Below are 69989 nucleotides of genomic sequence, written 5' to 3'. Positions count from 1 at the left end.
AGTGCGGAAGTGCACTTTCTTCATGCTCATCTAAATTACTTTCCAGACGATCTTGATGATTTTACAGAAGAGCATGGTGAGCGCTTCCATCCAAACATTAAACTGAAGGAGAAGAAGTACCAGGAAAGCAGGATTGTTCGTATGATTGTCGACTGTTGTTGAATGTTAAAAAGAGACTGTAATACGGAGTACACAGAAGAAAACTCAAAAAGTGGAAGTTTCAAGTGAAAGCCAGTGGTAGAAGTTATTTACGTATTTATGCCCTTTCAAAATCATTGCTATCTGGGATGCTATTGAACATTTTAAAAACGTTTCCATATATCAAAACCATTTAAAAGCACACATTTTTCAACCTTCACATTTTAGTGACTGGTGAAAAAATTTTGAAGGTCATTATAGGAATCTGCGCACGAACTCCAGTCAGATACACTTCCCCGGCACATTTAGTAAGTAATGTGAAGACTTAAAAATTTTAGTGGAATACCAAATCTCTCAGAATGTACTACATTTCGCGGTCTGTCACTAGAAATGCTCAACGTGAAGCTGACTATACTATGGTGGATAAATGGGACAAGATAATAAACTTGTTAATATCACTTACCAGTCATTTGTGTAAGTGGAAGGCGCAACGAAGTTTTCTAGTAAATGCCAGTCCATGTGACCACTACAGAAAATATCTTTAACCCCGAAAGGAAGCCTCAAGACTTTTTTGTCACTTTCAGCATCTTGATGCTATATGTTTGTTTTGGAAAACGATTATGAGAGATCTCCGCCTTATGGAAATTAAAATAAATATACGATTAGGGTCTTTATAGCCATGCGTCAAGGTTCATAAGGAGATCGAGGAGAAGCAACACTGTGAGATTCGTGGTTACTAATCTTTAAGAGAGAGTTCCACGGTAAACTGTTGTGCCAAAAGTTCTAATCGATGACTCACTCTGTTTGCAAGTGCCACAAACATTCTTTTATCGCATTTTCGAGCTATTGTAACAACCAGGTTTATGGTTGAATCATATGATATTAATATTTTAATATAGAGACCAGAAAGAAGACAAAACAGTGTAAAATGTAACAGAAAAACTTATATTTTCCTTACTCCGAAACAAACAACACTAATTTCACTTTGAATCACTTCGAATGATGCTCTTTTCAATAGTAATTGATGTATCATGTCTTTCCTATCATTAAGAAACAAAGTTCCACTTCTGGTGATGAAACGTAATCACTATCAAGATCGTTTGGAAAAATATATAGTTTTTTTATGTCCGCACAAGCGATAATCTGTAACGCTGATCAGCATACCACTATAAACTAGTGATTAGTAATTTACATCTCTGTTGCAATATCTCAATCAATAAGTATGTCTATCTTATTACCGGTTAAGGCAATCAATAAGTATCTCTATGTTAATACTTAATCTTAACCCGACCAAACAGGTATGAATATCGGAAAGACTGGAATATTTTGAGAATGTTCCAAATAGAGAATGTTTTCTAATCCATTATCATAAAATTATTTTAGGAGTGTGTTTTTGTGCATGTAGCTTTGTTTCGAAAAGCGCTTCCTTTTCTATTTGCAGTCTGGTACAATTGTTTTCTTCTGAAAACGTTTACCTTTCGAATTTTCATGTTTTCGAATTATGTTTTCTAATCCATTATCATAAAAGTATTTTAGGAGTGTGTTTTTGTAAATGTAGCTTTGTTTCGAAAAGCGCTTCCTTTTCTATTTGCAGTCTGGTACAATTGTTTTCTTCTGAAAACGTTTACCTTTCGATTTTTCATGCTTTTCTCCTCTCGCCTTCTTGGACTTCATAACACTTTCTCCTTGTGTGCTCGTTTGTCACTCCCTTTTTACTCTTTCTATTATTCGATTTAGTTATGTCATTTGACTTGGTAGTTTCATTGAAATCTATCGATGTGCATGGCTCTCACGTTTCTCTTCCGAACGTTCAATGAACATAATTCTGTATACGAGGAGTCGAACCTCACCTTATGTGTGCTTGTAATTCGTAGGCGAAGTGTTTTTCCACTCTGGCACCAGGGGTGCCCATCCCCCCCAAAGCTGATGGCGCACTCCCCCCCAAAACAAATAATCTCTTCCCTCCTCAAAACTCAAGTCCTCTAAAAACAATTGCCCAGTGTAGCAGTAGTTTTTATAGTACTAGTAATTGTTATTTTTGTTGTTGTTTTTATTTTCTGTAGTAGTATTATAGAATGCTTGTAGTAGTAGTAGGGGCAGTAGTAATTATAAAAATGGCATTACTTTTATTAGTAGTCTTGGTAGTGTACAATACTAAATATGATCTATAAGGATATTGAAGGGTATAAAAACTTCTACACACTGTGTATGGCGCAGGTATTCTTTTTTCTTTCTTTTTTTTTACAATTAGTAGCATTATTTTTTTCTTTACAAAATATTGATATAATTCCCTTGTACATGAAAAGTAAGACGCAAGTTACTAGTTATTGAGTTTGATACCAAAAGAAAATGTTATCCTCGAAATTAGGCTACAAAAAGAAGTGATATCCAACAAAAAACATTCCTGTAAAAGAGCCAAGTACGAGTGGTCTTAAAAAGAATTGAAATCACAAAAATAGGCGCCAAGTTCTGGTGGACAACAGTTACAAACACTCGCTGGCTCACTTCAAATTTAGATTTGAAACTTGGCTGTTGTCTGTATGGTTACCACTAGCTCACAATTATGTCAAACTACTTTGTAATTTTCAACAGACAACATAGGCAAGTTTCAAATCTAAATTTGAAAGTGATTCCTTGAGTGTTTGTAACTATTGTTAACCAGAACTTGGCGCCATCCTTTCATATAGCAACTTGCGCGGTACTTCATTCATAGTTTCTAAGCAGGGGGTCGGTGGATTCATTCTCGAGATTAAAAAAAAATCGTATCGTGTTCCAATGTTATTCTGACAACAGCAAAATTACTTATTCGATATTAAAGTAAAATTCTTCCCCAATTTTTTTATTCCCCCCAATTTTTTTCTTGATGGCACAACTTGCGTCATTCATCCCTCCTGCGGGCGGCCCTTCTATCTTAAAACGAACCAACCTTTCCTTTCATACGGCTACTTGCGCGGTACTTCATTCATCGAGTATCGAAGCAGGGTATACGGGGGTTCAACCCGGAAAATTTTTGAAAATTACCTTCTCAAAATCGTGCTTTAATGCTATTCCGACAGTAAAATTGCTAGTTCGAAAGTAGAGTAAAATCCCCCCAAAATTTTTCTTAATGGCGCAGCTTGCGCCATACATCCCCCCTGTGGGCGGCCCTGTCTGGCACCATAACTTGTTTTAACCAAAGACACATAACATCTTATTAAAATTAGTGCAGCAGGGTAGTAGGTCGAGTAGCAAATCTAATAATGCAGAAGGAAGAGTTGTGCTGGAACAGTTAGGAAAAAAAATACATTAGAATAAACGAAATGTAACGACTTCTGTTAGCAATTATTATACTTTTGTTTTGGCTATATATCACGTAAAGCGCTGTTGTGAAAGATATTTCTATTTTTCCTTAGTTTCTACTAGCCCTTAGGCCACTTGAAAAATATGCTTGCCGTAAATATATCCGCAGACAGTTCTGAACAAACGAAAAACGCATTCCTACCGTAAATCTCGTCCGACACTGTTAAATGTAGACCACTTGCATCCACTTGCATCCACTGGGTCCCAGATAAAAGTCTCATTTTGTTTTCATCTTTTTTCTTGACTTTACACACAATAATCGGCATAACATTTTGTATCTTCTTTTGTCTCTAGTTTAGTTGATAAAGAAATTAGAACTATATTTTAGTTGATATGTCGATATTCTATCTCGGATTGACAAGTGCTCAATTGGGGTTGAAATAGGCTCAGCTCCATGCCACGTTTCCTACATTAGGCTTTGTGGGACCGAAGCGTGGGCAATGTGGATGTGCTATTGAGATCATTGAAATTTATTTTAAATATTGAAACTTTAATGAAATATCTCCATGTCGCATATCCTCTTAGCTTCAATTTGCTTTATGTAATCAAGAAAAGAAAGAATTGATACTTTCTTCAATTTCGACCTGTAACGCTATTCTCAAGGCCAATGGGGGCCAATTTATTTTGATATGTAAGTAATTAACAGAATCATTGTTAATATCATATATCGACTCCAGATTATCTAACAGTGTGTAATAAAATTTTGAAGTTGCAGTAACTGTCAGAACTCATTGTATATAAATAAGGAAAAGAAATTCCTTTTACTTTCAATAGGGGCTCATTCCGGGGGAAATTATCTTCGCTATATTTTACGTCCTTTTAAACAATATTATTAGATTATTTGGAATAGGTATTCCATAATAACAAACATTCCATTAACTAATTTCATATTAAAATTGCCAGTAGTGTAACTTTGTGATTTTCCCTCTTAAGGTTTTTAAAATAAAATTAGATAAGGAAATGGTTTGGGTTGAGAGCCTCAACAACAAATTTATTTCTTTACCTTCAACATAACATCAAAAGGCAAAGTTGCATCTAGCATTCGCATTTCTTTTCTGTTCCAATACGGTACTTGATTTCGAGTAGATATATTAAATAAAGAAACATTTCGGTAACACCTTATATATTAACATTAACTAAAATTGTAATTTCCCGATTTTCTGGTTTACTATTAAAAATATGCTTAAGGGTCGAATTTAAATTGGTATCCATCCTTACTTTTATCGTATGTATATAATTAGCTGATTGATGGATAGTTACGAAAATTACGAACATTTCACTAACCACTCAGTAGCACAACCATTTGCCCTGCTTCCGTCCACATTGCTCAATTTGGAAAACGTGGTATGGAACTGCGGTTATTTGAAAAAATACATTGGCCAGTTATGGGTCCCAGATAGAATGCCGACATATCTACGAAAATATAGTACATATTTTTCCCTTTAAAAAAGCACATGTAGCGATAAATCTAGAAACCAAATTTCATGTGATTTTTCTGTGTAATTCGAAAAATAAGTGGAAAGAAAATGGACATCGCATGTGCACCCAGATGTATCTGTATGGCATCTCCATATCCTGTAAAGAGTCTAGATAGATGTATGTGGGTCCAGACTTGTAACTATGAAGTTAAATGTGTTTAAAATACATAATATCATATTTATTTATTATATTATGCTTCTGTAAACCGAAGTTGTTACAACCTTAAAATAAGTTTATCTGCATTTCTTTGTTTAAAAAGCAAAGTTCTCTGAATTTACGTCTACAATATCTGTACACAATTTCATTTGCTTCGGCCAACTTCTTGCTGCAATTCGGGTGGCTAATTTCAGAATTTTAAGCAGAAGCTTTTGTCCGCGAAACTGTTTCCAATACAAATTTTAAAAATTCACGTATTCGCCTATCTTTCGCTTATTGTTCCTAAGTAGACTCTCAGTGCGATTCTGGTAATCTTTAGTTATTATTGAATTACACATATTAGATTATTTGATATCTCGTGATCAAATCATTCGAGGGTTCTGTGTGAACCAACTAAGAAAATAAGAAACACGTACTTCCTTATCTTACATCTATAATATCTCTACGCAATTTCGTTTCGTTCGATCCATTCCATGTTCTCCTTCAGGCGTCAAATTTTAGAATTTTGGTTGGGACTCTTGCCTCCTAAACCGTTTCTCCGCATAAAAATGCTATATCTCCGGAGATATCACTCCGCAGTATAACTTCGCATTATATCTGTATTACTCTCTAGTCAATTAAACCTTGTGAGGGAGAGAGAAAGGGGAAAATAAGAAGAAATATCTAGAGACTAGTAAAGAAAACGAAAAATGCAAAAAAGGTTGTCCCTCTATGTTTAGTGCCCTCTTTCGTTTTGCATAACTAAAAAATGGCAACAAGTATTGTAAATTTGTGTATTAAATTGGTTTGGTAAAGATAATAAAGTAAAATTTATGGAACTGTATATTTCGGGTTTTATAATCATATAACATGAACGGATTCCCCAATTCTGTGAAATGTAGTGGGTGCAACAATAGTAAACGTCTTTAAAAATAACTGGTAATATTTTATATATATATATAGTTTTCTATGCACTACACTTATACTTTTCTTTACATGTACGTATATTCTGTTCGCTCGAGGATTTCATACATTTTCCTAGATATTCCCTTTTTGCACTCATTCATTCTACCAACAACTGTTCTTATCTAAAGAAGCAACTCTTCGGCGTACTCGGTGCTTATGAAATAGGTGTCCTTTGTTATATTGTTTCTCTATTTAACCATGTATTGACTAGTCACTTTACAAGGTCCTTTTTGTTGCTTCGTTTGTAAGTTTGTTGATGACCAACATACATTTCTCCTTTTAATTGATATGATGTTTCAGGATCGTACACCCACCTGGTGGCCCACAATCAATAACTTTTGAGTATTTTTACGTCTTGCAAATTCAGAACGAATATTTCCCAAAGTTCACGGAATTGTGCTATTTTTCTCTGTTTTTAGTCTCCCTTGGTGAGTTTGAGTGTCGTCAAGTTGACAAAAGCTAACGAGAGACACTTGAAACTACCAGAGACTTCGATGCTCGAAATATTGGATGTCCATTTTCACTTGACCAGAATACAGTCAAGATTTCTTTGTCCTGGTGACTTTTGCACTACGGTCAAAATAATGACCTCCTACAAAAATTTATATTTCAATTTCTTCAGTATCATTTATTTTGATCATATTGAGTTCTAGTCCTTTACCTTCTTAACGTAGATTCAAGTTTTTCGTTCACATAATTAGTTTTGTTATTTGTGGAGTCAGAACACCTTTGAAAGCATCTGAATAATTCTGAATGCTCAATGCCACTGGTACCAAACCCATAGATTCCTTGACTATATTTGCTGCCAACGTATGGTTTCGTGGTCCTCCTCTCTATTCCATTTCTTCCACTTGGAACATTTGTAGCCTGCATTCCATGCCTCAGTGACATATTTGAAATTTTATAAACAGATGTAATGAGTCGTGGACAAGAATATGAAAGGAACAGATGAAATTGCGAACGCAATAAAGGCTGGGGTACGAACAAACCGTAGATGCGAGTCGTAAGAGTATTATGGATGCGAAAGGTTTATTAATTTACTTTCAAATAAACTGAATATTTGAAAGAATATTGGTTGGAAAACTGTGACAATAGGCTATAAGGATTAAAATCTATCATGAGTGGGTTGCAACTTGTCCCAGTAAACATTGAACTCTTATGCACTCAGATTTCGAAAGTACGCACCACAGTACCCTTTTAATATAATTGAATTTTTCGCAGTAATTTTATGTTATTTCTCATCCTTCAGAATCACAACGATTTCTTGTGTTTTCGAAAGAGGGAAAGTAAAAACACCGTACACTAACATATATTTTTAATAATTCTTATAATGTTTAATAATTCTTGAAGATGAAATGTATTAATAATGGTAGAGTAAATTTACATACAGAGTATACTAGTTTGTTCTTAACTATTACATCGGTCATAAATCAATAAATGCACAATAACTAAACACTTGCTCAAAAATATATATAAGAAACATCAGGCTTCTTTCAAAATATAACTCAGGAAATTAATGAATGATTTCGACCACAACAATAAATTTTCGTTCTTCAATGTCTTAGAAGCAAATCGAATTACGCTGGAATTTCGTGTGAAAATTTATTTATAGTGAGAATAGGATTATAATTTTTTTGAAAAAATCTTAAGCATAAAAGACGTTTCTGAGAGTTAATTACCCATCATAGGTTATTCATAAAGTAATCATCCGATTTTACTACAGGAATTAACGCATTACTTAATTGTGAAATATTAATAAAATTTGCTTGAAATAGTCGATAAAAGCCGAGATCATCTCAGTCTAAGAAAATAATATCGTAATGTGATTTTAAGAAAATGAATTAGATGCACCCTGTTGTCAAGTTACTAATGAAATATAAACTTCTTGAATATGTCCAATAAATCGTTATAAACTAATTGCCTGAAAAGACCTACATTTTCTGAAAAGAAGCCACATCTCCTGACTTCGTTTTCATGAGTGAAGTGTCTTATGGTAGGAAATGAAAAAAAATATGTTATGAAATGAAAAATGTTGTATTTTTATTAACAAATCTATTAAAATAGCAAGTCGTTCATTAATATACATCATGTATTTATATTTTGCTACATTGTTAGACTTCGTAATATATATATATATATATATATATATATATATATATATATATATATATATATATATATATATATATATATATATATATATATTATTTTCAAGTTTTGACATATATAAAATTATTCAATCATATGTAGTCTTTTCTTTCTCATAAAACAAAACTCAATAAATTCATTTTATTTAGTAACAAGAAATATCAAGTTATATCTATTTAAATCTATTTCTGGTTTGTATAGCTTTAAAAACCAGTATTTCTTTAATGACTTTCAGTCGATTAACCTTTCTACTGTAGTGAGTTTGTAGGAAATTTTACCTGTCCCGAATTCACTTCCACACAACGATTGTCCTACACATATTCATTAGGAAGGGGTACGTTGCAGTTGAAAGGAAGGCAAATCCCAGGCACGACAGTGGACAGTGTTAAAATAGATTAGTACAACAGTATTTTCTACATTCAGCTAGGTCATTCTTCTATTAAATTCGTTGAAAAATGTTAATGAGATTTATAGTCTTGCCTGTTAACAAAAGTAGTAGTATGAAAACACTTAATTATAATTCGAAATGAAATAGAGTTCTGATGACAGTTTTCAGTAGCACTTGTCGATTTCTATAATGTTTTGTGTAACATTGGTTGATTTTTTTTATTAGGCACGTATTATATATTTGTTAATGATTTGCACCGATTGCATGTGTTTGCCATTAGATTATGAGGAAATATTTATTTCGCGTTTACCCCTTATTTTGCGAGAATTCTTCTGAATCTTCATGAGGAACTTTAGAACTCTTCGAGTGCTACTCATGACCCTAAAAAAATATAGACATTTTAAGATTTTTGGTTTTGCGTGAAGTTAGCACCGAAACTTTAAAATCGCTACAGAATCTTTATTTACCCATTACTGTTGGTTTACCCTATCAGGAACTCTAGAACTTATTGACGGCTACTCAGAACTCTAAAAAATAATAGACATTTTAAGATTTTTTTGCTCGATGTTAGTATCGAAACTTTAAAATCGCTATAGAATCTTTATTTACCCAGAACTATTGGTCTAACCTATTTGTAACTCTAGAACTCTTTGAGTGCTACTCAGACCTCTAAAGATATATAGATTTTTTAAACTTTTGGTCGCTAACTTCACGGGGGTGTAAAAAACGAATGATATTGTCTGTTGCTATGATCATTTTATTGTATTTGTTAACATTATCATTTTATTGTCTCTTTATGTGCTACAATAATACATTTCAAAAAAATTAGATTGCCTGAAGAATTCTAGATATTAATTCAGAAACGCAATTTATCCAGACAGTTTAAAACATAGTTTCTAAGAATGTGAAAACAGGAGCAGTGTGTTCATAATGAAACCTTACGCATCCACTCTCATGATCGTGATTTGTTTCTGCTTGTATTAGTAGTCGTAGTCGTCAACGTCTACATATCCTGAAATGAAATGTAAAATGTTCATATAATATTTTTTACATCGAACAAAATTTTATGTTATTTTATTTGTTGTGTATAAATTATTTTTCAATTTGGGTTTAAGTTGAAAAACCATTATTTACGTTTTATAGAAACCATTCAGAATTTCCCTTTATATCATCTATAACATGGTAATGTAATATCGTAAAAATTGAAGTTTTAGAGTATCCCATATACGGATTTGCAACAGGTCAATTTCTTTTCGTTTGAAATAGAACATTCGAGGGTAAAGCACTATGGTTCCACACATTATGTTCCATGATATTTCTCATGTCACATAAGTAATTTCATTTATTTCATATTATTTATAATCACAACATAAATATATACAGGTAACTAAAAACGTTCTGCCGCTTTCTGTGCAAGTCTGTTTTCAATTGGCCCACAGACCGTGAGTTGAATGCGAAAGGAGATAAAGCGAAGGTCAGTTTTTGGTGTCGGTATATCCCACATACTCCATGGTTGTGGCAAGTCAGTTATAGCGTGAACTTGTGTAAGGACAGAGTGAACATGTGAGTTCAACAGAAAGTCCTGAGGGCGTGTATGCTGTATGAGTTCAAGCTGGGGTATAACGCCCCTTCAGAGGATTTTCCAAACCTTTGGTGAGAGTGTTTACTACTTTAGGGACGGTGACGAAGTACTCGAGGACGCACCACGTGCCAAAGATTAACACTTGTAGAAAATTAAGTTCTTCAGGCAGTAATTGAGGCTAGACATGTGAGAAACTGGAACTAAAATTCAGTGGAAAAAACATTCACTTCACCACGACGAAATTGAGAAGCACTCGAAGTGGATCGCTCGGTCCCACATGATTCTGCTCCGGGCCAAAAAGCATTGAGAGCAGACACCTGTGTTTCCTTGCTTTCTCCTCTGAGGAAGAAGTCTTTTTTGGACAGAGTGTTGACATGTGATGAAACATTGGTCCTGCACGAAGCTCTAAGACGCCGTCATGTCGGTTAGCTTTTCATGAACTGGTTACGAAACAGCCAAAACCAGCACTGTACGAGAGGAATATTCTGTGTGTTTGCTGGCCTGCTCGCGGCATAGTGCATCGGCACTGATATTAGCTGTTCAGAGCATCAGTGTAACTGTGTATATTTTCGCTGTTGAGCCGTATTCAAGAATAGCTCAAAGTTCTGAGCCAGTACCTCTGAATTGGAAAGCGATCCTCCTATTACGGTACATCACTACGCCCCACGTGGCTAAGATGACCCGGGATACCATTCTACTTCCTGGATGGAAAACACCAGTGCATCGACTATACTTCCCGGATATTGCACTGACCAATTATCACCTGTTCCATTCCCTGGAAAATCACCTTAGAGGAGTCCAATTCAAATCCCTAGTCGAAGTGCCAAATGTTCTTAATACTTTCTTCGCTTCACGGTGCACCAAGTTCAAGTTCGATGGAATTTTCGTCGATGCTGATGGGACTATTTTGATTTTCGAAATACTTCTTAGATGACGTATCGATGTTCGTAGTTCGTAAACAAAAGGGCGACAGATCATTCTTCGTTAACCTTATATCTTTCTAACTACAGAATAGATCCTAAGACATTCGTACTGCAACACGAAACTAGAAATAGCGTATTTGGAGTATAATTACAATAATATTTACTCTATTCAAAACTAAATAAGCACATATATAAGTACTCAGCTATTTTCCTTACATTTAGATACATAAAAAGTCAGTAACAATTTTTGAATATTGAAAGTATAAAGTGATCCTATGCATTCTCAAATGCCTCATGCCTTATTAAGATGGGTTCCGGAGGTGTGCTGATTTCTTTAGGTGACTTATAGATACAAATAAGCACGTTTAAAATGTTACTGAATAAACTATTCGAGAGTGGCCTACGGATTATATACCCTGCTCTTCGAAATAATTGGATTCATGAATTGATCCACACTGATACGAGAAGCTTTTTCATATCGTACTGAATATTAAATAATATTTTTTTTCATATATTTGCCGTGCGTGTTTTTAACTTGTTTCACTTTTCGAATATTCCCATAGCGGTCTTCCGTTTTGAAATGGAAATATGTGTGATCTAATTCCTTTTGATGGTTGAAAGAATAATTTTCAACCATAATACTTTCTCATCTTCAGTTCCTATATCTGTAGTTCCTACTGATCTATTCTACTAATCTGCAGTTGTTACCTTGTAATACCTTATTGCTCGTTGAACGTTAATACCTAATAGTATATTTCTCATTTAATAGTTGTGATCCTGCAACGAATGATATTGGAATTACATTGATACTTTCAGCATTAGAGCAGACGTAAAAATTTGACCAATGTAAATTTTTGATAGGCTTTGGTCCACATGTATCTTAAAGTAAATCTGCAATGTCAAATTGTATAACAAGTCTTTAATCACTCAAAATATAGCAAGAAATGTTGACAATTGAGGAATATTTTCTATATGCCTGCCTTACGTTTAATACTTGGATCAGAAAGAAAGAAATTCATATTAAAGTTTCCCCGAAGGAATATTGTATTGAAAAATTTCACCGCATAAACTGTTTTGGAGTTTTTACTGTTTTGCAAATTTCACCGCATCGAATGGACTAGATTTGGTTCGCATGTCCAGATGACACGTTCACGTCCATTGCTTCTACAATTTTACAAATATGTATTTGGTCTAGGAATTAATTCGTGCGGTTGGTACGCACACATCGAAGCTGTAGTACAAACACAAAATACATAAATACCTTAAGAAAAATATTGTCCATCGCTAGCTACCACTTTCGCCCATCTGTCAGGCAATGTACGGATTCCGTGGCGAAAGAAGTCCTCATCCTTGGAAGCGATCCAGTCAGAGACCCATGTTTCGATATCTTCTGAAGAAGTAAACCGCTATCCAATCAAATCGTTGTTCATGCAATCGAACAAGTAGTAGTCCGAAGGAGCAACGTCTGGTGAATACGGCGGGTGGGGTAAAACTTCCCATCCGACATTTTCTAAATAGGTTTTGACCGGTTTTGCGACATGTGGGCGAGCGTTATCATGTTGAACAATAAGTTTATCATGTCTGTTCTCCCATTCTGGTCGTGTTCTGACCAGAGCTTGCTTCAAACGCATTAATTGTCGTCGATAACGTTCTCTATTCATAGTTTCACCCGGTTGCAGCAGCTCATAGTACACCACACCTTTCATATCCCACCATATGCACAGCATAACCTTTGCACAGTGAATATCTCGTTTTGGTTGTGATGGACCTGGTTCACCTGGTTTCACCCAGGCCTTTTTTCGTTTAGGGTTCTCGTAATGGATCCACTTCTCATCACCCGTAATAATTCGATGCAGAAACCCCTTTCTGCTCTGTCGTTGAAGCAGCAATTCGCAAATGGTTTTTCGTCTTTCAACGTCTCTGTCTTTCAATTCATGTGGAACCCAATGTGATATCTTTTGAATCATTCCCATGGCTTTCAAGCGTTTGGAGAGTGTTGTTTGATCAACGCCTAATGCTGCTGCAAGTTGTTCCTGCGTTTGACACAAATCCTGCTCGAGCAATTCTGTCAATTCTTCGTCTTGAAATTTTTTTGGCTATTCAGCTCGCTCTTGGTCTGCCAAGCCGAAATCACCACTTCTAAACCGTGCAAATCACTTCTGACACGTTCTCTCAGCTAGAGCATGGTCACCATACACTTCCACCAAAATACGATGACTTTCAGTCGCACTTTTCTGCATGTTAAAGTAATGCAGCAGGACACCCCGCAAAAACACTTTATCAGGCACAAATTGCGCCATGTTCACTTAACTACAAACTGGTGTTGTTGACGCTTTAATCCACTGCCCTATACTACGAACGATACGCGATGACAGGGGTTTGCAACACATGTGTGGATACACGGATCTGTGGAACGCTCCGTTCGTTGCGCCATTTCTTGTCCACCCGCACGAATTAATTCCTAGATGAAATACAATATATTTTATTTCTGCCCTCATTTAAATACCGCACCTACTGACTTTACAATGTCTCCTCACTCATTGTGTGTCAATTTTTGTCAACTTTACACACGTTTATATCACAGAATAGTAGGAATTCTGCTCGGGCTGGAATTGAAAGGGTAGATTGCAAAAGAGCCTAAGTCAGTGTTTCTCAATTTGGAGATATTGGTTCTCTTAAGTTACATTTCAGTATCTCCACATATTAAACTGCCAAAATTCCATAAATGGAATAAATTGTAGGAAAAAGAAAACAACGTTGTTTTCCAAAAAGTCATAAGTCAACAGTTTTTTTCTGAAGTTATTTTTTGACTCATGCCTGAAATCTCTTATAAAGGTATTGCTACAGAATCGATAATTTCGCCCTTACCTTGCGAAAAGTAGGCAATTACGATATTTGTATGTAGATTAATTTTCTTAAAACGAGAGAAACTTACAAAATAATCGTCTTCTGAAAAACTTACTTCTTTGGCTTAAGTTCTTTTGGAATTGTGCTCTTTAATTGTATTCTTGCAAAATGTGTTTCCTGCTCTAAGGGTGCTGCTTGTATCGGAGACATTACACCCATTTTTCCGCAGAGTCAGTTTCTTTAGGTAACACTATCCTACTTCTCTGCCAGAGATGGGCTGAGAACTGTACATTGTTAATCATTTACTCGTTACCTTGAGAATGAGACTGTTCGGTAATGCACTAGTCATTATTTAGCATAAAATCATTAAACTGTAGTGTCTAATATATCTTACTTGTCTAGGTATATTTCCTTTCTGAATTACATTTGTTGCACTGTTTGAAAGTTACAAGTGGCCATAATTTTACCCAAAATACACAGGAATTGACATAGGTGAAAACTATTGGCCAAGTTAAAGAATTATTTCCCATTGGAAATATCGACATATATTATATAAGTATTTGGCGAAACTTACGCAGACTCTTTCTTCCAGTTGCATCAAGCTCTAATGCAGGATAAGATATAATTTCCATAAAAATCCACTTCACTACCAATATCTCCACTTAATACATGTAGCCATTCATGTGCGTACTTTTTCTGATCCGGTGTTTCTTGCATGTTTTAGTAATCTCGTGAAGAGTTAAAACCTTTACTGAATACAAAATCTCTGAGAGTCTACTACATTTCGGTGTCTTTCTCTAACAATGATCCATGTAACACTTATGATATTATAATCTCCAAATGTGTCAAGATTATGAACTTTTTCATGTGACTTACAAATATCACGTATAAAGAATTTATGTATGTTTAACGCGCATGGTGAACAATAGTTGAGTTTTATATATGGAATTACACATTCTCTACCAGGACCTTTGTGAACTTTACTCCTTTTGATTGACTACAGGCAATCTCTTTAACCACAAAATCAAGGTTTAAGAAGTTTTAGTTTGGTTATTGTCAGCATCGCTATGCTATATGCTTGAGTTTAAAAATGTTTCTGAAAGACTTAGGAAATTAATATAGCTATATGACTAGGGTCTTTGTAATTGTCTGTGTTCAAATTATCGGTATTCATCTTCAATATTGATTTACACCGTAAAGCAATATTACCCGAAGTTTTTTTTCCTTTCTACGCTGTTTGAAATTACCAACATTATTATGTCATATGTCCATACGAATATATCCCGCGATCTCTAAACTGAGGGTCCTGTTATTTCTTGTCGCTAAACGTATCTTCATGGTAGCACACTTTAACTTCATCTGTTGCTGGTCAGGAGAGTCAGTTTCTGGATTTTACTGTAAAATACTAGCATACAGTTATACTTCTAACATCACTCACTTCCCCAACTGGACTTACATATCTGTGGCATACATATAGATAGATAGATGTATCTTCCATCCATTTACATACTAACGTTTCCAGTTTACGTTTCAGCAAACCTCTTACGTCAGCACAGCACGTTTCGTCGCTGAGTTCAGAATATGTTCTGTGTTTTTCCCTTACAGTTGTGATGGTAAATGTATTCTTCTATTTTGTTCATACTGTAGTCTATTTAGACCGAGATATTATTGCAGTTTCCTTGCATGTTCATTCCCCTCTTGATCTCTGCTGAAACTATTTGACACTAGTTAGCTAGCTATCGATTTGTTCTGCAAAAATGCCAAAAACTACATATTTCTGTCGTCTTTTCGTGCTATGTGCCTTTAGAAATAATCATTTAGAGAAATGAACTTATGGACGCAGCAGTCAAGAATGACACAACTATAATAAGTTTATCTGTCCTCGAGTCTCGGCCCGCGTCTGTCCTGTTTATCAGATGCAGTGTAGACTCACAAACAATGTATCATTGCATATCGGTTGGCAGATATCTAGTGTTGTAAAAAACAACGTTTTTTTTCTGTGAAGTTGTTTTTCAATAAAAGACATCGTTCTTTTTCATGTTTTTTTTTCAAATGTCTGCTTTTTTTTCTGGCAACTATTATTTATTGATTTATGTTGAAGATTATTGAAATAATCAGTAGAACTTGATTCGAAGCCCTTTTAACTTACAAATCGTTTGTTTTCTTGTACCTATACGAGCAAAATCGTGTCATTATTCCTTTCGGACCCAGGTCATTTTTGGCCTTTTCCTACCTTGTCAGTTAGTGACTTATTTCCCCAAAACCGTTTATTCGATTGATATGGTTAAACTTTATTTTTAAGAGAAGGAAATGACCATTGTTTGGTGTAAGTTACATTGCAGTGTGGAAAGCGGATGGGAAATTACTGAAGGAAATGTAGAAGTGAAAATTTACAAAAAAATTCCCTAACCGAATTTGAAGATTTTGTTTTTGTATTTAGCACCACTGTTGCCATATAGACCCAAGCCCCCTAAAAGTTCTTTGGTGCGTTGACAAAGTACTGTGAGAACCTGAAGTCGCTGGCTTCCATTCAAAAAGAGAAAGAAAAAATTATCTGATTCCATACAGATGAAATTTTGACACTTTTTACGCCTCAGAAGCAAAAAGCAACACATACAGCTGGGCTACACCTTCTCTAACTATCCTATTGAACCTTTTTATGGTGCGTTCTGTAGGCTATACAGAAGGCTTTCAGGTAGTGGTATATTTGTTCCAACGTAGCGAGCAAGAGGGAAATAATAGAGGGGAAAGGAAAATTTTCCGAATTTTTCACTTAAAATCGGAAATTAATTGTTTTGGCCGGAAATACTGCCATCAAACAGACGTAAACCATCTAAAAGTAAATTTTTATACCCCATGAATATATTCTACAAATATCATGGCGATATCTAACAAAGTAAGCATGAAATTGTTTTTAAAAAGTATCATTTTACCTCAGAAATTCAGTTTTTTTCCATTTACAGATACTAGTACCGATACTGGTTTGTTCCGATATAGCCAGCAAGAGGGATATAATTGACAAAACACGTAATTTTCCCAAAATTTTCTCCTTAAATATGGAATTAAAATTTTCCGCAGCTAGTAACACTGCTACCAGACAGACGACAACTATCTCAAAATAAACACTGGTACATTACTTATATATCCTACAAGTATCATGGCGATATTTAAGAAACAAAGCTTCTAATTACCAAAATATATTTCGATAAACAACAAAGTAGGGGAAAATCAGCAGTTACAACCTAAATCCGAATCTTTCGTGCGTCCCCTAATTACCCTACTGTAACGATATGTACTCGGGTTAGTTAAGTAAGGACTAATGTTCGAGTGTCGTAAGTTGACTTGCACTCGGACGTATAGGTACGGATTTATAACAAAAATTATGAATTTTATGCCCAAATTTAGGGAGATTTTAATTTCCGTAGTTGGCAACACTGCCCGCAGGAATGTCCAATTGATGTCAGCAATTAGCTATCCATCTGACATATCTGCCTGACAAGTGTTATGGAGGTCTCTCTACAACGAATGAAGCTACAGGGGAAAAGTAATAAAGAAAATTCGAAAATTCTCGAATTTTTGACTGGGGTGAAATTTGAGAAGGAAATTCGACACACAGAAGAAAAAGAAACTAGAATGATAAACTCTGGTACAACCATATTTGGCAAAAAATATACCGGTATCTTAATAAGTGTCCATATAGGAGCGGATTAAAAAAGTGACACACTCGTATGCGCAAATTTGGCCACCTGGGTCCGAAAGGTTTCCTGTACATTTGATTATATTTTTTGACTAATAACATGTGTTGTTGTAGTAATTATAGTCTTGACTAATAATAATATCGTTGTTGTAAACAATAACTTTATAAGGAAAAAAATTCTCCCCTTTTTACATCTTAGTTCTAATACTGTTGCTGAGAAATGCAGGGTGTTTCAAAATGAATATCGAGGAATTAAGTCTTCGTAGTACTTATTACATTTTACGTACAGTTATAAACAATACATCAAACAAAAGAATACCTCAAACAGTTTTTGCTTCAAGTGTTCGATGTGAGCTTCATTCGTCACATGGCACACATTGAGTTGATAGGTGAGAAAGTCCCATAAAATTTCCGTTATATGGTACAAAACATTCAATTATCAAAACCTTAATATTGATTTTGAAACAGTGTGTATTACTTCAAATTATGTCATCCTAAATTCGTATCTTGTATGTATGTACATATCGTGAGGACTGGCCCTAGGCAATTTGTCGCCCGTGCAAGGATGTAATTTGCCGCCTCCCTCTTTCCCCAGAAAGAACAAATCTTAAAAGTCACGATATTAAGTATGCTACTCCAGCATGAACAACGAAGGGGAGGGAAACTACACTCGCACTCAGAAAGGCTTAAATACTTACTACAAATACAATCTTGTATCTTTTGTTTCTTTAAATATTAATGTAGTATGTTAGTGAAAGATAAAGCAAATACATCTGAAAGATGGTAATCCTTTTTATAGAATTCAATATCGAGTTTCAATCTCAACATATCAGTTTGCAATTATAGAGCATCTAGCTCTTTTATCTTTATTTCTTTATTGTCCTTCTACATCTGTTATTATTTAATCTAAAAAAATGTTCCCACCTTCAATGATAACGATCTTATTTGCGACAAAGGCAAGAGAAGCTTTCATATCAGAACTCTGATAACTAAACAAAGGAGACAGGCGTTCAAGAATTAAGTTCTTGTATTTGACAACAATCAAGCAATTTATTCTGGAATTTATTTTACCATTTGCTTTATCACTGACCATGTGACTTAAACTAATGAGACCTAAACATATTTTCTGAATGTGAAGATCAGCTTACTAAATTTGACTACCATGATCATGAAGTCTGTTTCCAACAAGAAATATTTATTTTAAATAAAATACTTATGACAGATATTGCAGCCCCATGCAAATGAGCGTGTTGCACATATGATAGAGTCGGCAATGCATATCGTATATCTAGTCGACAAATTATTTATATATGATATTTTGAAAAATATTAGTAGGCAAATTAGTAATAGTTTTTACCTTTAGACAAGTTATTTGCATTTTATACTGTTCTTGATATTATTTTCGTACTTATTAAAGTCCTACTTTCACGATAAAACAAAAGCTTATTTATACTTTTATTTCTTGGTTGCTATTGGTGAAACACTACAGAAACACGGATATTTAGTAGGTATGCTACTCATATAAATTGTAAAATATTTGTACCGTATCAGTAGCTAGTATTTAATTTATGTTTTTTTACGGTAATTACACCTACATAAAAATACTTCAGACTTAAATGACGTAAGATATATTACTAATGACTATTTAAAAAAATCGAAATTTAGAAAAAATGAAAGGCAATGTTTTTTCTAAAAAACGAAGAATAAGAACGATGTTTTTTATTTACAACACTACAAGTATCATTGCATACTTTTCACTAAAATATAGTGAAAACCCACAATTTTCAATTTAGCACTCCTGATTCACATACTCGTATCTAATACGAAGTAGAAGATGTACATATTACAAATAAGGTATTATCCATCTGAAAATCAGCACATTGTAGTGTTATATCTAGCCTACCAAGGATTCGAACGTTACTTATTACTGTGGAAGTCGTACATACATTTTTGGAGACGTAATTTATTATATGAACGTACTATTCAATCTTGTTGCAAGAATGGAACAGTTAACGGCTCTCAGATGCTTATACTCCAGTTAGTTTTATCCATTTTTGCAGCACCTTTCGGGCCATGTATATATTTCGTAAGTTATTACCCATTTAGTATTTTTCCGATCCCCAAAAATACTTTAATACTTAGAATGATTAATATATTAATGTATTTATATCTGAGATTGACATTTACAGATTTTTTTAAATATTATGTTAAGCTTGTTAGGGTTCGTTTAAGCAACATGTAATAGTCATTGTCTTTATGTTGGGGGGACAAATAGTCCCACTACTTTCGTACTCATTAACGATTAATCATTTAATGTGTAATACGCAATGAAATACTTTTAGCTTTTGTATATGCATGGTTGTAAGTGAAAGTAATACTCACCATATACTTTAAGTCACTGTTATTGAATTACGCATTAAAGAAATATACCAACCTCTTAGTAACGCAGCACGTGAACTTATCCAAGTGTCGCACATTACTATCTTAAAGGAGGCAACACACTGTGCAGTTGGAACACTTGTACAGTAATTTCTAGTACAGGTCCTCGCTGCAATACATAAAGTTAATAATTAATAAATCATTCCCCTTATACAAAATAACTTGTCTCGTACAGTTAGATCTAAGTGGTGTAAACAAAACTAATGGGAGATTTTTGTCCATTAACAGCTTTATTCTTTCACGCTGTATCTAGGTAAAATCTACGCCGCTAGCGGGGGTTGAGTGTTAAATTATCTGTGAAATATTTGTTTTAGTTTCCAGTAGTATGTGCTGTGTTAAGGCTATTTCCAAATTCATAACAATTGTTGGTCGTAAATAGTTTCAGTGTCTACACCATTTTCAAACTAAACATGGGAACTGAAAATTCTAGAACAACAATGAAAACCAAAAGTGGTTAAATATATAGAAATCAATTAAGGGAAATGATTAATGACACTCTGTGCTATGTTGAAGACGAGTTAAAGAATAACGGACTAATTTTATTCTACAATAAATTTTCAACTTGATTCCTTAATGCAAGTTAGTTTATTTACTGATGAGAAGTCAACTTTACGGAAAGTACTTAAAAGGATAAGGTTTCTATATAAGAAATTTTCAGAAATATGTTATTAGAGAGGAATGATATAGTGCTTATGCGTTGTCGCTTTTCGTGGGAAATGATAAATTTCCAACCGAGAATTCCATATAGCTTAAACATATGTAAATACTAACCATACAGATAGCAAATGTTGGAAAGGTGAAAGTACGATTAGTAAATGAGGAAGAGTGATTTTCTTGCATGCAGGCACATGTGGGGGCTTCATATTGAAGTAACTTCTTCTGGTTAGATCACGTAAGACATCACATATTGAAGAGACGAAACCAAGAAAACCTTATTTCTCGTATCGTATTGTGAGGAACACTATTTTCGTTCAAACGTTCGTTTTTTTCGTTGAAGATCATGGAAGTTTGCACGAAAGATAAAATTTAACGGAAATGGATAAATGAAACATTTAATTAAATTTTGGAAAGCAGAACAGGCAACCAAACCCAGTAAATAATTTGCTTTTCATTTATGATGCCTGTCTACCAGTTTCTCTAAAGAAAATGTCTTTCTGGTGCTTGTTACCACAAGCATTTGTATTCGAATTATATGGAAGCAGTAAGATAATTTGGGAGAGCCATTCAGTAATTTGCCTAACTTCGTAAAAGTTTAATGAAAATGTATTAATATTATTCGATTGATAATCGATATGTTTTTGGTATTTAATTCAATATTAGAAGATTAAAGAGGATTGGAACGTCTCTTCAATATGCGAATTAAAATATTGACGCTGTTTAATTTTCGAAGTACATGTAAGCTGATGGTAAAAAAGATCTTAACAATATACTTTCCACTTCCCTTGTAAAATATAAATATTCTAAATGCTATTATCGTTATTTTGAAATAATATGTTTCGGTTATATTTTTACGATTATAAACTTATGACTTGAAAAATGTCCTAAATTTATTCCTGAGCTGCTGTGTTTGTTGCAGAACATTTGACAATAGCGCCTGCAATATTCTGGGGGCTCCACATAAATGCCAAAAAATAAAGTCCAACTATAACAATCATATATCTCTTGGATAACGGATAGACCAAAGAATGGTGGTTCTCAATATTAATAACCATTCAAAAATATTTACTTCTTTGCACTACATTGTGTTCAATTAGAAACCCATTACTTAATTTAGCCCTTGGATTAACATCGCGTTCTGGTCTTCCTCTAGCTTCACAATTTTCGACCACTTCTTCATTCCACTATTTTATTAATAATTATCATCATCATTCAATAACACACGTTAGCAAGTGTGGAAAGATAAATTCAAAAAACAAAATATATGGATCAAAGTCACCTTCAATGTAGAAATGTGTTTTTTTTTGTAGTGCAGAAATCATTTTAAAATCGCGAAAAATGCGATAGTCATACGGAACCTGTAAAAGAGCAGTAACAGCAGAAAGGAAAACATATTTTATCCCCAACTTCAAACAAAATATAAATAATTACAATTACATTGATTATTTTAGCGGCACATTCTCAATAACAATAAGATTTAATAAAGCAAACGGAGAGGGATAGACATCGATAAAGCTTCTCTCATTATATCTATTTGCATTAATACTTTCATTGATATATCGTTAAAGGATATCTGATAAAACTTAATGAGCCCAAAAATGCTGTAAAAAAATCTTTGTCACTGTGTTTGCTGTTTTTCCTTTGTTTTATTATGGAATGGATTGCGTAGGGAGATTTCATTAACAGAAATCATATCCATAAACAAAGACTAAAACAATAAATAACTAGTCTTGAACGTCATAAAACAGAATAAATAGGCTATGCATATATATTTTCGTTTGACGTGTAATTTTGTGAAATGTAAAAACATGACATAGTGACTTTAAAACACGAAACACTGGTAACACTGTTATCTTGGTGATATCACAGAGTATGTCAAACTGTTCCTTGCAGATATTTGCATGGTAAAATGTTAAATTCTTTGTCTATTATTTTAAAAGTTACTAGCACATATCAAGAGAAATGGTGCGTACTGTCAATAAATAACTATTAATAATAGGAAACCTCAAAGGAGGTATGAACGTATATAGCAGCGTCGCTAATTGAACTAACAAAAGGATATAACTAGAATAGAAAAGATTTCAACATAAAAATGTTGATGAATTAGAGTATAATATAGGAGCACTAAAATGAATTACATAAAATGTCATAGCCACAAAATAACTCAATAGGAGTGTCATATTACTTTCATGTTGCTCACGTGTACAAATAAGGAAGAATACGTTTAAGTAATGTTATTATTCACAATTGAATCGCTGATTTGAGAAATGTCGTAAGTCATGAAACTATATTTTACAAGAGAGGCGAAAAACATTATACAGATTTATAATTATTTCAAGTGACAGCGCTCACGTCTTCATATAGCGGCCATATGGACAGACTATTCCGGCACTTGAAACAGTTTCCAGATCAGGAAGTAAATGTACACAAAAATTTCAAAATAGTTGACTGTTCTCAACCCAACACTAGGATCAGGAAAATATCAGAATAGGTATGGTTAGAATACAGTAGAATAGGTTAGGTTACGTTAGTTTAGGTTCAATTTTTGACACGTTACTACTATGAAAGGAAAAGCTCTGGATATTTCACGCGTGGTGTCAAAGAGACCACACGTACATTTACAAATTTTACAGTAAAACATCTCCCATTGTATGTGTGCAATGTAGTAGATTTGTTATTATCTCGAAAGCACGTGCGTTAACTCGTTTTTAACTAGACATTCACACATTGTATACCCTGCGTCACATGGTTGAACGTCGCCGTTCCATGACGTTTTCGTAGAAGACCCGATGATCTTCTGGTATATACCGTAACGTTTTTCTTATATCTTAAAATATGTCAGCCATTATCTTAAACTATTTGAGATTTTTGTATTTAATAAGCAAGAGGACGTGGAGGCAAGCAGAATGGTGGAGTAGCGTGTCTTACAATATGTCTAGTTGAAAAGGCATAGTCGCTTATAGTAATATAGGCACTATTACTTGAAGTTGAAGAGTGGCCACTTCAATCATCTGCGAAGTACATTTCTTTCCTTGCTCAGAGATCAGACGAATGATCTCTAGTGGAATACAAAGCCGAACGTAACGTTCTAGGGCCCAGTTATACACACCAAAATGCCTCTCTCAAGGCATAAAGGACTGACCTCGAATGGGAAAATAATTATGAATTACCTGAAAACTTGTATTCGAAATAAAAGATAAACAAATACTAATAAGTGTCTGGTTGTGGTTTTGTTCACCACGTACGTCCACCACAACGTAAATGAGGGCTCTTCAGTTTCACTTGTTCCTCATACGTTGCACATTTATCAACTTGTGGCTTACCAAACAAATGGTTGATCTCTTCAAGAATTTGATATAGAATTCATACTCCATTTTAGTGTTCGCGCATTTGTGCGTAAAAAGAGCATGTTTTGTTCCAACTGTGAGTGTTGCCCTTAAATAGTTTTTTTTTTCTCTACCGTAATAATGCACTTCCTCCGTTGGGAATGATTCAGTATGTTAATGTCCGTACACACATACTGTGACAATGGATTGCCCTTCATATTTTGACGGCTTTTGTCTTTTGACATTTCACATTTAACCCACAGCTATTCCAGTGTTCTTACTAGTGTCTCGGACACACCATGTGTATATGTAAGTGCTTGTTTACACACCTCTTTCCGTATGTACTTTACACCTTTCACGTGGTACTTGAACGATGGTCTATTGTGTCGGATATTCGACACGCTCTTGTTTTTTTTTTTACCTCAGCAAATTCAATGAGACCTTGTAACTATATGTCTTGCTAGCCCTCACTTTTGAAGTTTTTGTAAAAGTTGATGCACATTTTGTATGGCTCTCTCACTAAACTGATCACAATACTACCTTTTACATTTCCAGGAATTTCCAGAATTTTACTTTCCACAAAATTGCCTTTTCATGTTATGTCTACTCTTTCTATTCTTGCTTTCTTACTTATGTTGGCTGCGTATAAATGTTCATTTCTCACACATTTTTTCGGTGGTTTTGACCATTCCTCCCTCCGTTATATTGTGCAATTTTAGGGTTACAATACGCCATAAGCACAGATGACGTTCTAACAGTAGCTAGTTACTGACATACACTGAACAAATGAGATATGCTTTATTGTTCCTGTCAGCGCAGTCGCACTATCTCTCCCACTCACCTGTCACCTGGAGCTCAAGACCTATATTCTTGGTCCCAGTAGATTCGTTCGTGCCAGCCGTTGAGTTGGAAGTGTTGTTAGCTAAGGACTTCTCAATCTCTCAACTCACTAACAATTGATGTGTGTCTATACTGCACGAAAGACTAGCATGACTTCTGCGATTTCAAGACCCAACGTTGTATCTACCCTTCAAGAATTAAAGCTGCCTGTAAACTCATTGTCGGCAATTGAGTGACTTATGACGTTTCTCGAATCAGCGATTCAATTTATCTGTGTTAGCTATACCTAAATATTGTTGTATTTCTAAAAATTGTAGAGTGCTAATAAAATATATATATATACTTACGGGCAGTAGATCCCAGTGAGACGAGAAATAAGAGAACGCAAAGGATGACAAATGATTTTCTCATCTTCGACACTCAGATCTGAGATGTGAATTATTATTATTATTATTATTAATATTGTTAGTAGTAGTAGTAGTAGTAGTAGTAGTAGTAGTAGTAGTAGTAGTTTTGTTATCTAATAGCAATAAGTAGCAAGAGTAATAAGCCTAAGTTTCTAAGTCTAACGTTAAGGTAATAGTAAAGATGATTTTATAGAAAAAATGTAAAAACAAAGTAATCTAATTCTCCTTCAAAAATATGAAGAACAAATCTCGATTAGGAACTAAAGAAAGCTGTCAAACTTATTGTTTGAACTGGTCAATGGACATTGAGCATTATTGTTTTGGTTGTGAACAATTTAGTATCTGATATAATTTAAAATTATAGAAAATTTTAAATAACATAAATAAACTAGAAGCAATGAAATAATCGATTAACCATTGAGTAATACACTTGGACATTTGCAACAGCTGATATACATAGGTGTGTTAACGTTGAGAAAGTTAGTAAAATAGGCCGTAAATGAACTGTTTTCTCGGAATGGGTAACGACATAGGATATAAATTGTTAGATTGTTCATATTTTCTCTTGAAGAAGTCAATCATGATCAAAGAAGTCTTCCGTACGGAGTATAAGAAAGCAAAAAACGTATTTTTATTTATTTCTTATTTTGAATTTTAAATACCAATCTACTTATCTTTAAACATTGATATTTTTATGTAATCCAGTTAATATTATTTTTGTATATTCATATTTCTTTTCAATCGATCATGTATCGTAGTGTCATAAAGCAGATTAAACAGAATGTTGCTGTAAAACTGAGATAACAGTTTATCTAGAATCGATAGTCAATCTAATTTGAGTTCCGAATTAAAAGAAATATAATCAGTTGCTCTCAACAATGCTAATATGAGGAAAGTAATGCAATAAATCCTAGATTAAATAAGCACTGTTACCCTAAACTCTACTTTCCATATTTTTCTCTGAAATATTTTTACGTTAAAATGAAGTCTAAACTACCTGCTACATTAGACAAAGACGATACTTACTAACATCCATATAAACAACTTCGTCAAATACGTTTTCTTATGGTGAACGTAGTCAAATATTTAGTTGAAGCATTGGTACGAAACACATTGCTTGAGGTTTTATAGGCAGCTATTTCAAATGACGCTGTTTGAAGACTGAATTCGTTTCCAGATCAATGTTATGAGAAGGAATATCCAGAGGACATTGGATGCATTTTGAACCAAGATCGTACAATTTAAGAAATAATCAATTTAAGAATGCTGATAAAGGGAATTAATCAATACATTTTGTAGAATAAGCTATAAAAGGGGAGGTACACTGTTGTACCAGATCTATTTTTTTAAACTAATGCCGGTGATTCGACAATTCATACCCAAATACTCATGTGTTTATATCCTATTTGTGTTTATACCATTTTCCACAGACGTGGTTCCATTTGACAAGTCGTATCAGTTCAAAGCATACTACAAAATACTTCACTTCTAACCTCCATCTCTTACATTAAATTTAGTTGAATATTGAGTTGCAATCGCGAATAAATTGAGTATTTCTTAGAACACAGAGTAAATTCGGCTCTATCAGAACATTTTATACGACTTGTTTGATGACGATATACTATTGAAGTTACCGTGTTTGACAATGTCATCAAAATTTACATCCCTAGGCTTATTTGTGTGTTGTTATGTAAAAGAAAACGTCACCGGGAATGATCCTAGGGGGTTATATTCACCAAAACTATACTTACCAGGCACATAATATAAATTGATGAGGCACAAAAATGTGCCGTCATGTTCAACTATTCATCCTACCAGAATGTACTGTAATCACCATCTGTTGTTATATGTCACCATGTACCTAACAGTCTACTGGACGCTACAGTATCTTCTGAGCACTAGTATATAAGCCTCTCTCACCTGTATGTTTCCTTCATTTCGTTGATCAGGGATTTTCCTTTCTTTTAGGTTTTCTATTAATTTTCTTGTTTCAAAAATTCATTTTCAACAAAATATCTAATTCTACTTCACTAAGCAAACTTCTTTTAACAGTTCAATGGGAATAATTATTCATATAACAATTATATGTTCGATAATTCATGAAACAGTCACATCAACCAGATTCAAAAAAGATATTTATTTTAACAGTTAATAATTTATGAACTAATATGTTAATCCACTAATGATAATAATTTATCCGCTATTCAAATAGCCAATAGTCATAGCAGCCTACATTTAAGATTGCTTTTCGCGTTATTACATTAATACAAAGTCTAGGCTTCTAACATATATATATATATATATATATATATATATATATATATATATATATATATATATATATATATATATATATATAATTTTGAAAATCACTATGTTGGTGACTACAAATCTCGTGAAGTGGAGTCCGATCTTTATCAAATTTGTAACACAGATGAGGTTCGAGGCTGGGCTGGTTTTAGACTATTCACTTTGTTCTTACAACTGGCGGGCGGGGGCGGTAGGAGGGTATGAGAATAAATAAAACTTAATAACTCCTGAACGACTCCACCGATCTTATCAAATTTTCAACATAGATGAGGTTGAGACCAGGGATCGATTTCGTGACAGAAATTTCACAAGCAACGTAGGGTTGAAGAAGGAGGTGGAGATATGTAAAAATAAATTTATATATGATTCAAAATTAATATTTTTATAAGTTAATAACTTTTGAACTATCCGACTAATCTCATTCAAATTTCCAAGATACATGAGGTTCGGATCTGGAAACGTTTTTGTAATTTCACGTTAACGGTAAATCCTACGTTGAGGGAGTGCAGGGGACATATAAATAAAATCTAATAAAACATAATAACCTTTCAATCTCCCAACAAGCCCGATCAAATATTCAACATATAAGAGGGTCGGCATTGAGTGTTTTTTATCACTTTGCTTTGATTAGCTTTTCAAAGGGATGGGGGTGGGGAATATTTGTAAAAAAAGTATAATAAAAAACTTTGCCTTTGTGACTTCGTCACTCCTGAACCATCCTACCGAACTCAATCAAATTTTCAATATACCTGAATTTAGCGGCAGGGATTACTTGAGGCTATTCACTTTGACGCTGCAACGTAGGGGAGAGTGAGAGATAGAGAAATTTAAAATTGATGAAAAATGACCGATATTAATGTTGAATCGATAGTTTTCGGAGTCGATGAGGGAAACAGTGATACGTCTGATGCTGATTAAATCGCAGTCCAGCCCTAAGAGTGAGGGAAGGGGAGAATACATCGTAGTGGGAAGGGATAAACATTTAAAAATAAACGAAAATGATTAATATTTGTGGCTAATTCATAGTTGTAGGAGTAGCTGAGACTAACAGTGACATTTCTGATGCCGTATGCTGCAGGGTAGCAATATATAATAATGATCAAAAATGACCAATATTACTGTCCAATCCATAGTTTTCGGGATCATTCAGATCACCAGTGATACTTTCGATCCCGTTTAAATACAAAGTAAAACATCGCAAGTTGGGGAGGTTGAGGGGAGGAAGAGATATGATTGAAAATGACCGATATTAGTGCTGAATCCACAATTTTTGGGGTCACTAGGATGAAGATTGACACTTCCACTGCCAAGGACTGCAACATGTGAGGGATATATATATATATATATATATATATATATATATATATATATATATATATATATATATGTGTGTGTGTGTGTGTGTGTGTGTGTGTGTGTGTATTTAAATGGTTGAAAATGATCGATATTACGACTTTCGATCTAGTTAAATCAAAATTCAGTCCCGCAACTTGGGAGAAGGGGAGACCATAAAATGTTCGAAACTGACCAGTATCAGTGTCGAATTCATGGTTTTTAGGGTAGCCGAGATGGTCAATGATCTCACAAAGGAAAACAGCATATTTCACGGGTACTAAACACATGAGATACACAGTTGTGCATTTAAATTTTCATTTCAGTCCACGTAAGCGGATAATATATGCTAGTATAGTGTAACATTTATAAATATTCATTTAGCAAGCTCCGTTAAGGAAAGAGGAATAGAAAACAACATAGAACTATATTTCGTATTTGCCATGTGAAATAAGGTGAAGAATTCCAGTACACACACACATAGTGCAAGGATAAATGTGTTATGAAAAATCGTGAGAAAAATAGATGTAAATACAGACATTACATCAAAATGGTATAACACACACATTAACCTAATTATTAAAAATCACGAAATAATGAGTTTTAGACGGAAAATAGAAACTCCGAGGAATAAAATTGCATAAATGCTAAAATACTATTTCTTTTCGCGGAAATAGAAATATAAAATTGTAATTGAAATAAAATAATGCAACTGGAAGAAAGGAGAAGAACAACAGTAGTAACATCTAGAAGTAATTATTGATCACTATAATGGAAAAGCAAAATGGAAAAGACAATGTTAATATATAACTTAATTGACTAAGCCCCGTATATGAAAGAAAAATCTTGAAGTAACTCTCTAATGAGTTTGATATGTTTTTCTATGTGTTGGTGTTCTTGTCCTCAACCTCAGGACTCCCTTATATGGTCGAGAAAGAAAGGAAATCTACCCGCGTTCGTACCAAGACCCATCAATATTTTAGCTATGTTTCTGGTGCCGATGTTACGAGTGAAAATCTGAATTTCCCTGGATCGCTATATACAAGCTATAGTTAACTAAAAGAACCTTGGTGCATTGTCCTAAAGTGGACATACGTTATTTCCCCATACGCACTCCCCTGTACGGTTGAGCTTTACAAGTTATTACCCAAAAATGAAATAGTTATTTTGAGTATATAGGAAACTTCTCAGCTTAGTAACAGTGACTGTGTGATGCTTGTAAACGTTTTAGTGTTATTTCGTATCGTCATATTTTGAATAACAGTGTGCAGACGAAAATTGCTTCACGCCAGATCTGAATTGCTGAATGGAAGAGTACGAAGTGCGGAGAAATCTGTATCATCTTTTTTGGAACCCAACGACGGACTTTTGGGATTGCCCAATCTGCGGCCCAGGAACCTTTCTGTAGAACCCCTACATCTAACTAGTACTCTAGACCAGGTTCACGATCACTCCGAATAGATTAGTAGGTCGAAGATCACAGTGGGTACGACAATGTGCTTTTATAGTGACAACAAGCCACCAAATGTTAGAAACGAATAGTCGTAAACGTTATAATTAAGGATTGGTTTGGTTGTATGTTTGATGTCCTTTTATATCTATCATTATCCGTATTGAGTATCATTACACGTGATATATATCATAAATTGAATTTTCTCTTATTTGCTCAAAAGATTATTTTGAATTTCTAGTTTACATCTGATTTAAGCACAGGTATATAAGATATTTAAACTCCGGATGCGATAAAAAGTAAGTGTTCGATAAGTCGAGTTTCGTAGTGGCATAGCTGGGAAAACGAAATTAAAAAAGAAGGAAAACGGGTTATGATTTATTTGCATTCGTAAGAAATTCTAACCACACGAAAACCTCGATTACACAACGTTCGATTTCTGGTAAAGAAAGTTAGTCACAAATTAAAATAATTTTGCGCAATATATTCCTTCCCTTTATATACGTGCGAACAATAAACTATAATGCTGACCAGACGTGACTATAAATCGTTGATTAACAACATATATGTATGTTCAGTATCTCATTTATTAAGATATTTACGTTATTGTCCATTAAGGCGCATCTAAAGTACTTTATGACTATCTAAATTAAACGTTATAATTGTAATCTTAAATATTTGGTTCTAAATGATATGACAAAATCTACTCCTCTTGAAACCATAAGTTATAGGTGGTAAAATCGAAAGACGTTGTGCCTAGCACAATTCAACAAGACATCTTGCGTATTCATATGTGTAATTAGTATTTTATTTATCATATTCTCACATAATGTTTATTAGAAACGACTTAGGAAAAAAATTACGAACATATAATATTGCACTGAACAAACAATATTATTGTATTCATCTAATATTTAAAAGTTAGATAATCGCAAAAATAAAAAAAAATAAATAGCGCATAATTTAACATAAAAATAATTGAACCAATTTCTCTAATCTTATCAAAACACACATACGGCAGTATAGTATCTCCTATTGAATTGGTACACATATTGACTATATTCAGTTAAGAGAAACTCAAGAGTTTTGCATTACATATATCCAACTATAACTTATTATATTCGCAATAACTAAAAGATCACAAAACATTTGTCAAGACTATCCCTAATAATTCAGTATAACATAGAAATTTAGTACTACAAACTCCAATTGGTAATTTCGATTTTAGATATGAGTAAAATAAAGAAAACTACCTTACCAGCTGAATAGTAGAACTGAAATGTTACCCACGTGATAGATTTAGTGAATTGTAGAATAATTTGATTCACAAGTTTCTTAAATACAAGTTTTAATAAGCACATCAAGACCATGGTTTAACATGATAAACCTTTTATAAATTTAATTTATGTGTGTACATAATTCGCAATGCATATCCATTTAAATTCAATATATTGTCTCTGTTACATTTAATGTGAACAGAATAGCAATTGATATTCACAAATTAATGTTCCAAATTTAAAACGCTGATTTTCAGTTACTATTAGACATCTTAAAAAGTATAAATTACATAGCTAAATTATATATTTCGTAATTTAAGCTATATGCCATTCTAATGATTAATAAACGTCAATATATTTGTGTGGAACATTATTTATAATAAGTCATAATGAATTAGCATTATAAGTTGATCAAGAATTTCTCCCTCAATATCGGTAATACATTATTTAGAACCACGACAACGCATTGTTTTCTGCAATATGTACGCTTATCTTATTTAAAATGCATGATTAAAAATGTATATATGTGAAACAATATACAAAAGAATATAAATACGTTTCGCTTTAAAGCATCATACGTTGGAAGAAAACGATAATGAGTCTGTCTAATTCGAAAATGATAATTTCTAAACCTTTACGAATTTTAGGTTTCGTAAACATCAGGATGAAATATTTATATATTATTAATCTGCATTTGTCGCGTACGTGATTTTCTCAAGGACATCGAGTTTTACTAGCTTTTGTGATTATAACTATTCCACTTTTTCTCATCATCAGCGTCCCATTATGGTGTATAGCATATACGCGAAATATTCGTCTGAACTGCTTAGATACTAATTCTTGCTATACACGGGAGATATCTTACTAGGGAAGCAAGCGAAGCGTTACTCTGACTAAATATCGATACTCTCTTCAACCGATAGGCCTTCACATATAGAACAATTTCCCAAACTGAGATATCCTCGATTGCAAAAATGATTTGAATTGGGGCGTTAAAATTTCAAAACTGAGCGCATTTTGCAAACTGTTTGAAGTAATTATTGTTTTAGATACACGACACGCTTTTAGTATCTGGTTGTTTTCTTCCTGACACAGTGATGAGGTAACGACGTAATCATTTTGCAACGTACAAACACTTATTGCGGAGAATGTGAAGGTTAATGCATTTTAGCAACGTCTCACAACTTGCAAATTGCATTCCTATTAGCGGGTAGAGAAGATAATCCAATAAACTTTATTTTCCATACCTATTTGACTGTATTTTCATTCAAATGTCACTTTCCTGTGTGGCTCCTTCAAAGAATAATAGCATTTGACCCCGAAACGCTGGAACACTGTAATAACGTGCACTGAGAAAAAAAAATGTAGGTGACATACTTAAAAACGTAGGTTACATTCGTAATTCCTGTAGTTTCCGGACTTAACGTACAACCGTATATAACATCCTGCAGCAAACGTATAGCTGAAAAAGTATGTATTATACGTACTGTCTGCATAAGTGCAATGACGTCATTCGTGTGACGTCATCTGCAGTAACAAGTATATACGGAGGTAATATCTAGCTTTGTGACGTCAGGATTGTATGTAGCATGTGGGTTAATAATGACGACACTCACTGACTATCAGAACGGAGCATAATTTCAAGAAGTATGCAATATACGTTCTGTACGTGTGTTTCTTGCGTTCAACCCCGAGACAGCATCTATATTGTACTTGTGCCCCGTACGTACGACTAGATACAGTGTACGTATTGTACCTATGTATTATACAGATTTTCCTTATGTCGCACACAGCTTGTCCCGATACAGCATACAGAATATCCGTATGCACCATACAGAGTGCACATATGCAGCTTACAGACTGTCTGCATGCGGCATATAGATTACACGTATGTCGCGTACAGGCTGGCCATATGTAATGTATGGACTGGATGTATGTAGCTTGTAGATTGTCCATATGAAATATACGGATTTTACCTGTATCGCATACGTATTGCCTTGTTGTAATATATGAATTGGACATATTCAGGATCTAGATTGTACGTATAGTGCACCATTATTGAAGTGCTGCAACATACTGAGAAATGCATGATACATTCTTACTGTAATGTTGCCACATATTGTTTTTCTCTGTATGGAAACAAAAATAGCTTAAAATATGGTTGATCTCCTTTGTGCCAATAATAATAAAATTAAAAATACTACACTTTTCAAATTTTAGTTTGGAGCAGTGAAACTGTCCAGAGAAATGTATTTATCTGCAGGGTGTAAGTTTGGACTTCCTGCTAATTCTTTGGAAAGCTACTGCAAAGCCAAGTGTTGAAAAGTGGCACAAGAGTTAATTTAAAAAAAATTATTGGCACAAAGGAGGGTAACCATATGTTAAACTATTTTAGTTTTCATACAGAGTAAATCAATATGTGAGAATATTACTGTAAGAATTTATCATACCTTTTGCAATAACTTAGTTGCAGCACTTCAATAATAATGCAAAATTCACAGCCATGTACAATCCTATGTTCAAACTCAAAAAAGACTTACGTACAGTCATTTATTAAGCCGTTATCATCCATTGCTTGTACAGTCACGAAAGAAAATATTCTTCAGTTGACAAAATTTGTTTTCCTAAAAACTCAATAATAAATTAACCTATCAGAGTACCGACTTTGGCAGGTTGTCAAGTTATAACTATTCGAAGAATAACAACAAAAAGATCCAAATTAATTAATTTGTTGCCGAGCTATTGGCAAAAGAAAATTTGTCAACTGTCAAATACTTTCTTTTCCGTGTGTACTATATACAGACGACTTTACCTCATTCTTTTCCTTAATAATATCCTCTTCCAAAATGCAGAAGTTGTTACCACAAGAGGCGTGAATAGGATTTTCCAGAAATAACTTCTCTGAACATTTTAATTAACAGATAAGTTATTTTTTAAATGAAGCTATAATTAAAAACATGGTGTCAGCTGAAAACGTTTTCCCTCACAAGATGATTCCTAAACAGTACTCCCCATTAAAAATGGAACTTCAAGGAGACAGGGTAGCTACGCCAAAGTTCCCAAGTCGATATCTAATAGTAAGTGTCGAATATGCTTAACCCTTAACATACCAAGCGGGGTACTCTAGGGACCCCAGAGAGTGATATTTGGTGATACTGCCGCAATTATAAGAATCAATTTATTCTCGATTTTTATATGTATCCTGCAACCCTTTGAGATATCAATTACATGATTAGATCAACGATGCGTTTCTTTAAAAAATACAAAAAATAAAAACACACTTCAAAATGTAAAAACTTCATTGTTAAACCTGTGTTTCAGATTTACGAACACACAAGTATGAAATTGTATGAAGAACTGAATAGTGTTCAAATATACATAATATTTGACGTCAACAATGTTCATTTAACTTAAGTATGCTTCTAGACATCCAAAAAATAATAGTTGGAGTAACCCTCTGCAATACTATGTTGAGAAATTAAAATAATACTTGGGGTCCCCAGAAGACTCCAGCTTGGTAAACAACTTTGACGACTTAGGCTTGCTACGTTAAGGGTTAAACTTACCGCTGTATTCGCTGTGTGACAACGTGGTGATAGCAGAGCAGAACTGACCCAACATTGACAACCAGAACGACTGTAACACAGCGAGACATCGAGAGGATGTTCTCTTCTGGTATGGTAAGCCATGCGTCTTACGATCCAATGCCACAGCTCATCAACTGTAGCTGGCGGAGTTCACAGGTATGAGAAGCTGTGCAGCCATCGACCAAACATATTTATCCTTCCCTGCTCTACACATTCTGCAAATTTGGACTTTCCTGGATGTATCCTTCTTAGTTCAACATTTTAAGGAACGAGCAGTGTAATAGTCTCATACATTATTTAAAGAAAGAGCGATGATTCTCAGAATTACTCGGAAGTTTCTAGTTTACAATTATATACATACATACATACATATATATATATATATATATATATATATATATATATATATATATATATATATATATATATATATATATATATATAGATAGATAGATAGATATAGATATAGCTATATAGATAGATAGATGTACAATAATTTAAAACGGTTATATCAAAGTTTGCATTCAGAGCACAAAAAGAAGTATAGCTCTCGGAACATTGATTTTAGCCAGATAATACCACTAGTAAACTCAACCACACTCAGTACCGTTAGTTGCTTGGTATTGTCTATGAGGCAGAGATCATCGTATCTCATTGCGTGTAGATTTTTGTATTTGTTTAACACTAAAAATTGTTTGTCGCTAACCGAACCCAGTAACATATATATACCGACAGGACGTACGTTAGTCACAAGGTTACATGAGTGAAACACTAAATTATTCGATTGACACTTGCGGCCTTGTCAACACTAGAGAAAGGTACAAAGTGATTAAATAAATACGAAACATAGTACATACAAAATATAGCGATGTATGAAGTCTCCTTTTCATACGATTTGGAGAAAGGATACATCTGTAGAGAGCAACATAAATGATTTCTCTGGATAATTTGGATTAGTCCAGAATTCGAACAAAAATAATTTTGAAATTCGTTAAGTCCAACATTTTTTCTTTCTTTCTTCGGATTCTCAATAAAGTTGACTACTGAAAAGCTGAGTTACAGATTTTATGTTAAAACATATTCACTATACCATTGCCTTATTCACAGAACAATACATTAGTTATTAATGTATGACTGAAATAATAGTGCTTCGTGCAGATTTACTTTATCCAATCGGAATTGCACAATGATAAAAAAAAATGTTGCAAGGTATAATGTTCTTATTTACAGAGAAAAAGAGTTGAAAAGACCTTTAACTAACAAACATTTTCTTTAAACAGACATACATTTATTCTAATTTATGGAAGAAAGAAATAATTTGCGGAGCAGTATATTTATTAAGGTTACATATTTGTACAAAAGAATGTAAATACAATCGGGTCTGTCTTCAGATAGGACGTGCTTTTAGCCACAAATTACACTGCTTCTTTTCGCTGTCTTTCATGCAGAATCCTGGTTTTGTTTTGATACATGAAATACCTGAAACAAAAATCCAAAAATATTTAAAATGTTACATTTTAAAATATTTAACATTTTTTAGATTAAATGGACAAAATCTGTTCGGTCAGGTATGGACTTTTGGGTTTCTGGTAGAAAAATGATGAATTAAAAAAAAGTGTTTGTTGATGCTGAACAACTCGAAATGTATTACTATGCAAAAGTAAGTGGGTACCCACTGGCGTTCGAGGTACCATGGGGTACCTAATATGTCTGCATTTTTAGATATGTGGAAATATATGTCTCTAAAATGTAAAGAACTGATATCTGTTTAGTACAGAAAACCGCAACTCGGTAAGCCTTATGGATACCGAGGTATGGGAAAATAAAGGACAACACCATAGAAGTGTGAGTTTTGCGTACTAGATTGTGCAGTTTCGAAAACGTAATTACTGAGGGCTATCAACAACCTCAAAAGTAGTTTCAATTCAATACACTACACACACGTCCTTATGGGGGTTTTCGGGTACTATGGCATTCGCAGACCTCCCATTTCTAAACATTCTAAAATATATCTTAATAAACTTATAAAGAACGTTACAGGTGTGTGTTTACCGAAACCGCAAGTCGGTATGTTTAACAGTTACCGAAATATGGTGAAATAAATAGGAACACCATAGGTATGTGGGGCTTCCATACTTGACAGTAGTTTAGAAAATTAATGAAAATATGACTAATGGCTATCAAGATATTGTCAAATAAAGGGAGGACCCACACAGTTATGGGGTTTTCGTGTTAGGTGGTGAAATTTCCGAAATCGATCATGAAATCTGAATAAGCACCAGTAGCAATTTCATCCTAAAGTAACTGGGTATTTCCATGGGGTTTTAGAACATCATGGGTCTAAAAAGATTAAGTTTTAAAAGCTTTGGAAAATATAATTTGACATTTGTAAAGAGTATTAGAAAAGAGAATAGAGTTACCCAAAACTTCCAGCCAGTACATCTTACAGCTAGAGAGACACCGTGAAATAAAAGAGTATTAGATCTTGAAATTTCATAAAACAACTTTTGATCTTAATAAAAGTTAAATAAGATGGTACTTATATGGGTTAAGTGAGTACCTCACACTCGTCAGGGCAATTCCGATCGAAAGATTAATTCAGCTCGAAGTTTTCTTCGGGTAAATCCAAGCGTGATAATTCCTAGCGTACAAAAAGAATGAAAATTCTTTGTCAATATCTAATATAGCAACCGAGATATAAGTAATTATGTATTTTACGAGGTCGTAAAAATGGATACCCACATGGATTTGTACTGTTGAGTCTTTGCTGTAAGAAGAAGAAATTTCAGAAAACTACCGTATACACCTTAATAGACAATTAAATGGGTGGAGGCACGGTGGCTTAGTGGTAGAGTGCGTACCTTTGGTGTATTGGGTCCCTGGTTTGATCCGTGTCCAAGTCAGTTTGTAGTCGACATTGTATTCGTGGGTATTCTCGGTGTACTCCTTTCCTCCCACCTTTACACTCCATCAATTCTATCATCAACATTCACTTGCCTTAATTTCATTTTAAAATTAAATGGGCAGTTAAGTGTGATCGTATCTCTGTGGATTAAGAGAATACTCCAGTGTAGTTTCTGCAAAACATACTAGGTACACACCCCACAACTAAGTTACTGTGTCCTCACTGATTTAATTGCATATTAAGGTATATACAGTAGGTTTTTGAATTTCTTTCTTATAGCAAAGACCCAGAAGTACAAATCCTTAAAGATCTCTATTTTTACGTCATAAAATAAATGACTCGTTATATTTTGGTTACTATATTAGATATTCACAGGGAATTTTCACTCTTTTACACAGCTCGATGAACCTTTGGAACTGCCTGAAGAAAACCTAGAACTAATCTTTCCATCGAAATTGTACTGAGGTACTTACTTAACCCATAGAAATACCATCTTATTTAATTTTGTTGGGACCAATAATTTTTCCGAAGTTTCAACATCTCATACTCTTTTATTTCACGGTGTTTCTCTATATGTTAGATGTACTAGCTGCAAGTTTTAGGTAAATACATATTTCTAATACTCTTTACAAATGTCAAGTTATATTTTCAAAAGCTTTTAAAATTTAATCTTGGTAGACTGTAAGATGTTCTAACACCCCATGGAAATATCTAATTACTTGAAGATGGAATTGCTACTGGTGTTTATTAACTTTCCATGACCGGTTTCGGAAATTTTATCATCTAATACGAAAATCCCATACCTGTATTGGTCCTCTCTTTATTTGACAATATCTTGATAGCCGTTAGTCATATTTGAATTCATTTTCCAAATTGTACCTTCAAGTATGCAAGCCCCACATACATATCGTGTCGCTCTTTATTTTCCCATGTCTCGGTATCCGTAAGGCTTACCGAGTTGCAGTTTTCGGTAAACAAATATCAGTTCTTTACATTTTAGACACATGTATTTCCATATATCTAAAATGCAGCAATTAGGTACCGCATAGTACCCCTCTACCCCATTGGGGTACCCACTTACTTTTGCATACCAGGGTAAAAACACCAGTGGTCGTTACTTTAAGGTTGAAAACATACTCTTTTGTCTCTTCTGTGAGCACCGTGAATCGGTCGGAGCTGTACCATAGTTGGAAAGAGACACTGATCCTTCCTATATATGACCATGTAGTCAGAATTCAAAATCGAATAGCCGTTGAAGGAAAAACAATATTTTAAAATCCCTTGTATTGCACCGGTAGTAGTCATCTCAAAATCGAAATGTTCCAGTGGTAGTTAGGGTTTTGTACCAGTGTTCGTCACTCAAATAACTTGACATAATTTATTCAGAAACGCACTGTTTATCAGTTTAAAATTAAGAATAGAGTATAAAGTACTAATCTTAATAACTGTGCATCACTTTTGGCACTCAAGAAAGAAAATAAAAAAGTTTTTACATACTTTTTAAAGCAATTTCAGTAAGAAAAATGTTAACTGAATTCAAAAGTTAACTGTATATTATTTTAACGTTAAGAGTACAATATTAATTACTATGTTTAATAACTATAGTGACTTTAAGCACTCAAGAATGAAAATAAACATGTTTGTACATACATTTTTAATACAATTTGAGAAACAAAATAAGTTAACCGAATTCAAAACTTAATTATATATCACCTTAAGATTAAGAATGGACAATAAAATACTGAGGTTAATAATAATGCATTAGTGAAGAATGAAAACAAAAATGTTTTTAACTACCTATATTGTATTTACATGTTGTTATTTCTCATTAACATGCTTTTTGATAACGCACGATATGGGCTAGGGGTACGCACGAGAAATGATTTGAGACTGTCACCTCTCGCAAAGGTGTCGCGAAAGTTGTCTCGTCTCGAAAACTGTATCTGTTTCTATTGGAAGAGCTATGTCTCGTCTCGAATTTCGTAACAAAAATTCGTTACACATGCAGTTTTGTGTAAAAAGTGAAATGTATAAATACAGGAGAGAAAACATTGCAGACAAACATTACGTTAGTATGTTGAACATACTTTTTTGTATGTGGTGCAAAATATCTTCATCTATGGGGTTACTTTGCACCAAAGTTTATATGAAATGAAATCTTTGAGTTTTACGTTCCACGATTTTGCCGGGTATGCTAAAGGAGACTATAATCATGAGAATGAATGAAATAGTAGAATGAAAACTGTGAGAGAAAACGGGAAAACCCCGAGAAAACCACACACAGTGTTTGTCCAACACAAAGCCCATTTGGCACGTGCTGGGATCGATCCAGGAACTCCACGCAGGAGAGGTGAACGCTCCATCACTGAGCTACCACGTCCCCAAAAACACAACCTCAGAATATACTTCATATAGAGTAGAAATGAAATGAAATCTTTGAGTTTTACGTCCCACGATTATGCCGGTTAGGCTAAAGGAGACGGTGATGATGAGTAATGAATGAAATGGTGGAATGAAGAAAGTGGGAGGAAACGGGACAACCCCGAGAAAACCCACGCACACGGTGTTTGTCCACCACAAAGTTCACTTGGCGGGGATTGGGATCGAACCCAGGACCCCAAGCACCAGAGGTGAACGCTCCACCACTGAGCCACCGCGACCCCTCATATAGAGTAGAAGTAACAAGATGTAAAAAAAAAAAAAAAAATGGCCCGTCTGGAGGACATGTAAGCTAAACACCAATACAATTGTTACAGATTTATTTACTTGCACTGTTTAGGCTGAACATCGCAACACCAATATCATTATGTCACATCCTTTCAAAAGTATGCTAACTGCAACGTAGACCTGCTTTGCTTCGTAATGTCCAAATAGTTGATTACTGTGCTCGAAAGCAGGCAAGTAGCATACAAATTTATGATGTTGAAGGCGTTATTTTTCACAGCTATGGAGAAAAGACATGAAAACGAAAAATAAAAATAAATCTTTGTTTTACTTCCTACGGTTATGCTATGTATGCTGACAGTCACAAATGAGTATTGAAAATTGATGATCTTGGAATACGATTTGGTGGAATAATGAGGGGGGGGGGGAATAGACATTGATTAAATATAAAATTGAAAAGAAATAAGGGCCTGACGCTCAAATATTTATCTATCTGGCAGCCATCTTGATCCCTCTAAAATATCATGAAGTACTTGATTGATTCTAAACCCAATAATAGTAATAGTAATTATAACAATAAACACAGAATATACCTAGATATAATTTACGCACCTTGAAGTGTAGAAATTAATGATTGCAATCCTCAGCATTCCAATAGTTCTTTGGTTTCTCCAAATGAAGATTCGGACATCGGTTTTCTTCTCAAGCAATAATGGGGTACAATAATCAGTTGCAGTCCAAAGCCAAGTCACTAAGTTAAGCATGAATATAAAAGATTTTGTGTTAAATATTTCAATGTAAATTTCATGAAATAGAATTCATTAGTTAGTTACATACAAACTCTTACGCATGTAAGTCAGAATCTACTTGTAATAACTTGTAAATTTAAACAAACTAAATTATACTACAGTTATAGGGACATCAAACATATATTCCATAAGATATATAGGGTGTCTCAAAAGTCCCCTGACATTAAGTAACTCGATTATTATCAGAGTTACAACAAAATGTAATTGGGAAACCGTCTCCAAATATGATGTTTCCAATGTAAGTTGAAGGAATTTTCAAAATCGGATGAGCCGTTTGGCTGTACACTCTTTATGCGTCCAATGTTAAATGAAAATGCAACGTTGCCATTTACCTGGACCCACAACATAAGTGAATGAAGTTACTGATTTTTACGCTAACATGTCGATGGCTAGCCCCCATTTCAAACAGTAACTTCATTCACATATGTTGTGGGTCCAGGTAAATGGTAACATTGCATTTTCATTCCACATTGGGCGCATAAAGAGTACAGCCCAAACGGCTCCTCCGATTTAAAAAGTGTTCACTTTAGAATGAAAACAACATATTTAGAAATGGTTTTTCCTCTTACGTTTTGTTGTAACGTCAGAGGACTTTCGAAACACCCTGTATACATCATACGAAGTTCCTTTCTAAATTCTACACGGGTGTAGTTTAATTGAATGTGAGATGGGTGATACACATTAGGCCGTTTGGAAATACTCTCACAGACGGCCGCCATTTTGGATTAAATTTGTTTGTTATAAACTGGTGGGTAATGTGATATATATATGGCCACAGGCTAGAATTTTCTCAGTATGTCAAATATGCAATCAGATTCCATGGAGCTTAATTTGGTGAAAAGTTATTGCCAATTGAACGTTGTATTTACCTCTTTCTTCTAGATGTAGAACCATACCGTTAGCACGTGAGGAATGCATCGAAATATTCAAACTGTGGAGCGGGAGGAGTGCCTGTACAGTGGTTACCGATTGCAAACAGAATCATCCACAATGTGACTGTGTTACATGTTGCAGTGTCACAGTAATTAACTAAATTTGAGGAGACGGGCACATTCGTGGACATACGTCGTAGCGGACGATCGTAGAGAGCTACAGATGAAGCAACGCCTACGGCAGTGCTGACTTCTTTCTCGATGTGGCCCCAGAGGAGCACACGTCATTTATTAATGCAATGTGGGTTGAGTCATAGGGTCTGCGCGTGTATAAGTGCATCCGTACAAGGTGCAAATGAAGCAACATCTCCACGAGAACGATGTTGATCGCCAAGTGCAGTGAGTAATTATGGTTAACATTTTTATGCAAATACTCTTTTCAGATGAAGCTGACCTCTACGTAAATGGGAAGGTTAATAGGCAGAACATGCACAATTGGTCACCTGACAACCCCGCGTGCAAGACCCCTCCAACATGACCAGCGCAAAGAAAATTAATTATGTTGTTGGCAGACAAATGAGGAATACGTCTAATCAGTCACTTTTTCATTCCATAAAATTAACTGCGGAATAATACCTCACGCTCGTACAGGGATAGATATTGCGAGCTGCGATGCCCGAGGATGGTACATTCTCGCAGTTTTTTCAACACCATGGCGCTTTCTTCATTATGGATTCGTATTGCGTCACTACTTGAACAATTTTCTAGAACATGGGTTGATCGACGAGAGGCAGTTGAATGGCTGCTCGATCACCGGACCTAACGCTGTTCAATTTCTAGCTAAGTGGAAAAGTTAAGGCTATGGTTTGTGCAGTAAATATTCATAATTTTTATCATCTAGAACAAAGTATCGCCATCGTCTGTGCACAAATTTGACCCTATATCCTACTTTGTGTCCACAGCAATTGGAAGAAGCTTCTGCAAATGTTTATTGCTCAGTAGGAACATGTAGAACATATACTATAACCAGGGGTAAAAGTGGACCTGAAAAGGTGGGGGGACGGTAGGTAGCGGCATCACTCCACGCCGTTCCTCCTGCCTATCTCTGCCCATTGTACCATTTTAGGATCTGGGGGACGTCCTACATATTTTTCGAGGTGGGGAACTGCGTCCCCCGCGTTCCCCCTCGCTTTTACCCCTGACTATAACAGGGAAATGTGTTCGAAGTGGGAAAAATCAGAGGCGGTGTGTTTTATTACGATTTTGACTCGACATATCGGCTATCTAAATGTTCAAATGCAGTGAGGTGTGAAGCCTACAAGATTGCATTTCTATTTACATAATGTCTGAAAACCACTGGAAAGCTTCTTTTAGTTACGGAGAAAAAACGGAGAGACTGATCCATCCATCGTGAACAACTTTCTGGAAAAAAATAAATAAAAATAGCCCTTACCTTGTATCAGAGAATTATACACGAAAGTGCTCAAAAACCGACTTTCAATATTAACAATTTCCAGCGGGAAAACTCCTGGACCACACACTCGAATGAGGGGTATTTCAAACTCCCGTAAGATCTGCCCCCACAGCAATCCCCTAAATCCGCCCATGCTCAAAATACGACGCTTATAAGAATTCAGACAAGACGACACATACATACATACGAAAGAAACAATTCAATACAGCACATCAAAATATAAACTAGATGAACTTCTTTGAAAACACCTCATTTTACAAACAAAAGGTAGAAAAAGGTAAAAATGTCAGTATTGTCAACTTAGAATCTACATAAGAAATAAAATCTTTTTATGTGCAAAGCTATTCGTCAATACGTATAAAAAAGGGATTTATTAATGGTATTTAGCATTTATTCTTCCGTGAAGGTTTATCTTGATCACTAAAAAACCAGAAACGGTATGTCTCTATCACTGAAAAAAAAAAGAAGGGTATGACATACCACTACATATAGTCTCACTTGGTTCACTGCCAATAACATTTCACCAGAATAAGTTACATGATATCTGATTGCATATTTGACATCCTCAGAACATTTTAGTGCATGGCCATGTATCACACTACCCACTTATCGTCCGTATTACAATTTCGAATCTAAGATGGCGACCGTCCGCGTGATGTAATCCGAAAGTATCCCTCTGGGCCTAATGTGTATCTCTTATCTCGCAATCAATGTAACTACATCCCTGTAGTTTTCAGAAAGGATGACAAGGGACTTCTGATGCATCCTGTATATAATAGTTGTATCAATAATGACGGGTATACCGGCTAGGCTAAAGGAGACGCTGATGATGATATAATGAATGAAATGGTGGAATGAAGAAAGTGGGAGGAAACGGGAGAACCCCGAGAAAACCCAGTCACACGGTGTTTGTCCACCACAAAGTTTACTTGGCGCGAGCTGGGATCAAACCAAAGACCCCAAACACCAGAGGTGAACGCTCTACCACTGAGCCATCGAGGCCCGACAGGAATATTTGTTGAAGTCTACTGTCTTCTTCAGTACCAAGGTTACACAAAAATGAGCCTATGGTTTTGATGGAATTCGAACCAACATTATATGTATACTCTCTCAGCGAGAATCAAAGCTGGCACCAAGTTTACATATGCGCGCGCATTGTATTTTACTTATATAGCTCACAGAGCTATGGGCGAGCAAGCAAGGCACGTGCCCCGGGCGTGTGGTTGGAGGGGCTACTAAAAGAGAGGTTATATATTAGTACTTTTCCATTTTGGTGTTTAATACTTTTCATCAGAGTGCGAAATCATGAAATCAAAGTGGGGGAGATTGAAGGACTGAAGAGAGCGAGAGAGAGGGGGAAAAAAGCTGCGCAGTCTTACACTTCAAAGAATTGTAGTGAAATGAGGTCAGAATTCAAGATGACATTCGGATGCTTGGCACGAAGAAAAACATTGCAAGCAATTTTGAAAAAAAAAAAAAAAAAAAGAAAAAAAACTTAAATAATGTGATATATTTTGTAGGCTTTGGATATGTATGTTTTAGTTGGCATCAACAATTATTGGTGTGTTTTGTCACAATTGACAGTTTAGCGAGAGACTAGGCTAACTGACAATTTTAACTTTCTGAAAGAAAAGGAAACAAATGAAAACAGCACGTTTCAAAGGATACGACTGATATTCATAGTTTGGTTTAGTATACAACAGGGGTGGATCCAGGATGGACTACTGGGGGGCGGTGGGTTGTAATGCCACTACTTACAAGATAGAGCTACTTTTAAGAGATTCAACTCTGGGTGGGTTTTATTTTATATTAAAATACACAAAGTTTCCTCTTCTTGGGGGAGATAGACCCTCCCTGGATCCGCTCCTGTCTCAGGACAAGCCACACAGACAAGTGGTTGAGGCAAAGGTCAATTAATGACATTAGTATGCTGTTCCGTCAAAATCTCAATCTTGACCTGGATGTAAGTTAGCCTGGTCTCTCACTGAACCCCTCAATTGAATGTTTAATATGTAAATTAGGCACTTCTACATCACAAACAGTAAATATAACCTACCTTATTCTACGTTTTTAAATGCATTTCTACAACTGATTGTAACTTTAAAGGTTCTCGTGAAGATTAGCTGGCGGAGGTTACCTAACATAGCCATGAGTTATCAAATTAACAGTTGTGCTTCGTGGGTGATGATAATGATCCTGAGGTTAGATGTTAAATTGGACTCGAGAGCGGAACAAGGGCTGATCTTATTCGTGTCTCAGACGGGGGGCATGGAATGGAACGAATATGAAAATAAGGTTGCTGTAATAGTTTTTCATAGGGTTTGTAAGATTTTCGAAACACTTGGCATTTTTTTTTATCAAGACTTGACATTTTTTTAAGATAAAAATCAAGACTTGGCAATTTCAAGTTTCATCCCCCTCCCAATCTTGTAATGCTCGCTACGCCGCTGTAAGCAATGCATATTTTCGACAATATTCGTTGTTCATCTGTTTCCGCTGGGTTCCAACGTGGTGAGCTGCATATGGGACTTTTAATAGTGTTATTATAATGAGAAAGAATTGTAAATTATGTTGATGTTCCTAAAAGAGGGAAATTGAAAGAGAAATTAAATTAAAAATAAATAAGGGAGAGAAAAGTAATTACTTGAAAATAAAAATAAAGTCTTTGAGTTTAATGTCCCACTATTATGCTGTTAGGCTAAGGGAGTCGGTGATTAAAGCAAGTTAATGATTATGGAATATTTGGTGAAATGAGAAAGTGGGAGGAAACCAAGTCCCCGAGAAAACCTACGAGCACGTATATGAAAATGAAGTAAAACATACACTGGACTATGCTTTCTTTGTCTAGCAGAGTCATAGTTTGGAATCGAAAATGTGTTTTGAATCCTTGTATTTAGAGATTAAGAGTGTAAGTAACGAAATCACTTAATACATCCATTAAGATTTCGGAAAGCGAAATCTAAATTTAGGTAAGCTAACTCCATGTACTAACTGCTTGCATCCGCTTCGTACATTGTTCGAAGGGTCACGAAGCAAATCACCTCATTTAGTCTACACATACCTAGTACTAGCGTTAATTACCTGCTTCGTTGGGTGAAAATAAGAAAACCAGTAATACATGTATGTTACGTTAGTCAGTCACTTTTTTTACTATTACGAAACGCTCTCTCATATCGGTTATTTTCGATCATTTGTAAGATCCGTCTCCCCTCTTTCCCTCCCCAAGTTGCTTGGCTGAATTTTGATTTAAATAGTATCGGAAGTGTCACTGTCCATTTCTGCGCCCCCGAAAACAATGGATTTAGATTAGGATCAGTTCACTTAACTTAGTAAGCCTACACAGCTTTGGCGCGGCTCGACTTGTTGGAAAGCAATCCAAAATCTAAACAAATATATCGATGTCATTGGGGTTTACTAAAGTGTGTCGTAAGTCAAGAAGATTGAGAATCACTGCCTCGATTATTCACTTCAATTAATCATCAAACTCCTTTAACCTGAAGTATATAATCGTGGAATGTTCAATTAAAATTATAATTTTATGGCATCTAGAAAATGCACATATCGTACATTACGTTACATTACCATTCAATCGCAATAGGTTATTACAGACATGTGGTTGGCTTGAAGCTTAGCGTCCTATTCAGCGCCAAGACTGTGTACTACCTACACCTACAGCATAATATGGAATCCTACTCGCATGATCTTCGATCAAGATTTGAATCAACGGGAGGATGAAGATTTTTCCTCTCGTCAAGTAATTTCCCCAACTCGCCAAAGAATTTCTCCCTTGCCGGGAAAATATGTTCCCTCATTTCATATTTTACATATTATATACTATATATTATATCTTGCATCACTGAGAAATAAAAGGCTTGGATTGTATATCTGAAAAGTCGCCCCCTCCCCGCAGGCACGTAGCCACGATTTCGCAATACGGGAGGTCTGTGACGAAATACTGTGGTTATCACACCAGGGGTTCGATCAATCTAAACTATTTTACTGACAACATATCCATATTGATTTGTTAGGACAATAAAATGAGGATATGTTAGTAAGTATTTTAATTAAAGAATTATGAAGAAATCTTGCGTAAAAGAATAGAAAAAAGTATTGACAAAGACATAGTCTTCCAAGGTCATTCGAACTCGGTTCTTCTAGTCTTCTTTCTATTTCTCTTATCTTAGTTCAATGCCGTCAAGGATAGCAACGAGATCTCTTTCTGGAGTAAAGACATCCTATAAAATGGATTAGTGTTGCCGCGAAATTCAAAATGGTTCATATTATTGGTAATTCTGGGCATTGCTTAAGTTCTGACAGGCTATCTGAAAGAACCGGTTTATCGATCGTCATTTGTAGTCCATAGGGTTACTGGCGCAAGTCCCGGGGGGATGAGGACATGTCCCCTCCAATCTTAGAACTGGGGGGGGGGACTTTCCCCTCAATAAACCGATTTGAAATGCGTTTTTTGGAGAGAAATGTGATGATTTGTGTCCGATTGCCACAAAGGAAAGTAAGATGAAATTGATGTCCCCACCCCAGAATAAGCCTTAAATCTGCCCACCTCACAATTTTGAAGACAACTCTGCTCCCCTGATCCTCCGCAGCATTGTTTTTCAACTTCATAATTTGAACATCCTTAAAAAAATTATGAGAACTGTCTTACCCGTCCCTCCCAATGTTGAAGACAGATTTGCGCCGCTGCATACGGTTAACATGGAGCTAGATGGAATTCGGAATGTTCCGTTATAATAATATCCAATTTCAACTTGATCCGCCCCCCCCTCCCGTTTCCTCCACACAAAGCTCCTCGTAAGAAAGAGTAACCAAAACGCTTATTGTAGCTTTATATTTTTGAGGCTGATTCATCTGTTTCTTTCTGTTTCATCTTTCCTTAATATTTTTCATTTCTGGATCCGAAGGGGGGGGGGTCTGGACCCACCCCTTGGCTACGTGCCTGCTTCCCGTAAAAAGCTTCATTCGAACCCTGAATCAAACAACTCCATCTGTAAAGCAGTGCTGAGTTGATTTTAATATCCTTTTCTGCAACGAGGCTGTATGAGACGTGGACTTACTGATTAACATGGACTCCGAACCACTCCCGCCGGGAATCGAACGCGGGTTTCCCACACCAAAGGCGCGTACGCTAACCGCTTAGCCATGAAGGAGCTCATATCTATAGCAGTGTAAGCAACAACAACAACAACAAAAAGAAACACACATACATACTAGAACAACAACAACAACAAAAAGAAACACACATACATATTAGAAGTTTGCGCAATTGGGGATCAAAACATTCTCAATGAAGTATGAGAAATACTAAACGTCAATCAAAGTGGGCTTCTGCTTATTCTTTACTTCGTTAATACTTAATTCCTTCTAGAAATAGTGAAACAATACTATGAAGACACAGTACTTAAACATAATCGAAAGAATAAGACAAGGAAACAGAGTAATTTCCGCCTAATTAAACTAGTCATATATACTATACCTAACTGTTACATTGTATTTCTTACCATATTACGAAAGCGATATAACTTTTTTACCAGCCATAGAAGCTGGACGCAATCCAATACTGCAATTTAGACGCTGTAACGAAAGCTGCAAGTCAAACGCCTGACACTCAACTGTGTAATAGCTGTTTCAAGCGGCCTACAACTTATGACCTTGAAACTATGTGCTAGTAACCAAATTAATGCCAAGGTAAGATACAAACACCCCAACTTGCCACAATGACGTCAACACAAGGAAAAAAAGAAAAACATCTAATTTTTGGTTCGAAAATTATGAAACAATAATAATAATAATGTAATTCTCAGGAACTCAAACATTAGTTAACTAGAGAACATAACAAGCAAAACAAAACAAAACAAAACAAAACAAAAAGAATCTTAAACGTGAGCTCTCCCTGACTGCTGTTTTTAAATTTCAGTGAGGCTGTAAAATATGTTTTGTTTTATTGTTAAAAAACAAAAAGAAAAAGAAAAATAAAGAAAGAAAGGAAATAAATTTTGTTGCAAATATCCTAGTAAAAATAGGTTTCCTAGACACAAGTGGCTCCGCGTAGCGTAGTTGCTAACGCTCTCGCCTTCGGTACGAGCGGACCCAGGTTCGATTCCGGTAGGGGCACTCGGTCGAAAAAGTATCAAAAGCTTTTAAGTCCAGACATCCTGAATGAGGCTTTCTTGGGTTTTCCTCATTTCATACCAGGCAAATGCCGGGTAGTACCCAACATATAGGTCCCAGGCCGTTTGCTTCCTTCCCTTTCCCCGGATAGTGTGCTCACCGAGGGACGTCATAACTCACATGTGACGGGCTAACAAGGTCATTGATGCCGAAAGCCCAGAAATCTAAATCCTAAATCTTCACTACACAAGAAAATGTTCGCGCTGAAAACGGTTTCTTAGCAATTATGTTAAGCAGTCCTGTAGTAAATCTCCATCAAGTAATAAACCGTCACATATAAAAAGGAAAGAATAAACACATAACATTCATTTTGCGTACCTTGAAATGTAAAAAGTTACAAAACATTAATATTCAAAGATTTCTCAAAATTCAGATTAACCCATTCCTTTCTCCTCAACCATTAACGAGTTACAATAGTAAGAATTGTAGTCATAAATCACATTACTTTTTTAGTACTATATTAAAGCAAGTTATACTAAAGGAATATATAATTAATGGAATATTTAACTAAAGTGATAGTTTACTATTGCACTTACCCAGGCTTCTGTTTCTTTCCGCTCTTCTTTTCCGTTTGTAAACAACCTCGTTTATAAACCAACTCGCAAGCAAACGACTGTTCTTTCATGACGTCATCTATGGTGCAAGAAAGAGGTGTCTATAGGCGGTCAGGACCTCACACACAGATGGACGTATATAACATATAGCTGAAGTATTTAACATACGTATACGTATGTAAAATACAGAAGATTGTTAGATATCAGACATCCTGCAGCGACATGATGTAATATCTAAGCGGGTAAAAGGCAATACCTGTGTAGCATATGGATAAAGTACGCTCCGTACAGATTTCCTTAGTAAACATAACGAATCCTTGTATTTGTACAATATACCGCTGTCCGGATAATGGATTTTTCTCAGTGTGAACGGACTCCGAACCCAGCCCGCCTCTGTTTATGTATTTTGCATTCAAAATCTCATCGCTAGAGTTTGTTAACTTTTCAACGGATTTTAAAAGCGATTGTCAGGATATAGTGGGTGAACTTCAGAGAAAGCTTGGTGACCATATATATATATTGTTTTATTTTATTCCATACTCTTTGAGATTAATTCTCTGACATATTTTCCCCGTTTTATCCCTATTTATCAAGTATAAGATGAGAAAATATAATTAAATCAATCCAATATTGCAAATTTCCACACGTACATGGAGTAAAAGTATCATAATATTATCTATGTAAAGATTTTCTGGATAATGACCGAACTAGATCTATATTTTATTTTATACATTGCGAATATCGTCCAACTTTGGGTAGTTATATTGGAAGAATGAAATTGTGAACTGTTCCTTCGCCAATCAAAAAATAAAATATGTTCCTCGATAATTTTTGTTTTATGTTAAAAACATATTTGATTTTTGAGTACTATGTTGTACTTTTGTTTGAAGCTTCCCGTATATTCTCTATACATGAAGTTTAAATCAGTAATAAATAGTGCATTATATACAACATCCAAGCATTTTCGATTGCAATATTGTAGCACTGTGCATGAATAATCATAACCTACAAAAATTTTGAAAATGGATATAATGGTAGCTCTTCACTGTTACATTTTTAACCATCATCTTTAACGTTACATTTCAAGTAAATACAGTGAAGTACTGCCACTTATACTATAATAATAATAATAATAATAATAATAATAATAATAATAATAATAATAATAATAATAATAATAATAATAATAATAATAATAATAATAATAATAATAATAATTTTGCTAGGTTGGTCTTAAGGAAATAAAGAGTACAATCGAAGAGGAAAATCAAACTTTGTAGGCTAGATCAACCATTTCTTTGTAAAACAGTCATAGTTTTAATAAGAAAGAGTACAAATATAAATAGATTAACCCCGTTTTAGCAGGTCTATAGCCAGGGGTTCCGCCCCTGGTAGTGAATACATATAAGTGTAAATATAAGAGGTGCTATTTTCAATGAGATGAACCGCTTGTATAACGGTAGGAGACCCATTGAAACAGTGATACTAATATATCTACGAAAATTAACTACTTATATTCCAGAGGGATAATATTTTTCTACTGTTTTACGTAGTAGAGCAGAGAGTTCAATAATACTTCGTACTAAGGCAGGAGGGATCCACATAACAAAGGTAGATTCTGACAGTTCCATATAACATCACATTCGGAAGAAGATCGATGACTGGTTTGCCTTAAAAGTTAGATATATTAATGAGTCTTCTCCTATGAAACTTTTCTTTATTGTGTTTGATTCTTTTTCGAAAATGATAATATAATGATATTATTGGGCCATATGTTTAATATATGAAGGTTATCATAGAAACTGCAGAGCATATGGACATTTTAAAAGCAGTTGAAGAAGGTCCTACAAGACACATTCTTAACTAACCTAGCACTTTAGCTATTTCTCAATAATATTTATATATGGACCACTTAAGTTTTAGTTTACATCAGGTTATCACCATCTCCAGTGTAATGGGTTATTAATATTTCCAGTGTACGACATCAATAACTAAAGTTAAATGAGACGTAATAACTAATTTTGAGTTGCTTTCCATGCATGAAGTTTAGTGTTATTTTTTATTACTGTAAATTCCTATATAATGATATTTCAGCAATACTTTAACATTTAATGCAGGACGTATGCGTATTGATACTGCCAATGTACAGATTCAATAAACATAGTCCTACAACATATATTTATTATTTCATTTATACTTTCTTTCTGTGAGTTATGAACTTCATGCATGGAAGATTTTGTTTTCTACGTGTGTACATTACAGCTTTCTTTTATCATTGTGACCTAGATAACGATATATCGGTAATAATTTATCATTCAATGCAGCATATAGGCAGATTGATATTGGCAGTGTTTGGAATAAAGAAGCAAAGTTGTACAAGAGATATTCACTACTTGCTTTAAACTTGATTCTCTGTGAAATTGTTTCCTGGTTTCATGCATGGTTTTGGAGTCCACGTATGGAGCCATAGAATTCGATTAGAGTTAAACGAGAAAAAAAATATAAAATTTATCTAGTTTCGATAAAATGTAATCAGCATTTTGTTTGACTCTTTTTCTCTGTAATTCTCACTGTATGAAATTAAAATCGATGAATTCAGCCTATTCATATTTTCTGGATAACCTCATTCGCGCCTGAATTAAAATATATTTTAATTTCGTTAATATCAATTAAATCCCATCCGTTTATAATTTTTATGATTACTATTTATAGTAAAGGAAAGCAGAACATTTTTGTTTTAATTTTCTAAAAAAACAATCTCTGATACTTGGAAATTAACCTGTTACAATCATCCTATGAATATTAAATGTCGAGAATAGTGTTTCGGAAAAAATATAATCACTACATACAACAAAATTGTTTACTGCAAACATGAAATGTCAATAAATACACACGAGTTATTTACTTTAGATAATATACTAATTCATATGTTTACCTTCCTTTTGTTTCAAGTCATAGTTGAATCAAGGAGAAGAGAACATACAATGAAATACTTGAGTTTTATGTCTCATGGATATGGCAGTTAAGCTAAAGGATACGGTGACGATTAGAAATGAATGAAATGGTGGAATGAAGACAGTGGGAGGAAACGGGAGAACCCCAAGAAAACCTACGAGCACAGTGTTTGTACACGGCGAAGTCCACACGCGCTCGAGCTGGGATCGAATCAATTGCCCCGAGCACCGAGATGAACGATCTACCACTGAGCCACCATGCCACCGCGAAGAGAACAAGTCGACAAGGCGTTTCTGAGGACCTTAAGACAAATTGAATTCAAATTATCAGAAATAATGTATATTCTACAATGTTTCTTGGTTTTCAAAAAGATTGTTGCCTATTCTGTGTGTTGCAAATTGAAATATCTAAGAAAGTACTACAACATTTACCGGAAAAAGAGACAAAGTAGAAAACAAAAATATACGTACATAGCCTAAACAGAGAAGAATACATCAATAGTAAACTACCGTATTGACCACAGCAGCAGCTAGTGCCCAGGTGAAAGTAGAATTCGGCGCTCTTTTACTCACCTTAACAATTTTTTTACATGTAAGAGGAGTACCTTTTCTTCTTATGGTACAGTGTATTTCCATCTATCTGCTTGGACAGGTGATTGGGAGAGCCAAAACCTCTGTGTATTCTTTAACAAATAAAACTTTTTTCAAGAGGCTTATTTCTGACTTTTTGTTAAATTTGACAAAACTATTTTTGGTTGCATACAGATCCAATTTCAAACAGTTATTTAAATTTAGAACTATTTACAACATTTCATTCTGTCGATAAGAAATGAAATTCTAATACACTATAAAATCTGTGCTTTTGAAATATTCAAAATGGGTGGCACCATTAACTTCCAGGAATAATTATACATTTCCTGTTATTTTATTGTCTATGTGACTACACAAATTACATTTTAATCTCGATAGTTTGATGTTAAAAATATTTTGTGAAATGTAACGGAAATTGATCAAGAGCCGTCTTTGCGAATTACCCAAAGCCTTCTTTCTCACCGCCAGAATTATTCAGATTAGTTAGAAAAGCGTGATTATCTAAGCTAACTCATCAACATCAAAACGCAGAACACGTATTTCAAAATTTAACCGCTCTTGATTTTTAAAACGCTCCTGCGTAAACTATAAGTCATTACTCGACACCTTCTATATCAAATCGTCAATAACAAATCATATATAATAACTTTTAATCGTAATAAGTAAAAGTTTTTTTTTTAATCTTACTGGAATGTTTGGATTGCAAGCTGAACGAGTAAAATTTTTTTATACAAATTTATTCCTTGCATCCGACATTATTATCTATTTAATATGATGCGAATACGTTTTCCAATGGAAGTTTCTTTGACTCATTTCTTTCTTCAGTATTTCATTCTTCTTGTTCATTTGGCTCCCTTTTTCTATCACAGCACGTGGAGACCGCCCGGCTCCCTCACCGTAGATACGGCTCTGGTTATGATACTGGGAGTATAAAATGCCACTTAAGGTCACAAAGGGCCAACGTAGATATTTTTTTAGAGATTCTTGAAGTGTCGAGCGTCGCCATTGTTCATAACCATAAAAGATGTACATCAATAAAATGCCTGAGATCAGATACAAGCAAAAGTATCTTTGCGTGCCTTCCGGATATTTTATGCAAACCAAATGCAAAAATAATGAAATACACCTTTCTCATTCTTGCGAAAAATCACTTTAAAATTTCTAAAGTACCTTCGACAAATTATGAAGCAAATCTGAAAAGTACTGGAAACCTAATTTAATTCACATCATAAATAATTAGTAATGTTTATTACCCTTTTTTTATCCAAATTCGTTTAAAGAGATCATAGCCACTGTCTAAATATTTTCCAAAGAACTTCGAAAATAATAGATAAACATGTCTAAATCATTTTAAGTTTCGTATATACAAATAGTTCAAAGGTAAACTAAATAACACAAATTTTATATTTTCTGGGATAAGAACGTTTACGGGGACGAAATGTCTTTGGGAAATATTTATATCCAGCCCGTAAATTTGCAGGCCACGTCTAGTTCATTTAACACTTAGCATATACGTACATAGTAAAGATGACATATGAATATCATTTTCTTTCTGTAAGAACCTGTCAAATTGGGCAATTTCGTCACACCAAACATTTCGCAGCTAATTTCATAAACGGCAACAATAAAATAACAATAGTTTAGTTTTACCTTAGTAAAAGAATTAAAGTGGTATAATCACCTTCGAAATATTTTCGTAGCATTGCCAAATATGTCTTTCTATAGATCCTATTAACTTGCAATATGCTGTGAGCCCTTTGGGGATATCTCTAATATATTGAGATTGTTGCCGGTTCCAGGGCATTCCTCGTGGATCCGCTTGAAGTCGGAAAAAAATTGGTGTTTTTTTAGAGAAGTTGTTAAGGACAAGTGGAGTTATTTCTCTAATTAGTGAAGGCTCTGTTGCTTATGAATAGGTGCTCATTACCAGGAGAAGCTTCAATTTTAAGCTGGTTTGTGATAGTGTTTTGGAGTTAGTGGAAGTGAAACTAGGTTAAAACTGGAAGTTTCTATAGTTTCTCGGATTTTTTCCGAGTAGTTTGACAATAGTGCTCTGTTTAAATGCCGTATGCTTTAATATTGTGGGGAATTATTCGGAACATTCACTGGCATTATACTACCGAATTGTCGTCAACTTTCGGAAGGTAGAAAAGTTCAGACGAAAGAGAGGAGAAGGAATTATTAGATCACGATTGTCGAAGGTAACACGATAAAAATAATACTTCAAATAAGGTGTGTTATGTTACAATTTTGGTAGAAAGAAATAGTTGTGCCACGTCTAACTATATGTTTCGCTCGGTTGTGAAATTTGAATCCAATTCGCCCGGATTAAGTTTCGTTGAGATTGCCCTATATTTGTCTGATATTAACTATTTTCTTCTCCCTCTGATTTATGAAATATTTCAGCGTGAATCGATCTCGACAGTAATAGCAGATTAAATATTTGACGATTATTTGATTGATGCATTATTTTCGCTAAACCCTTTTTCTCGTAGCTTGTTTTCAGTCATTATCTGTCAATTATTATAAATTTGGGTTCGTATGTTTCATGATATTCACATTTGTGATTTCTCCAACAGCTATTGAATTGAGTCTAGATAAAAACTTAGAAAAATTAGCTGTGTTGGGTTAGATAGTTTACTATTTGAAAGAGAATTACTAAATTGAAGTATCGATAGATACAGACTTAATTAAGCTGATTGTTAATGAATATTGAGAGGACTATTTGCTCGTTGATTTATATTTTATTCAAAGTGTATTCTAGAATATACGTGTGTTGGATAGGCCGCCTACAGCTACTTCATGATTGTCAAGATATTGCTGCTTTGACTGTGAATTTGTAGGAGCTTTAAAGGCTAATTTTAGGACAAAGTCAATAGTCAAAGTTCATATGAAACCTGAGATTCTATACAATTCTAATTGAGGATTTATTGAAAAAATATTCATTCAGAGTTACCATCGCTTTGCTATCGAATTTGAACTCAAATAATTGTTTTACAAAATTTAAAGAGTGTTGCTATTTCGCTTAAATTTAGTATCTATAATTAGTCGGTAAATCTGTTCCTCTAACGCAAAAGTACAAACACACCATTGCAATATTGGTGAATAAAGTTGTTACAATAATTGAATATTTTAGTGTTTTTTTTACATATCTATGTCTTTACCCCTATATATAATAGCTTATATATTTGTCTTATTGAAAATATTGGTTCAATTAGTTCGGGTTTTCACGAATCGACACGAGATTTATCTGCTCCACAAGTCCCATATACCAGGCCGGACTCTTACTGAGTTTGAATCGACAGTTTTAATATTATTATTATTATTATTATTATTATTATTATTATTATTATTATTATTATTATTATTATTATTATTATTATTATTATTATTATTATTATTATTATTATTACTACTTTAGTAAGACTTTCGATTTAGATTCGATTTCGAATTTTCATGCTCTTCTCCTCTCGCCTTCTTGGACTTCATGACACTTTTTCCTTTTGTGCTCGTTTCTCAAACCCTTTTTACTCTTTCTATTATTCGAGTTAGTTATCTCATTTGACTTGGTAGTTTCATTGCAATGTATCGATGTCCATGGCTTCTCACGTTTCACTTTCGAACTTGTAATGAACATAATTGTGTATACCAGGAGTCGAACCTCCTCTTATGTGTGCTTGTAATTCGACCATTTGAAAAAAACATATTTGCCGTAAATATATCCGCAGGCAGTTCTGAACAAACGAGAAACGCATTCCTACCGTGAAATCTCGTCCGACACTGGTAAATGTAGATCAATATGAATCCCCACTTGCGCCCGTCGCCCCATTTTGGTCCCATATAAAATTCCCATTTTCTTTTCACCTTTTTTCTTGACTTTACACACAAAAATTGACATAACATTTTGTATCTTCTTATGTCGCTAGTTTTGTTGATAAAAAGTTGGAACTATATATTACTTGATATGTCGAAATTCTATCTCGGATTCATAATGTGATCAACTGGGGTTCAAATAGGCCCAGCTCCATGACACGTTTTCTACATTGGGCTTTGTGGGACCCAAGCGTGGGCAATGTTTAAACTTGAATGAAATGTCTCACTGTGAGATATTCAATTAACTTCAACTTACTTTCTTCAATTTCGAACTTTAAGGCTATTTTCATTGCGAAAGAGGGACAAATTGGGATATTACTTTTTCTAATTTATTTTGATAAGTAGGTAATTAACAAAATCATTGTTATAATCAGATATCAACTCCAGATTATCTAACAGTGTGTAATAAAAGTTTTTAAGTTGCAATAATTGTCAGAACTCTTTCTTTATAACCAAAGCCCAGATATTCCATTTTCTTTCAAAAGAGGCTTATTCCGGGGAAGTTATCTTCCCTTGAACTGACGTCCTTTTTAAAAGGAACAATATAATTAAATTATTTGGAATAGGCATTCCATATTAACAAATATTCCATTAACTAATTGTATTTTAAAAGTGTTAGTAGTAGAATTTTTCGATTTTCCCTGTTAAGTTATGAAAATAAAGTCAGGTAAGGATAAGGTTTGGGTTGAGTTTCTCAACAACAAATTTATTTCTTTACCTTCAACATAACATTAAGAAGCAAAGTTGCAGCTAGCATCCGCATTTCCTTTCATTTCCAATACTGTTACTTGATTTCCAGTGGATGTATAAAATTAAGAAATATTTCAGTAACACTTTATATATTAACATTAATTGAAATTGTAATATTTCGATTTTCGATTTTAACATTGAAAATAACCTTAACCTTCTTACGTCCCTCAGGTCCATTTTGACCCATAGCGATTTTTCAACTTGATTATCTCGGACACTATGTGAGCTGTGATCATCATACTTCGTGACTTTGTGACTTCGTTTTGTAAAAATTTCGATTCAAATCTCCATCCTGTTATGTCACAGTAGAAAAACTAACACATAAGTTCCTGGGGTTCATTTAGACCCATTAGTTCAATGAATAATTAAGTGACTGAAAAATCATTATTGAATGGATTTCTGATACCTCCACAAAACAATGCAAAAAGTATTATTATTATTATTATTATTATTATTATTATTATTATTATTATTATTATTATTATTATTATTATTATTATTATTATTATTATTATTAGTTATTGCACTGTCCGAAAATAACTTAGTTTCTTCCAGTATACTGTAGTGGCAAAATTGTTTAGTTTTTTCAGATACCTTGTATTGTCAACATTGTTTAGGTTCATTTTGGATAAGTTCTTATTCGTAGTATTGCTTGTTTCCTCGTTGTGCAGTAATTACAGTCCATTGTGGTGTCCAAAATGACTGCTTTGACACCAGAAGAATTTAAAACTTTCTCACTTTTTCTTACGATGAAGTGACATCTGAAACGGAGGATCAAATATCAGTACAGGATTCTTTGTCATCGTCTTCCCTGTCTGATGAAAATTCTTCGGAAAGCTGTGATTGAAAACTGCATCAAGACCTCCCTCGTGGCTAAGCGGTTGCGCCTTTGGCGTGGAAAACCCGGGTTTGATTCCTGGCGGGAGCTCATTTGGCTGGGATTCCACGCTAATCAGTAGGTCCACGTCTCATACAGTCTCACTGCAGAAAGGGACGCTAAACTAAAATCAACTCAAGTGAAAACTACATCAAACAAACAAAAATGTGCTAAGAACAAATGCAGCCCAAGAAATCGTACGATCGCTCCGTGGCGAGACATAGGAGGAGTGTGTTCATCAAACGACGAGTAGCCCTAATGTTCTGAGGAAAAAAGGTATTGCCAAATGTGAAAGGGAACAGACGACAAAAATACGATCAAATACAGTTTGTGAAACAAATTTATCTGTAAAAGACATCCCAATCAGATTTGTGAGCAATGTCAAAAACAGTAAAATGGGTGTTCACATGTTTCAAGTAGCATAAAAGTAAACAACCACTTACGTGGATTTTGTTTTCAGAGGTTTTCAATAAAAGTTAACAGGAATGCATGACCTAACCTAATCAAAAGTAACCTAAATAAAACCTGCTTGCAGCAGAAGTGAAAAGTATTATATATATATATATATATATATATATATATATATATATATATATATATATATATATATATGTGTGTGTGTGTGTGTGTGTGTGTGTGTGTGTGTGATGTTTTATTGTTCTAGATGCAAGGGCATCTCTGGCATGTTAAATTTCGGTGAATAATAAAACAATTGTACAATTATTTCTAATTATGTATTATGTATTTAAATTATATATTATGTATTTAAAAAATATAGGGGGCCGATGACATCCCCCCAAACAGTGACGCTTTGTCTAGATTTGACCCATCTTTTGTTATATTTGACACAAACCAGTCACAACGCTATTTCATGTACAAATGTAGTGTAAACTACAAATTGAAACATAAAAAAATGAATGGGTCCATTTTGACCCAGAGGAACTTATGTGTATGCAAAAATTGAGGGACGTACAAGGGTTAAGGGGCCAAATTAAATTGATATCCATCCTTACTTTTATTGTATGCATGTAATTAGCTGATCTAGGGTAGTTACCCAAATTACAAACATTTCAGTAACCTTTCATTTCCATTTCCACACTCACGTTTAATTCCCATTTCCAGGCTTGTAATTATGAAGTTAAATGTGTTTAAAATACCTAATATTGTAATAATTTATTATATTAAACTTCTGTAAAATTAAGTTGTTGAAACATTGAAATAAGTTTATCTGCATTTCTTTACTTAAAAATGTTGCACAGCTATAACTTTGTTTTCAAGTAAATCTTCGTCGTTAACTCCTGTTGGAGAAACATGGGAGAAAATGCTAAGTATATCTAACGAAAGTTAGTACAAGATGCTCTTGCTTCTGTGCGATGATACAAGAGAAGAGGAACTGCGCAGGCTCCGTGCTGTTCCTTTCAGAAGTTTTCTTAGGAAAATACGTAAACCGTATTCCCTGATCTTACGTCTACAATATATGTACACTATTTCATTTGCTTCGGCCCACTTCTTGCCGCCATTCGGGAGGAAAATCTCAGACTTTTGTGCGGAAGCTATTGTCCGTCAACCATTTGTCCGTACAAAATAAAAAAAAATCACGTATTCGCTTATCTTTCTGTAACGCACCATCCTTCTGGATCTGGGAAGAAGAAGAATGGATGGTTACATAAAGGAAAATTGTACATTGAGCGATATATTGTCTATTAATACTCCTATTGTTAATCAATTTCAGTATTTAAAAAAAAAATCTTTCTCTCTTTGTAAAAAGTATTCATTTTAGAAAAATAGGAGAAAGAAAAAAGTATGTAAAAAGTTTGATAGGAATAATGTAAGGAGGAATTAACTGAGAAACTATATGCTATGACAACTTGAAGGAAAAAAAGGTTTTGCGCGTGTTTGTTCGGTGGGCGTGGCTTGTCCCGTCAACTCTACCTGGCTCAGGGACCCGTTATCTTGTTCCCTACGTTAGCCCAGAGAGGATGGAGTTGTTTTGTGGTTGCGTGTTCTTGGCTTGCTTGTGTGTTAAGTAGGACATGTTTTTGAGTGAATATACGTGGGCAAATCTGAGTTCCGTGCCAGAAAAGTTTTTGCTACTATATTGTCTTTGCGAGTTGAGCGAAGTAAAATATCACGTTTTGAGGAATAAGTTCACAGTGTTAGTGAAAGAAGTTGGCAAAGAAATAGCCTATTTTTGTGCTTGTTCAAGTTACAGAGTCAGAGAGGGAAAGTGTGCATGCAAAGTGAACCCTCAATTCGCTCTTTCAGTTCTAGTTAATGAGTTAATTTAATGTGCATTTTTGTCCTGATTCATTACTTCTTAATCTCTCTGAAATATTTCTTTTTTTTTAAAAAAAAAGAAATTTATTAAGGAGAGAGAATTCTTGTAGAGTAGGACATTTCTTAGTAGAGCCCATAGTGATTGCTAGTTTGGATATTTTTTTATTCTGGCAATCCTAAAGATTTGTCCTGGAATTTCTTCTCTGTAACAACGTGATAGCATAATTTCTGGCACAGAGCAAAGAATTGCGTACGCGACTAGTCAACAGTTAGTCAAAGAGGCCAAATACCAAACGGGAGGAAAGAAGAAAATAGGTAAACCATTGAGTTTTCTGATACTTGGTGAGTTAATACTTTTATATTTACCTATAGTAATTGTGTTTGTCAAAAGTGTGGATTGTGAGGTCGTTAGTAGTTTGTTTCCAACGGGTTTAAAACTCGCGAACCTTTGCCTTCCAACAGTAGTTATTTTCCTCCCAGAAATTGTGGCGATTATTCTTTTTACTTTAACCTTAATCGTGGAAATAAGATTTAAACCACCTGCGGATCCGATATTTCGTTCAAATTAAGTATTTCTTTTTCAGCTGTTTTACCAAAATGTCAAAAGGAGAGCGTATTTTAGATATTATTTTCTCGAAAGAAAAATATAAATTTATTTTTTTCTCGAAAGTTGTCATAAGCTTAAAAGTGAGATTTTGATTCAGAAATAAATTTGACTGCTATTATTTGGATAAATTAACTAATTAAGAACTGAAACTATTGTTAGATTTATATTCAGAAATATTTTTCATGTTTGAAGAAATTTATCAATGAGTAGTTGATGGTCGTAAAAGTCGTCTGGAGATTCTTAACTATTAAAGTCAAGTTTTGATGAGAATTAGTAATTACTGATTGTAGATACTATTTGAAGTATAATTGAAATCGAATTTAAAAAAGATAAGAATCAACTAGTAAAGTTATAATTAAAATTTCTGAGATTTAATCAAATTAATCGATAGATAATTATTATTAGGATAGTTGTACATTGCACATTTCAAACGAGTGTATATGAGCTATTCAAACGTTTTAGTTCATATACACCTCCTTACATTGGCAATAAGGTTGTTATATTTAAAATTGAAACACAGTTGTACATGTTCATTAAGTTTGTGTTTAGTGTGTTGTAACGATCCCGTTACGAAGAGCTATGACGAGAGGAGAAGATAAGAAGATAAGGATTGTAAAACATCAGATCAATGTCAACCTTGCATTTATCTTGAAAGAGAATGTTAAAATTAATGTGTATTTTCATTTTGTTTCTTTAAAAAAAAAAAAAAAGAGATTGAAAGGTAAGAGAGGAAAAAGAATGAAAGAATTTGTAAGTTGCGAGCTGTATCAGTTGAGTGTATTTAAGGAGAGAGAGAGAGGGGAGGTAGTCTTGCTTACTGCCTCAAGGTCGTGGTCGCAGCGCGTGTATCCCGTGACGCGATTGTGGCGCCAGGAACCATGGTCGGTACGATCGTCCGTAGGGACGGCGTACTAGCTATGTTGTGTTGAAGACGTGTAGGTGTCTTGGAATTGGTTTTCGGGGCATGCAGGTGCCTTTGGTTTTCGTTGTTCAGAGGGGAGAGTACGTCTGTTCGACTAATGTTTCTTATGGTAGAAGAGGACTTCTATTAACTAGACTCATTTTGCATCGTTTGATTCTACCAAAATTTCTTGTTGGATTTCTCCATTGTGTGTGTAATTAAAAGGAATGAGAATAGTGAATTGTTGCCGCATATTGAATTTACTAAGTTTTCAAAAAAGAAGTGCAGCAAAAGAAGTGAATGAAGAGGATTATTTGTGAACGTAGTTTAAGCTGCTTATGCCCAATTGTTTTCCAAGTCGAGTGAAGTTTATTTTTGTTCCACTCGTCATTTTTGTTCCTCGATTTTGCCGTGTTCCGGGTGAGTGTAAAGAAAATAAAGTAAAAGAAGTATATTTGACTAAGTCTTGTCAAAACGGCGAGTTTCCTTGTCCGAGGTAATCGCCCATTGAAATCTTTTCCTTGTTCTCAATTTTTATGGAATGAGAACGTAGGAGATTTGCATGTGAATAGTCTGAAAGATTCTGTTTTAGTTTCACTAAACGTTCTGAAGAAATATTTATTGAAACCAACTCGCTTTATGCCGTTTCTCTATGAGAAACTGTGGAGTCATTTTTGGTTGGTGACAAGGGGATGTGGGAGGAGAAGTACGGTCAGCAATTGAACCCTTATTTTGCCTTAATAAGGTTAATTGCTATCATCCCTGGAAAGTATCATTGCTGTTACTTGATATTTCTTGGACATACAGTAACGTCCTAGAAGTAGTGGAATGCGAATGTGGAAAGACGCTAGTCTGAATCTTGGCCGATCAATTAGTAAGAGGAATATTAGTTGGGGAAACATCTTCGTTGGGCGTTATAAGATATTCTTTGGAATATTAAGTATTTTGCCGCTCCGTTATAATTATTACAAGGGCGGGTTGCGAAGTGCGACAATTTGAATGTCGATTGAAAACCTGTGTTTTCGCAGAAATTGACTAAGAATAGTCTGAATCTGATTATTAACTGTCTTGTATATGCAACAACAATTAAATTATTCTCTATTCCTCATATCACTTGAGAGACGAAATGCAGACCGAGGTTTAATTGCATATGGAGGTAAATATGAATCTAAAGGAACTGTGAAGGTGAGTGCTAAACCATTTATTATATTCTTTGATTGGTCCGTTGTGTGTGTTCTATGTTGTGTGGGTTGTTAATTTGCATTCATTGTGGTTGCTGTGGTTTAACGTGGTCCAACTCGTCGTCCATACGTTTTCATTTTCCGAAAAATTGGATAATTCAGCATTTATCATTTTTGGCTGTAAGCTGATATTACTTTTCGTACTTGAGGTAGTATTATTAATATTGCTCCGTTATATTTCAATTACTGAATTATTTCTAATAGTATGATTAAGTTTGATTAATTTATTGATTAGCCAGAGATTTAATTGGGAAGATTTTTGAACGAGAAAAGACATTTCGGATTTGATGTTGAATTTTACTAATGACATCCCTTGCTTTAAAAATTAAATATATATATATGAAGTATTATTGTTGAGATTGCATTAGTATTTATCCCCCCAGAGCTTGGACTTTTTACGAAGTAGATATTAATTTAAATGATTTATATCGAAACTGCTGAGGAAAATTGATTCTCGATCTCTCTCCTTAATTGAAATTAAATTTAGTAAATACATTGATATTTGAATATATTTATAATATTGTATAGTTAAATTTTTTTTGACTTGCCTTTGGCTTGAATTAACACTGAACGCAGTTAAATTGAAACTGATGAATAGGATCTATGATACAGAACTTCGACGATAAATTTATTGTTGTTTTTAGTTATCTGAGCAATCAGATATCACTCTGTAATTTGTTATTGTTAATAAACCTTTGTTAAGTTGATCTGAGTCTTTGGTTATTTATTGGAAATTTATTAGATATAAGTACTTTATATTTGTGGTATTTTTGGTATAATGTTGAATGCTGAATTATCACTTAATACCTGCTTTTGCTTTGGATACCAATGGAGGACATCGGCTCGTGTAAGTTCCCTCTGTAGTTGGTTGGGAGAGCTGTTGATTGGTCAACATATCGTGCGACCTTTTTGTTAATCCACGTGTGTTGGACACTCGGCGGATTTCCTGACTTCGACGGCGGATGGGAACGCTACAAAATTTGCAACATAGCTAGTACCATACCATTTTTTTTGGTCCTGTAACGATCCCGTTACGAAGAGCTATGACGAGAGGAGAAGATAAGAAGATAAGGATTGTAAAACATCAGATCAATGTCAACCTTGCATTTATCTTGAAAGAGAATGTTAAAATTAATGTGTATTTTCATTTTGTTTCTTTAAAAAAAAAAAAAAGAGATTGAAAGGTAAGAGAGGAAAAAGAATGAAAGAATTTGTAAGTTGCGAGCTGTATCAGTTGAGTGTATTTAAGGAGAGAGAGAGAGGGGAGGTAGTCTTGCTTACTGCCTCAAGGTCGTGGTCGCAGCGCGTGTATCCCGTGACGCGATTGTGGCGCCAGGAACCATGGTCGGTACGATCGTCCGTAGGGACGGCGTACTAGCTATGTTGTGTTGAAGACGTGTAGGTGTCTTGGAATTGGTTTTCGGGGCATGCAGGTGCCTTTGGGTTTTCGTTGTTCAGAGGGGAGAGTACGTCTGTTTGACTAATGTTTCTTATGGTAGAAGAGGACTTCTATTAACTAGATTCATATTGCATCGTTTGATTCTACCAAAATTTCTTGTTGGATTTCTCCATTGTGTGTGTAATTAAAAAGGAATGAGAATAGTGAATTGTTGCCGCATATTGAATTTACTAAGTTTTCAAAAAAGAAGTGCAGCAAAAGAAGTGAATGAAGAGGATTATTTGTGAACGTAGTTTAAGGCTGCTTATGCCCAATTGTTTTCCAAGTCGAGTGAAGTTCATTTTCGTTCCACTCGTCATTTTTGTCCCTCGATTTTGCCGTGTTCAGGGTGAGTGTAAAGAGAATAAAGTAAAAGAAGGATATTTGACTAAGACTTGTCAAAACGGCGAGTTGCCTTGTGCGAGGTAATTGCCCATTGAAATCTTTTCCTTGTTCTCAATTTTTATGGAATGAGAACGTAGGAGAATTGCGTGTGAATAGTCTGAAAGATTCTGTTTTAGTTTCACTAAACGTTCTGAAGAAATATTTATTGAAACCAACTCGCTTTATGCCGTTTCTCTATGAGAAACTGTGGAGTCATTTTTGGTTGGTGAAAAGGAGATGTGGGAGGAGAAGCACGATCAGCAGTTGAACCTTTATTTTACCTTAATAAGGTTAATTGCTATCATCCCTGGAAAGTATCATTGCTGTTACTTGATATTTCTAGGACATACAGTAACGTTGTAGAAGTAGTGGAATGCGAATGTGGAAAGACACTAGCCTGAATCTTGGCCGATCAATTAGTAAGAGGAATATTAGTTGGGAAAACATCTTTATTGGGCGTAATAAGATATTCTTTGGAATATTAAGTATTTGCCGCTCCGTTATAATTATTACAAGGGCGGGTTGCGAAGAGCGACAATTTCGATTGAAAACCTGTGTTTTCGCTAAAATTGACTAAGAATAGTCTGAATCTTATTATTAACTGTCTTGTATATGCAACAACAATTAAAGTATTCTCTATTCCTCGTTATCACTCGAGAGACGAAATGCAGACCGAGGTTTAATTGCATAAGGAGGTAAATATGAATCCAAAGGATCTGTGAAGGTGAGTGCTAAACCATTTATTATATTCTTTGGTTGGTCCGTTGTGTGTGTTCTATGTTGTGTGGGTTGTTAAGTTGCATCCATTGTGGTTATTGTGGTTTAACGTGGTTCAACTCGTCGTCCATACTTTTTCATTTTCCGACAAATTGGATAATTCAGCATTTATCATTTTTGGCTGTAAGCTGATATTACTTTTCGTACTTGAGGTAGTATTATTAATATTGCTCGTTATATTTCAATTACTGAATTACTTCTCATAGTATGATTAAGTTTGATTCATTTATTGATTAGCCAGAGATTTAATTGGGAAGAATTTTGAATGAGAAAAGACATTTCGGATTTTGATGTTGAATTTTTCTAATGACATCCCTTGCTTTAAAATTTAAATATTGCATTAGTGTTTATCCACCCCAGAGCTTGGACTTTTTACGAAGTAGATATTAATTTAAATGATTTATATCGAAACTGCTGAGGAAAATTGATTCTCGATCTCTCTCCTTAATTGAAATTAAATTTAGTAAATACATTGATATTTGAATATATTTATAATATTGTATAGTTAAAATTTTTGACTTGCCTTTGACTTGAATTAATACTGAACGCAGTTAAATTGAAGCTGATGAATATAACCTATGATACAGAACTTCGACGATAAATTTATTGTTGTTTTTTTTTTTAGTTATCTGAGCGATCAGATATCACCCTGTAATTTATTCTTGTTAATAAACCTTTGTTAAGTTGATCTGAGTCTTTGGTTATTTATTAGATATTTATTAGATATAAGTACTTTATATTTGTGGTATTTTTGGTATAATGTTGAATGCTGAATTATCACTTAATACCTGCTTTTGCTTTGGATACCAATGGAGGACATCGGCTCGTGTAAGTTCCCTCTGTAGTTGGTTGGGAGAGCTGTTGATTGGTCAACATATCGTGCGACCTTTTTGTTAATCCACGTGTGTTGGACACTCGGCGGATTTCCTGACTTCGACGGCGGATGGGAACGCTACAATGTTCCCTTTTCCAAAATAGAAATATTGGATCTGCAATTTCAGCTAATACTAGCAAAGTTGATTACGCGAAACTGCTCGATTCTCCTCTCCCAAGCCCTCTCTGCCAGGCTTTGTGATCTGAGTTCATATTGACAGTTTTTTTTTAAATTTTTGTTTAGTTTTTTTTATTGTAAACTCTCAATGTGGATTCGATTAGGCGAGGCTAGGTGGAAGGGGGCGTTACAATTTCCGCAGGGAACAAGATCTTCATTTTAAGATCTCATATCTAGATCATTAGGAGAGTAAGTTTATGTTTGTGCTATTCTTAGGATATCTTATACATTTTCATTCCACTAAGAGTTACAAAGTAAAAAGAAAAGGAAATATTATTGAAGTAGAATATCCTAAATTATATTTTGGTAATTTATCTTTGCCAGTAGTATTCTTGTAAAAACTTAGTTGAATTTTCAGATTCCTCCAACGTTCTCATTCCACTTGAATTTAATATTGAATTTAAAGAATAAGATTGTGAATGTGTTGGAGTATTGACTGCTTTAAATTAAATTTGTTAGTAGATTTTCACAATTTTAAGCTGTTAGTTGATACTTTCCTCGAACATTCTCATTCTACAAAAAAAGTTTTTAATATTGTTAGGACTTTGATAAATGGAATGATAGTTAAGTATATGTATTTTTAATTGAAATTTGCAAGAATTTTGTCCTATTGAAAGGAGATAGTCTTTTCCTCCTACATTTTAATTCCACTAAAATAATTATTTTTGAATTTTTGGTAAAATTTATGAATATTTATAAATCATTTGATGATTATTGAGAAAGACTTTCAAATTTGTGTAGTTAAATTTCAAATTTCTCATTTTCCTCCAACATTATCATTCTACTTAGAGTTGATAATTGTATCTAACCTATATAATTTGAATGTAATTGAATTCTAAATTGTTTATGAATATAAATTTTGAATTTTTGAGGATTATTTTTCCAAATATTGATAAAAATATATCGCCACTCCGTTTTGTGTTCTTTGAATTTGAGGATCATTAATTGGTCGAACAATATTGTAGTTTATGAATAATTTCAGATCTCTTCCAAGTTTTTTCGTATCAATTTCTAGTTTGTGTTCCTAGTAGTACTAGTAATTTAGTATCTGTATATGACTATTTATAAGTATTGTTTATATATTGTGCTGTTTTGCTTTGTTTAATTTTATACTATGGATAACATTCAAATCGAACGTGATTATATCAGCATTGACATGCCAGACTCAGAATTTGTTACTATTGATGCAACTGGACATCCGAGTTTAAGTTCTAATTTCGGCTCTTTGAGTATGAGTTTAACGCCGCCGATGCATACTAATTCAGGTGTTAGGTTCTTTCCTACTCCAGATAGGAATAATTTGAATTTTTTAGTTAATAGTTCAGCGGAGACTTACGGGTTTAGTAGGATAGCTAATCCTCCTAGCTTGAATATTTCTAGACCAGAACATAGGGTTACATTTAATGAACCGCCTATAAGAAGAGAGATGGGGACTTCTCATCCTGATTTAAATTCTTCCAATGAAAATAAATATCGAAATAGATACTTAGAGTTGGGTAATTACTATAATAGAGTTTCGAATATTCTCAGTTCTACT

The 69989-nt window shown here is 34.4% G+C and overlaps 1 long non-coding RNA gene across 1 annotated transcript; it reads right to left on the bottom strand.

Annotated features, from left to right (window-relative positions):
• Positions 1-9337: 9337 nt before the first annotated feature.
• LOC145677347 (uncharacterized) lies at positions 9338-31713 on the bottom strand. Its single transcript, XR_014129780.1, has 4 exons — positions 31662-31713; positions 25252-25330; positions 20077-20190; positions 9338-9605 (listed from the first exon to the last, which is right to left on the bottom strand). It is a non-coding gene; the product is annotated as an uncharacterized LOC145677347 (long non-coding RNA).
• Between the last annotated feature and the right edge of the window lie 38276 nt (positions 31714-69989).

The sequence above is a fragment of the Thermobia domestica genome, unplaced genomic scaffold (genome assembly GCF_964235325.1).
Source record: "Thermobia domestica unplaced genomic scaffold, izTheDome1.hap1.1 HAP1_SCAFFOLD_802, whole genome shotgun sequence".
Classification (NCBI taxonomy): Eukaryota; Metazoa; Arthropoda; class Insecta; order Zygentoma; family Lepismatidae; genus Thermobia; species Thermobia domestica.
This window is presented reverse-complemented; position numbering and strand designations above follow the sequence as displayed.